The 69,004-nt window shown below is 40.7% G+C and overlaps 10 protein-coding genes across 16 annotated transcripts; 5 read left to right on the top strand and 5 right to left on the bottom strand.

Annotated features, from left to right (window-relative positions):
• Positions 1-10,884: 10,884 nt before the first annotated feature.
• On the top strand, positions 10,885-12,932 carry LOC143423482 (mitochondrial import inner membrane translocase subunit TIM50-C). Its single transcript, XM_076894856.1, has 8 exons — positions 10,885-11,105; positions 11,327-11,667; positions 11,747-11,866; positions 11,945-12,052; positions 12,146-12,277; positions 12,370-12,493; positions 12,568-12,671; positions 12,744-12,932. The coding sequence occupies exons 1-8, from the start codon at positions 10,964-10,966 to the stop codon at positions 12,834-12,836; spliced, it is 1,164 nt and encodes a 387-aa protein (XP_076750971.1). The 5' UTR covers positions 10,885-10,963; the 3' UTR covers positions 12,837-12,932.
• A 109-nt stretch (positions 12,933-13,041) lies between these two features.
• Taf1c-like (TATA box-binding protein-associated factor RNA polymerase I subunit C-like) lies at positions 13,042-16,002 on the bottom strand. Its single transcript, XM_076895444.1, has 11 exons — positions 15,751-16,002; positions 15,530-15,631; positions 15,294-15,424; positions 15,121-15,211; positions 14,927-15,046; positions 14,664-14,862; positions 14,460-14,595; positions 14,130-14,350; positions 13,791-14,056; positions 13,548-13,721; positions 13,042-13,459 (listed from the first exon to the last, which is right to left on the bottom strand). The coding sequence occupies exons 1-11, from the start codon at positions 15,992-15,994 to the stop codon at positions 13,047-13,049; spliced, it is 2,097 nt and encodes a 698-aa protein (XP_076751559.1). The 5' UTR covers positions 15,995-16,002; the 3' UTR covers positions 13,042-13,046.
• A 1,032-nt stretch (positions 16,003-17,034) lies between these two features.
• Positions 17,035-20,392, bottom strand: LOC143423817 (lysophosphatidylserine lipase ABHD12). 4 transcript variants are annotated; one of them, XM_076895400.1, is made up of 10 exons: positions 20,051-20,392; positions 19,560-19,642; positions 18,522-18,640; positions 18,340-18,445; positions 18,078-18,277; positions 17,845-17,980; positions 17,634-17,751; positions 17,379-17,540; positions 17,175-17,302; positions 17,035-17,088 (listed from the first exon to the last, which is right to left on the bottom strand). In XM_076895400.1, the coding sequence occupies exons 2-10, from the start codon at positions 19,628-19,630 to the stop codon at positions 17,049-17,051; spliced, it is 1,080 nt and encodes a 359-aa protein (XP_076751515.1). In that variant the 5' UTR covers positions 19,631-19,642; positions 20,051-20,392; the 3' UTR covers positions 17,035-17,048. The 4 variants fall into 4 exon arrangements, with proteins under 4 accessions (XP_076751515.1, XP_076751517.1, XP_076751514.1 ...); XM_076895402.1 differs by lacking the exon at positions 19,560-19,642; XM_076895399.1 differs by lacking the exon at positions 20,051-20,392 and having other exon boundaries at positions 19,560-19,728.
• Positions 20,393-20,647: 255 nt separating this feature from the next.
• LOC143423994 (U6 snRNA-associated Sm-like protein LSm6) lies at positions 20,648-21,445 on the top strand. 2 transcript variants are annotated; one of them, XM_076895755.1, is made up of 3 exons: positions 20,648-20,720; positions 21,093-21,183; positions 21,272-21,445. In XM_076895755.1, exons 2-3 carry the CDS (start codon positions 21,093-21,095, stop codon positions 21,418-21,420), a joined length of 240 nt encoding a protein of 79 aa, XP_076751870.1. In that variant the 5' UTR covers positions 20,648-20,720; the 3' UTR covers positions 21,421-21,445. The 2 variants fall into 2 exon arrangements, with proteins under 2 accessions (XP_076751870.1, XP_076751871.1); XM_076895756.1 differs by lacking the exon at positions 20,648-20,720 and adding an exon at positions 20,883-20,904.
• A 99-nt stretch (positions 21,446-21,544) lies between these two features.
• On the bottom strand, positions 21,545-22,782 carry LOC143423993 (TIMELESS-interacting protein). Its single transcript, XM_076895753.1, has one exon. The coding sequence runs from the start codon at positions 22,535-22,537 to the stop codon at positions 21,701-21,703; it is 837 nt and encodes a 278-aa protein (XP_076751868.1). The 5' UTR covers positions 22,538-22,782; the 3' UTR covers positions 21,545-21,700.
• Positions 22,783-22,924: 142 nt separating this feature from the next.
• On the top strand, positions 22,925-30,913 carry Bgm (acyl-CoA synthetase bubblegum family member 1). Of its 2 annotated transcripts, XM_076895752.1 has the most exons (14): positions 22,925-23,062; positions 23,704-23,974; positions 27,488-27,555; positions 27,670-27,724; positions 27,805-28,012; positions 28,287-28,421; positions 28,496-28,691; positions 28,770-28,871; positions 28,957-29,100; positions 29,186-29,655; positions 29,893-30,107; positions 30,186-30,337; positions 30,427-30,552; positions 30,656-30,913. In XM_076895752.1, exons 3-14 carry the CDS (start codon positions 27,493-27,495, stop codon positions 30,848-30,850), a joined length of 2,061 nt encoding a protein of 686 aa, XP_076751867.1. In that variant the 5' UTR covers positions 22,925-23,062; positions 23,704-23,974; positions 27,488-27,492; the 3' UTR covers positions 30,851-30,913. The 2 variants fall into 2 exon arrangements, with proteins under 2 accessions (XP_076751867.1, XP_076751866.1); XM_076895751.1 differs by lacking the exons at positions 22,925-23,062; positions 23,704-23,974 and adding an exon at positions 25,698-25,734.
• Positions 30,914-31,939: 1,026 nt separating this feature from the next.
• Endos (endosulfine alpha) lies at positions 31,940-33,585 on the bottom strand. Its single transcript, XM_076895757.1, has 3 exons — positions 33,328-33,585; positions 32,983-33,099; positions 31,940-32,854 (listed from the first exon to the last, which is right to left on the bottom strand). Exons 1-3 carry the CDS (start codon positions 33,367-33,369, stop codon positions 32,687-32,689), a joined length of 327 nt encoding a protein of 108 aa, XP_076751872.1. The 5' UTR covers positions 33,370-33,585; the 3' UTR covers positions 31,940-32,686.
• Positions 33,586-33,957: 372 nt separating this feature from the next.
• Positions 33,958-35,021, top strand: LOC143423670 (uncharacterized). Its single transcript, XM_076895166.1, has 2 exons — positions 33,958-34,005; positions 34,134-35,021. The coding sequence occupies exons 1-2, from the start codon at positions 33,991-33,993 to the stop codon at positions 34,905-34,907; spliced, it is 789 nt and encodes a 262-aa protein (XP_076751281.1). The 5' UTR covers positions 33,958-33,990; the 3' UTR covers positions 34,908-35,021.
• LOC143423668 (uncharacterized) lies at positions 34,984-36,594 on the bottom strand. 2 transcript variants are annotated; one of them, XM_076895164.1, is made up of 3 exons: positions 36,122-36,594; positions 35,991-36,047; positions 34,984-35,906 (listed from the first exon to the last, which is right to left on the bottom strand). In XM_076895164.1, exons 1-3 carry the CDS (start codon positions 36,503-36,505, stop codon positions 35,010-35,012), a joined length of 1,338 nt encoding a protein of 445 aa, XP_076751279.1. In that variant the 5' UTR covers positions 36,506-36,594; the 3' UTR covers positions 34,984-35,009. The 2 variants fall into 2 exon arrangements, with proteins under 2 accessions (XP_076751279.1, XP_076751278.1); XM_076895163.1 differs by having other exon boundaries at positions 34,984-35,909.
• Positions 36,595-51,007: 14,413 nt separating this feature from the next.
• Positions 51,008-60,340, top strand: Hbn (aristaless related homeobox homeobrain). Its single transcript, XM_076895133.1, has 4 exons — positions 51,008-51,314; positions 55,362-55,651; positions 58,753-58,840; positions 59,521-60,340. The coding sequence occupies exons 1-4, from the start codon at positions 51,242-51,244 to the stop codon at positions 59,982-59,984; spliced, it is 915 nt and encodes a 304-aa protein (XP_076751248.1). The 5' UTR covers positions 51,008-51,241; the 3' UTR covers positions 59,985-60,340.
• Positions 60,341-69,004: the final 8,664 nt, after the last annotated feature.

A 69,004-nucleotide genomic window follows, 5' to 3' on the forward strand; every position in this document is an offset into this window, starting at 1 on the left:
AAAGCTTAAAGGTCGCTGGCTTGCGAAGGACGCTATAACGCGGTGTGTGTTCTCTTCTCTTTTGTCAGGGACACGTGTTGCACAATGCAGCTGCACTTCATGAACACATTACGCTATCGTACAAGTCCGAAACTGACTTCATAAAATATTTCAACGATAGCTTTCACGCGAGTAACCTATAGGTGGGTATGGGTGAAAATCCTTCGTTTTAATAAAACAGCAAGTAGCAAATCGAGTAACCAAAAAAAGTTTAACGAAGAAGATAAAACGTTCTATCGATTATTTCGTTGAATATCTCTATATTTATTCGTTGAATATTTTACGCGATGGTTGTACGGTATCAAAAGAAACATATCAAGCCGATATGTACCTTCTAATATCCTCTAACGTTTATCTAAAACAGTTGTCGCCGCATCTTCGAACCGTTTCCACTTAAACCGGACACCGTAAACGTTTGGCAGATTCATGAGACAGCTAATGCCCGGAATAGCGCAAGTATAAATCATGGATGGCACTCGAGGTCGTAAGGGGATAATTAAAATATCATTTGAACGTTCAAAGAGAATTATCATAACGGTTACTTAAGCCAGCCAAGTACTGGGCGCCTTGGGAACGTTGGATTCCAGGTGTCGAGATTCCTGCGCTCGTATTACCATCCCGATAATAATAGTAATTAAGCCATATCCAGCAGTTCGTAGTAACACTTCGCGCGTAATATGTGTTCCTAATCCGAAGCAGCATATGGTACAACATGCACGTAGCCGTGGCCCGCCATCGCCCTCTTCTTCGGTCGACGCTTAAATTCCCCATTAAAATGTATTACGCCGTTCATAATTTCCAGCTCGTGGCTGATATTTCGCGGGATTGTATTATCGATCAGTCATTCCTGCCGACGAGGGGCGATACTCCACCCAGGGAGCCCCCTTTACCGCGCTTCCTGTATCATTTCGACGTTCCTAAGGGCCCAGGAAAATGCTCTTCTAGTTACTGTCTGCTAGACGATTATGTTTCTTTCAACGAAATACCCCTTTGAAGGCAGAACGGAGATTGTAATCGTTAGATTGACGTTAGTTCGAGTCATTCCCCTTGTAACATCGAACAGGCGAGCGGAAGGCTGGCGCCATACCGTCTATAACGCGGTGGCTTATGATGGTGAACCGGTGATGAGCAATCTGCGGCCTATCGAAACAGAGAGCCTACTCGTCCATTGAATAAGACTGAAACAGCACTTTGATGGTAACTATTTGCGCATCTACTTCTTTAGTATTCCCATACCCCATGTAACATATTTTAAAAGTTCCTCAAGGGAATAAATCACTTCAAAGTGTCGCGCTTATGTTACATTTAGATTCAGATGGTAGGTATAAACGTAGCTGGTATACGCACCCCATTGACAGACAAAATCAATAAATAAGAGTTTACGAATGGCTAGACGAAGACCGTCTTCCACGTCCCTTTCAACCTCGATATAACGTACAGAGTCCACCCCTTTAACCTCGACTCCTTTCTCTCCCTCCTGATGTAATGGGTGCATAAATTATACAGTCTGAAATATGCTAATGCTAGGCTCAACCGGCATTGCTACATCGAGGGACATAATCTAATAAAAAAGTCGGCATCCTCGGAGGAAAGTCCGAGGAACGTTCTCTCGTATTCAGCGCCGTTTCGTAGGCAACGATAAGATCGTGGTAGCTAACCGCTGGTATACGCGCGCAACTTTTCTGTGTCACGCTAATTACAATCGCGCTAATTAATCGACATAAATAGTATCGAGATTCGAGGCACGTTAATATTAACACGCGATCGTTCGACGTTTACCAAAAGCGAGCACGTAATGCTGGTTCTGACGCAGCGAGCAGGAACGCGGCGCAATTATTTAATCTTTCACGGGACGCGCGACTATCGAGCAACCGGTCCGCCGTAAAATATCGATACCATAGCCTTCGAGGAGTAAGACGTTCATGAATATTTAAGACCGTAGACGTTTTAATATTCGACAAAACTGTTTTTCAAAGCGTCACCATGAGCGTCGCGTAACGTAAATAACCTTTTTCACGGTTTTACCCTGCAGCTTCCATGAATGTAATTTTTCCCGTGGCTCCGCGTTAAATGACGAAGAGCAACCCCTTGGTGAATGTCTCCCAACCGAAACGTTCCTAATGGCAATGTATCAAGGAAACGCAGGTTGAATCAAGTGAAATTTCTTTGATACTCGCTATCGAATTCGCAACGGGGATTTCCCCTGTGAAATTATAACGAATTTGCACAACAGCATTTTGGACCACGTCCAAACGCAATGTGTCTTTATGCTCCTGTTGTTTCGTCGCGCTTTTATCCCCGCAAGGGATTATTTGCTCACCAGCCCTGCATAGAAATTTTCATTCCATTCGTCTGTCGACGAGCAGTCCGTTAAACGAAAGTCGTACGCCGAAAAAAGTAGCTCACGGGGTTGCATTGTCAATCCCCCCCCAGCGAAAGTTTAAGAAAACCTCAAGGAAACGGGAACTAGTCCGCTCTTCTTCCCTCGTTTACTTCTCTACTTCTTTTTCTTCTGCTTGTACGATTTCTCTTTCACTGACAGGTGGCGGTTAGTCAAGATAACGAATTAAGAAAGGAACGAAGAAACGAACGAGGGCGGGGGTAGTGGATCCTACAGAAGGTAGGTATATTACATTCATTTTGTTGGCAAACGACCGATATATCTAATCATTAGAAATCTGCATAATGATCAGTTGGCGTGCCTCGTACGCTCACTCCGTGATACACCTAGACCAAGTACAACCACCTTCTCTGGGCGCTTAGGGACACCAAGTGGATGAAAAAAATTTCTGCTACCAACGTCCATTGACGTGCCCGTTGAATTGCGGCAGTTCGCCATTAGGTAACTGGCAAAAACTGATCTCGAAAGATTGATGTGCCGAGGACGACGAAAAACTGTCGTATACATTTTCCAATTAAAAATCGATTTACGTGGCATTGAACCCTCGCGATTTTGAAGTTCCTCGTATCAAAGGGTTACTCGAAGAAGAGCTAGTGGTGACATCTCTCAGTATCACTCTGAACACGTTCCGTGATCTCGCAAGGCAAACTTAAATCTACCAAAATCTTTGAAATATTTCAACGATGATCATCTCAATAAAGAAAAATATGCTATAAAAACCCTATCAACTCATCACCTAACTCAATCGAACATTGGAGACAGTAAAAAGTCAAATGGGAATAACAATAAACTGGTCTCGTTAAAGTATAACACCAACAACCCTTACCGTGGAAATTACAAGGGCTGATAACATCAATGATCGATTAATCGTCACCTGTTCCTAATCACCAGACACCACCTTACACCAGTCCGCCCCCGTTTCTCATAAATTCCCTCGATTGTTCGCCGAAGCGTTACGTATTCGACGGGGTCAAACAAATAGGAGTACGAAACGGTACGGTTGACCTGGCACGTCCTGCTTTACATATAATGGTACCCCATAAGTTACAATGTACCGAGGCGGTAATACACCAAGCTGATACGTACGGGACGACCGCCGCTGCTTACGGTTTGTTGGCGTAATTGTACACAATGGCCAGACCGTGGGGCAAGTCGGCACGAAAAAAGTGAGGAACACAAGGTAGATCATAAAGAGGGGGCTCCAAAGGGGGTAGCGGATAGAGGGCCAGTGTCGAAACATTTGGATCCCACTTACTGAGTCCGGCACAATGCATTGATTAATGAAAGACATCAAGACCGACACGCGGTACCCGCTAAGAATTTAATATGGACCAACACCGTGTGATGCCGTCCGGATGTTTTACTAGCCTGTCTAACGATGCCCCGGGTGAGAGACGAGCATATTTTCGTCTTTGATATACGTCCCCTTGTCAGGGATGTCAGGCGGCGGATCCACCGAGAATGATTGCTAATAAAGAAGAAATAATGATCCTATTTCTTTCCCGTGGTTACCATTCGGTAAAAAATTGTACGCGGTAAGTCGTTCGATGCTGTCTCGGATAACTTAATGCTTCGCTTAGTGTTGCAGTCGAAAAAAATCGCAATTGAATTTTTGCTTATCGAGAAAACAGTGTCGTTTAAAGAAAAACTATTTTTCGCGATCCGTGGACAACGTGAATCTGCTAGTCGATACGGACTTGAAATACGATTGGCAGACGTAAAAGTTTGGCGGGTAGTATCATTGGGTAGTCAATAAAAAATTGGACGGTGCTCTCGCGGCGGGCAAAAGTCGTTCAATCTCGGATTTCTTGCTGAAACGTATCGCGAGTAATGAACGCCGAACTGTTTCTTACGCCAAGCAGCTCCGCGAACTCCCGGCGCCGCAGTAAATTCTCTGCATCGCGAACAATGCGTCCCGAACTGTTCGAGTCTATATATATTTTTTGATCCACCGTGAAACGTATCGCCGTTCGACGTCTAAGTTATTGCCGCGTGGATGAGCAAAAGGTATTGTTCGATCCGGATGCACGCGCGTATAAACTCGATTCCCGAGAATAAAGTCACATTGTCCCGGTTGAACGGGAGTAAGACACGCAGCCATTCGTCGTGGAACGCAAACGTTGAACGATGATGGACCATTAGTCAACGATTACCTAGCTGGAGGAAAAGCTCGGTTTAAAACTCTCCGCGTAGCGGCGGGGTAATAAAAACGCCTTGAAAATCTGACTGCCTTTCACTTCGAGCTTCTCGTCCCTCTCCTCCTTTTCCCTCCTCTTCCTCTCTCATTTTCGCAATGGCTCTGATTAATTTCATTCACGTGCTCGCGGGAAATCGGTTCAAATAATTACGGGAGACTTAATTTACGCGATTCGCCCCGCGACTGGAAAAAATTCAGATGGAAATCCAGAGAAATTCGGGCACGTTCGAGGGTGGTGCGTTCTGAAATCGAGCGTGGAACCGGAGGAGTGTGATGGGAAATATTCATGAATCTTTGCAGCGCTTTTTTAATTACCACCTGGTAGAAACTTCTAACACCGGCAGGCTTGATAAAGCAAAAATTATAAGGGTTGAAAAGAATTTGCGCGGAAAGGAAACGGGCGGGTTTAATAAATTTTTAGGCGCGATGAAATTATGTGGAGTACGATATGTTGCGAATTAACATACGTCTGCCTGCAGTCTGGCCACTTTTCAAACGAACGCTCGCGTGTATGTACCCCGGACATTTTGATCACGTTCCAACGCGTGTACGTGTACGCACGAAATTTCATTTGCTAAGTATTCGCCGGCAGGAAAGCGCAGGATCACGTACAGTAATCGGTCATACCCACCCATCGTTATTATCTATGCAAATGTCTGAAATATATGGCAATTAATTTTATTGATCCTCGACGAGAGTGTGCGACAGTTGATGCCCGTTTAACAAATTTATCCCCTCGTTTTTCGTGCAATTTAACCGATGGAATGTGAACGAACGTGAACAAAGATTTCGTAATCATTTGACAATTTCCTGTTATACCGTGTTTAAAAGTTCCGCGGCTCGCGTAACGTATCGCTGAATTTAAGCTAAACAGAAAAATCCTTAAATTTGTTCTCCCTATATGCATTATCCCAAATGGCCACCGCTCACCGCTCGTGCAACCTGACAAACGTGGCCATTCTCCACCGCGTATGAAACTCAAGATTTTACGTGACGTGGAAATAGGTGGAAAGAAACAAACAGACGAATAACAGGCACGAACAGATTAATAACTATCTGAAAATAATAACAGCCATAAGAACTACAAACGAGATGCCGGAAATCAAGGAGAAAGGGATGAAACCATTACGAGAGATTATTCGTTTGATTCATGCAGGATTAAGCTACGTTACAAATTAGCCGACTGTTGCTCGCTGCCCGGGAAATGTATGGCCCCGCGATTCGCGTGTTATTTCGAACGAGATATAGATTTTATTAAAATCGATCTGTTAACAAGATGCGCGAGGTATCGGGGACGCGATAAATTACAGCGTAATATCGGAATGTACAGCGGAACAACGAGGAAGAATCGCATTGCGATAACATCGTTCAAATAAGTTCAATAAGTATCCCAGATATATTACCGTAATACAAATGGAAGCGAAACTTGCCCTTCTTTGCAAAGAGAGAAAGAAACAGGGCACATGGAAACGCTGCGAACCCTGTTGACGAGCCTTTGTCGACAGTTCTAAACGCTATACCAAACGAAAGAATGAAATTCGCGCTGTCCCGAACGGCATTGTCCGCGAGAGCATTGTAATCGATCGTCGCTCGATGAATGCCACGAGTAGGTGGCGAGCGGTGAGATCGAAGGGTGCCGGAAGATAGGGTGCGTGCACAGACAGATACGCAGAGCCGATTTTTATTACCATCCATCGTTTTCACGAGCTTTGTAATTCAAACGATCTATATGAAATCTCCCGGGCCATTTTTATCCTCCGCATAAAAGGAAGAGCCTCGAAGAAGTCGATCGTTTAACGCGTCCTTTCACAGGGAGGGGTACGTCGAAACGCTGATGAACGAGGGAACGAGCAGTCACGTCTTATTGATGGATAGGCAATAAGCTGTTTCTCTTCGAATTAGTGGAATTCTAGAGGAAAAGCAAAGTTCTCCGTGTTTTTCTTGCTTTTTTTTTCTTTTTTTCTTTTCTTTTCCAGCGGTGTTGTTGAAAGAATGATACGCGCGAAAACGCGTAAATATTCGTTTCAGCTTTCTACGACCCGCCCTTCTCGGTTCCCATAAGCGAGGGGGAAGAAAAGCAATTTTTAGGTTAAAAGTGGGACGCAAAGTAGCGCGAAAAGTTAGATTATTAAACTCACCGAATGGCCGGAGGAGGCGTATTATCCGCGCTTTGGTTTACTTCAGATTAAGAAAGTTCAGCCGGCTCGCTTTCGCGTCAAAACCCGGCGAATCATAATAACGACCCGCGAATTCCACGTGTACACCACAGGAATAAAAAGCGAAAAGGGAAAGAGGGAAGAATAACGAACGAGGAATGACAAGAGAGACGAACGGTAAAGAAAGAGACAAAGCTAGCGTCTACGTTGAAACAGATCGGAAAATTTTTCGCAACGGGCGGATTAAAAGTTTAGAAACACTTGGGTTCGGCATAGAACGATCGCAAAGCTTGCATCAGACGAGAGAGAAGCTACCGCGAACATGTAACGTCTCTCTGGCGTTATATTTATGCCGGTTCGAAACGTTGCTTTCCCACGCGAGGAGAAATTTACTCGCGTATCTCACGCACGCGCTTTCACAACAACGCTCGACGCTGATCGACGAAATATCAGATCTGAACCGATAAAAATGTCCTGCCTTCGCAGGTACGTTTGTTCTCTCGCGTAATGGAATTATCGTTCCGCAGGTAGAGCGGCACGCGATACTTCGATTACGCCAAATGTTCCCTTTCGCGGCTGTGCTCGCAACCCTCTCTCTAACGTCACCCTCTTCGAACCTTTCTACCCGGCGATTCCACCTTGGACGTTCGTGTCTCGACGTTCGAAACATATAATTCGTACGTTGGTATATGTACCTAGACGCGTGTAACTGGAAATTTACGCCGGCTAATTACGATGGACGTGTTTAAGGGAGACTGGAATGAACCTAAGTAAGAAAGAAATTAGACGGGCAGAACTCACGCGTCAATTTACATAGTGAATCTGGTGCCGGGCAGGTTTATTCTCAGCTAGAGCGGAGATCGAGCACTTCGAAAGGTAAATCGTCGTCGATTCACTCGCGCCGGAATGAATCGACGGCGGAAAGGAAAAGGGTGGCGCAGCCGGCTCGTGAATAGAACGTCGCCAAGAACTTGAATGACTCGACTATTCCGGGCACCGAGGAGGAATTTCGTACGGAAATCTTTCGACGCGAGACGATGTACAAACGCGTGCAAATAGCACCAGGTCCGAGTGTACGAGACACGGGTATCGCCTGGAATGACGCTTTCTTCCATTTACCAGACTAGCAAAGGCGGGACATTTATAGATCCTGACGTGAAGAAGTGTCGCACCGCCGATCCTCTCTATTCGTGTCGCGAGCGCGAATCTGTACGGATGACTGTGCATTCAACCGGAAAAGAATGAAATACTCTGGCCAGAAGAGATTCACGTGAACGCGGACTATATCGAAACACTGATTACCGTCAATTATTATTTAACCAAACGTATAATTATCCGTTTGATGCATTCGCTAATCAATCATTTGGTTCTACGCTATTATATCTCTGTACATAACAAACATATGGGGTACCTACGTCGCAGATGAAATAGGACAAAATGATGCGATTAAGTGAATTCAAATTCTCTCCATTCATGGAACTGTGAAATAATCTTTGATTCAGATTGAATGCTCGATAGCTTCGAACGGGATATATGGATGAATGCAAGAGAAGAGCATGAATATCATAGGAGACAGAGATAGGTCTTTCGCCGGAAGGCAATTTGTCGCGGAAACCTTGGCGCGCAATCCGAAAGCAAAACACAAAACGGTGCAGGGCAACGTCCAACAAACGGTGCACATACACACGGGCTTTTTGCGCCGAGGCTAGGGGTTGGTATGCGTGCGCGGCGTCGCTCGTCTGCTACGCGAAAATATTTCACATATTTTTGTTAGGAATTAATCCAACCCGTAATACTCGTTGGCCAGCGTGTTCACCACTGAAAACTCTCTTGACAAACAACCCTCTCGGCTGCATTCGTAGCCACGGCACGGCTAAAGGGCGCGTCGCTTTTGTGTTTGTACGGTTCTCGGCCGTGTGTACACTGTGCCACGCGTTCGTATAGGAGCAGCGAAAACGCCGCTAGATCCGGCGAAATGGTCAGCGGTGACCCTCCGCCATCATCTCCTCCTCCTCAACGACCCACGTTTTGCAACCCCTTTGCTCACCCGCGCTCCTCTGCTCGTAACGCGTAGCGAAATTCCTCAAGTTTGCCCACGGACAGAAATTAGTTGGAGCGACGTAATTGCTCGAATGTATGCGTTTGGCCGTTAACGTTATGGCACCTCTCATTACGACCCTAACAGCAGCTGACACAAACAGCGGACGGGTTCATCCCGCGTGTACGGTTTATGTATCGCGGGGACAAAAATTTAAACGTTGCCCAGGGAAATCCTGGAAAAATTCGACGATAAATTCACGTCGCCTCGTGGCTACTCCTTTTTTACAGGAACGTTACGCGTTCCGAGCGCGAGCAAATAGGGGTGTCCTGTTAAAAGGGGACGTCGGCTAATTTTATTGTCGGCCACTAGAAAAATTAACGGGGCGAGAACACTTGAAATATTTTCTATCGGTAATACACAACGTTATTCCAAATTCTGATCAGGATTATTATTCGAGATTAACGCGGCAAGTGAACACCGTCAAATTATTGTCATTCCATTGGGTCATCCCGTTAGTCATGATTAAGCAAATTTCATACCCGTGCTATTAATATTAGAGTGGTTGACCGCGCGATGTCCACAAAATTCCCTGGGCTAGTATAGAATGCATATACTGCACGGACAACTACCGCCCGCTTGCAAACTTCCTGAAGTTGATTAAACCGGAAAAGGTTTCAGTTGTTGTAGTAGTGTACAGATAGATTTGTTTTAGCCAATAAAACAATTATTACATAATTCGAGATGGCACAAGATTTACGAATAATTAATAGGATATAAAACGCAGCGAACCAAGTTTTTAACGCGTTGACTGCTAACTGCGAGATAACTCGTAGTTTGCGTTCTTGGTCAGGACGTCAACTATGATTTATCTCGTTGTTTAACTTACTATATTGCTATTGGCTTCTTAGTCAACATGTTAAAGGTATCTGAAGAGAAAAGACAAAGATACAATAATAATTTCATGCGCATTTGAATCGTACCTTTGATGGGATGTATATATTTTAGTAGTTTTATTGTAATTTATTTTACATTTTCCGCTTTAGAGGTAAGAGGGAGAAAGATATATAAGAAAGCTATAAGAAAGAGCGAGACAGACGATACTGACCCTACTCTGGAACCCCTGACGTTATTTTTGTGAAAAGTGCTCAAACTAGTCGCACACAATTAACGATAGCGAAGTAAACTATTGAAAAACTACTAGCGCTATCTCTGCGGAAAGTACTGAAATTTATGCCCGACCAGTTTCTGTGCTCTTTCATGAGATGACGCTAGTAGTTCTTGAGTAGTTTACTTCGCTGTCGATAATTATGTGCGACCAGTTTGAGCACTTTTTACAAAGATAGCGCCAGGGGTTCTCGAGTGAGGACCGTTTCATCTGTCTCACTCTTTCTTATATATCTTTCTCTCTCTTACCTCTAAAGCGGGAAATATAGAAGAAATTGCAATAGAACTACGAAAATATACAATGAATTACAATAAATTTATTGAGATATACATCCCGACAACACAACTTTGTCACAGTAAGAGCACTGTGATGTCACGCGGCGTAAGTAACATCACAATGTTCTTACTGTGATAAAGTTTTGTTGTCGGGGTAAGTCTTCTAATTCTTGTCTTGTATTTAATCTTCGTTAACCCTCTCTTCCCCCTATTAGTCGCCTCTTACGACAAGCAGGGGATACTGTGGGTGTATTCTGATCCCCACCGCACAGGGATCGCTTATAATAAACAGTAACGAGTACATACTTTAAAATTTGACAATCTCCTCGAAGCCATGTTACATCGGTCAGCTTTGAACTCCTGAAGAAATTGTTGTCCAGTTTGTTTATAAGTTGTCTTCGTAGCCAAATATACATATCTGCAAATACAAAATCTATTATTAATTATGTACCAGTTTATACTAACGATAAAATTGAGAAATTCTCTTACCAAACAGAAATTTGTTTAAGAGCACAAAGTATCGAAGCACTCGGATTTAAAACGCGACGCGGACTAGACTCCTTGCAAACTGCCTTAAGTATGCTGGGAAACTAGATTTCTACAATATCGAGTGTGCTTAACATGCTGGAGAATTCGAACACGAGCTCTTTGCATATATCTGCCAGGAAGCCCATGTTCTGTTTAAAGTGATGGCATTTGCAATAAAAAGTTTACGATATTTATACAAAATATGCAATGCAAACACATCAACCGTATACTCGACAGTTCGCTTACCAATTGCACGGATATTGGTTGTTCAAGCGACACAAAGACATTATTACAATACTGACGGTAAGTAAATGACAAAAATATAACCCTACAAAGTCGAAACACGCTATTCACATGAATGTTTATTGTGCAATTTTTTTTATATTTTGCCTTTAATAAAGGCAAACTTTATTGATTTTTTACTGTATTAATAAACGGATTACAAGATTACCGAATCTACGATTTCTATACAATTAATTAATCAATATAAAGTGATTAAAATTTTTAATTATGTGCTTTTATAGCACATAGACCAAAAATAACCGGTAGTTTAACAAATATTCAATCGACTGGAGGAACTGTACAATCTCTAACGCAAGATGGCTTGGATAACAAAAAGTTAGATGAAGAAGCTAAGGAAGAAGCAGAGGAGAAAGAGAAACGTGAACAATCGCAGAGAGTACTTAAATACAGCTTTGTATTTTTGGGTATATTCAGCACTGTTGGACTGTCTTATATAATATACAATTTAACACAAACTCAATATGATGAACATGGGAATGTTATTGAGGATGAATTCTCAAATTTACCATTCTATAAAAGAATATATAAAATGCTCAGAAGAGAATTGAACTACTACACCAAGGTATAAAAATGTGATGATATACACTTGGAAGTAATTGCTTATATTTGGGATATCTTTAATTTAATTGTATGCTTTTTAGATGTTACAAGAACCTAGCAGAAATAAACTGCTTCCGGACCCACTCAAATATCCTTATATACAACCTCCTTATACTTTAGTATTAGAATTAACAGATGTTTTAGTCCATCCTGATTGGACGGTGAGTGTTGTGTAATGTTCTTTAAATATATGTAACTTATTTGACATAATTATTTAATTTCATCAATTGATAATATAGTATGAGACTGGTTGGAGATTCAAAAAGAGACCTGGAGTGAATCAATTTCTAGAGGCTATAGCTCCACCACAATTTGAAATTGTAGTATACACAGCAGAGCAAGGAATGGTAAGCGATACGAATTAGCTGAATTGCCACTAATGTTTATACATTTTTGGCAAATTCAGTGCTGCAGAAATCATAAATTTAAATTCATTTCAGACTGTTTTCCCCATTTTGGATATTTTGGATCCTAATGGATATATCATGTATAGATTAGTAAGAGATACAACACGTTTTGTAGATGGTCACCATGTTAAAGATTTAGATGCTCTTAACCGTGATCTTAGTAAAGTAAGTATTTCTTTCATATATTATACCATAAAATAAATAAATAAATTAGGACAGTTTTAATGTAGTTAATCAATGTAATGATATATTATAAGGTTATAGTAGTTGACTGGAACCCGAAGAGTACAAAATTTCATCCTGAAAACACTTTACGATTACCACAATGGAATGGTAATGATGATGATACAACACTGTATGACTTAGCTGCATTCCTAAAGAGTACGTTCCGTTTTACAGTACTTAATGTGTAAATATATAGTTTTTTTTATTTCATTTGTCTTTTTTCTTTTTAGCTATATTGGCAACAAATGTAGAAGATGTACGAGAAGTTCTTAATTACTATAGACAGTTTGATAATCCACTACAAGTTTTCAGAGAAAATCAACGAAAATTCTTGGTAAGTTTTCCATTAATAATTACATACATTACTATATTAAATATTATAATATTAACTATAACATTTTTCCAGATGCAATTGGAAGAAGAGGAAAGTAAAGCACAGCAAGAAAGTAACAAGGTACTTACATCGAAATGGAAACCATCTTTCCATTGGAATCGCTAAATCACTAGAAAATGTCATGCTGTAAAATACAAAAATTTGTAAATTATCATTAACATGTTCGTTCATTTTGTCGATACGTATTGTGTAATTACTGTATAATTTTTGCTATAAATAAATAAACAAGTAATTCATAATGTCGAAACATATTGTTACGTTATTTTATTAAAAAAAAAATAATTTCTGTTGTAACAGTTATATGTTTAAAAAAAATTACGTTTTTTTTCTTTTATGCGTATTTTCTTTTTTCCTAGAACGCACAGTTTTAACTTTTGGTAAAAGACCTTGTAGTGCATTACTGTCATCCAAGAAGGTTATATCTATTTCCTGAGATACACTTATTAGTTCTTGTGAATTAATTGGCAGTGATATATTTTCTATTTCTTCTTGTGATAAAACTGGCGCTTTTGTATCTGCCGATTCTAACCAACTTAAAACTTTTTGATGAGACGGCATGGTTAGAGGCAACGGAACATCCTCGCATATATCCCACATTGCTAAAAGTTCAGGTGCTAATATATCCATGTAAGTGCTTAATTTTTCAAGAGATTGTTTCCAACTTGGTTCGAAACAATCGTCTGAATTATGTTTATTGTATTTTAATCGTAATTTTTTATTGCTGAAACCTAAGAAGGTAATAGAAAAATAATAGTGAACATAAGTAATTTTAACTCATGATTTTACAAGTAAACGAATTAATTTTCGTTTACATACTTTCGAGAAGATGTTGTATATTTGTTTTACTAGATACTGTGAGAGGCACTATACTGTTCATTTGTTCAGACATGGCTTCTTCCCAAGCATTCATTATACAAAATGATTTACCATTAATAGGTGAATATTTATCCAATTGGTTATCATGTGTTATACATTGATAATATATATCACCTAAGAAACATATTTAGTCTAAACACAATACCAGCAAATGCAATATAAAAAATAGTAGAATATATGTACCAATAGAATTTTGAAGAAACAAAAATATATTCTGACTATCACTTTTGATAAGAGAAGAACCAGTATTAGACAGTTCAAACCTGTCTTTCAAATATGGATTCAAACACATTCCTTGCATTTGAGATTCATTCAACGTTTCTCTAATATCAGGAGGAATATATGGAAAATTAAATGAGTGGGATGTTTCACTACTTGTCCAAGTGTTTATCAGGATTGTAGATTCACCAGCAATTTGACTAGATAAAACAATAAATTCTTTGTCTTCTCTGAAAGTAATCAGTTGGTAATATGTGTATTTAAATATAATGTAGTAATATTTTCTTTAAAAAAATGCCTTACCTATCTGCTGTATAACCCATAAGGGGTGGTCCTTTAAATTGATGAGTCCATTTTTGTTGAACACATTGTTTCGGTGAACGATAATCACACATTAAAATGCTATGATAAGTTCCTATATATCTACAAAAGTTATTTCTGCTAGCAATATCTAATGAAATATCTTCACATCGTTCTAAATAAAACTTTGGACACATCGTTAATGCTGGTTGATCATATGGAACCTGTAACATTAAACATATTTATCATTAATTTATATTAGGCAATATTACATGTGAATGATACATTCTAAATTATTGTAAAAATAATTATTAGTAATACTTTTACTCTTACTCTAGTATCAAGATAATGAAGACAGCATCTGTCTACGAATAAGAGAACATTAGGATCTATAGATTGAAATTTAATACAGCCCCATGAATCATCTAATACAGTAGTTTGCGATATAGTTTTGGAATTTATTGGTTTCCTACAAAGTTGTGCATAAGTATAAATTTTTAACTCATGTAGACATATAAACTTCAAACTCATAATTACATTTTAGTTACATCCCATAATGTTACACATCTTTCAACATTAAGTGAACAATATTGGTTCCTATTAATCGGATTTAAATCTGCACTAATATAAGGAACTTTTGAAGTTTGTGTATGTATTTCAGTAAGATTGCATTTATAGTCACGTTCAGATAATATATAAAAATTACAATTCCATTTGTATCTACCCAAAATTATGCCTGAAATAGTCAAATAGATGACAAATTTTTTTAAGCGCTTTAAGAAAGAAACATATGTACTTACACTTATCATCGCTCACATAGTGTTTCAATTCATACAATGATCCATCAAGTTCACATTTGGCTGCTTTCTGCAACAATGGTTTCCACAGAAATTCTTCTACGTTGTTAATAGGAGCAGTTACTAAAAATAGATTAAGACAATAATTATAATGTTATTATAAATTGTAAAAAGAAGTTACTTTACTTTAATAATACCTAACTCTCCCATAAAAGGGAAAATTAAAATATTGAGATTGTGTAATTGTACATAGTCTATAGTTCCACCAGTGTAATACCAATTGTAAACCTAGAAGGAAATTGATGTAATTTCAAATATATAATGTTCTTAGATGCTTATAATATTGTATAGAAATGTTAATTAATAATACCCCTTCAAAATAAGGATCTGGATCCTTGCCCATAGTTTGTGCTAAATCTACTATATATTTAGGCACTTTTGCATTAAGTACATCTTTTGTGCGATTCCACTTTACATCTTTTTTATGTGTAAGTCCTAATTCTATAACAATTTGTATGAGGTGGGAAGAAACAAAAAGAAGAAACCCATTAATAATTTATATCATTACTTATATCATTATTCAGCATAGAACTATATTACGCTCACCTTTTTCATGTTTTGAAAAATAGCATTTCATTCTTTCTATATCATTATTCACTTGGTTTTTAAAACTAACTAATTCTAATGCCGGATCTTCCTCATTCAGCACTATAAGATTTACCACAAATGCAATTAAATTCATATTATTGATTTTTCGTAAATATGCGAGTAAATTTGAATGCATCAAATCGATACAAACTAATGTTTAATCGAATACGTATACTTACCACTTCTAGGTAATTTAGAAGGTGGTAATAAAGGCTTTGATAAATCACAGTAGTAAGGATATTCTTGATACTGCTCTATAATATTTTCTAGATCAGAATCGTCTACAGAAAAATTTCTATGCAAGTTAAAACCAGGTACTAAATAATGTGGTTGGTGTTTTAAAAATGCAGGTTTTAATTTATCTTTCAAATTTGTTTCGGCACGTTTGTATGATTTTGATGTTAAAATACTTTGATCTTCCATTTCAATTATTTTTTTACATCTGTAATCATCAACTTTTTTATAAAAATCATCTATTGTATTACTTCGTTAAAAACACATTGTATCGTGGTACACGTGTTTCAAAACTGTCATTGAATGCAAAATTTCACCAAAAATGCACATATCGAATACTATGTACTTTGAATAATTACGACGAAACGATTTAAATTACATTTTACAAATTACTCAACATCCACAATAATTATTACACTGTGCAGACCTGTACACATGACATGTCACGGAAAGGTTAATCACCACTTCGGTCAAACGTCGCATTACTTACTCAAATTTTGTTTATCGCTCGTGGCGTCGTCTTTTTAAGCAGGGGTGAAACTAAATTACGATCAGTTTTGAACAGCTTCCACAGAGGTGGCACCACCAACCTGTCAGCAGCTGTATAAAATCCTTTTCTCTTAAGTTTTTAAGCACAACACACGCGAAGCAAAGAGAAAAGCTATCTTCCTAACACGTCGGAGTCGACACTGCGAGAACGACGATGCTGCCTCGCAGCGTCACGCGCAGTTTCCTGTATGTACGCATGCGCACAACAGCTAATCAGACGTCGCAGGAACTAGAAAATGCTCAGTTCCATACAAAGATTTTCGTATCTTTTTCATAAATTTTATTTATTTACTACGGATATTTGATAAAAATACTTGCTTCAACGTTCTATTTAGAAACTTCGAATCACAATGAAATTGACTATCCATTTATTTGTAAATGTATTTCATTAATTGGAATAGAAATTTATATAATAATAAATATTGCTAATGACATCTAAACAGCTATCACAGTATTAACTCTGATATTGCAACATGTTTTTTCACGTAGAGGTAAGATAAATGGACATTTAAATTGAAACCAGCCTGGTAAATTATATTTGAAAAATATTGTAAATTGTAATTGCTCTTTAATAATTTGTCTGTCAATGTAATAATATTAAAAATTTAAATGGAATCTTCAATACAATTAAATATATGAATGATACATCACTTTTTTGTTCTATGTAAAGCGTATGTATATTAAAACACATAATTTAATCAGTTTGATTTTTACGTACTTGGGCTATAAATGACCTAGAAAGAAAGTCATAGATATCAATATATTAAATGTATACACATTATTAATTATGGGATATATTTCCCTGCAACAAATTACTCACATAATTATGTTAGGTAATGCCTTGTAGCGACATATATGTATATGTCCAAGACCATGTAGTGCATCTATTTTAGTCATCTGAATATGATTTGTATTATTTCCATGATATTTGACTGCTGCTTTAAATAACTACAGACAGTATAAAAAATATATTAATATTAAAACCTGTATTATAAATCACATAAGAAATACACTGTACTTATACCTTTTCACCTAATGCAACTGGTACAATGCCATCATCTTCTGCATGTAATATCATAATAGGACATTGAATTTTTTCTACATGTTTATCAGACTCAAACCGAAGATAATTATTATAAACTGGTTCAACAATTAACCAGTGGAACCAAGGTAAATGTTTAAATATCTGAAAGTAATGAAACATTTAAGTAAATTCTAAAGTATGACTATAATTACATAATATATTGCCAAAATTTATTTTTTGTATAATCTAATATACCTGTGATAAAGGGTGTTCACTTAATTCATCAGCAATATTATTGAATGGCGATTCTAAAAACAAACCTGCAGGCTGAATGTTCTCTACTGCTAATAATGCTAATGCATGAGTGGAAACTCTACGATAAAATAACATAACTTATATAGCTATTATATTTATTTCTTTTTTCCATATAAATATTAATTTTATAAAACAGATGAATATTTCTTACCCAGTTCCTAAGGAGTGTCCCCATACAAAAACAGGTGCTGTGCCATTTACTAATTTTAATAACCATTCAAGTACATATTTACTGTCACTAACTATGCCCATTTCAGATAGATCTGCTCCTTCACTATCACCATATCCTGTACGTATTTACAAAAATTATAAATATTTAATTAATTGTTATCTAACTACTTGTATTCTTAGTCTTTATATGCAACCAAACCATTTTATTTTTACCTCTATAATCAAAGCACACAACATGATAATTTAAACTCTGAAAAAGTTTATATAATTCTAATCGATGACTGCTTGCTCTATTACCACCATTACCGTGCATGTAAAGAAAAACAGGTTGTGAAGAATTTCTTAAAGCAGCTTCATAATCATCATCAGTTGTAATAGTGGAATCATTCAATAAAGACTGAGGTAATGTTTGCCTGGAAGTATATTCTTTATAGTTTCAATATATTTCATGCATACTTATCTATAAATTGCCAACCATAAACCTATTTTCACATTTTGATTAGTTTTTAAATAAAAATTTCTAGTCCCTTTTATTCCAACTAACTCTGGCTTTGACAAATCTATATTAATTGGCCATTGCACTAAAAAATAAAGTTATTTTAAAATTATATTTGCACAAATATATTCATTATATGTTTTTCAACCTCATCTACTTACCAAAATTTAAGAAAAGAATCTTCTTTTGTATGGTGTAAGAGTAATGAAAAATAATGGGTAGAAGGCCAAATATAATAAGATACGTAATTATTGACACCTTCATCGCCCAAAACAAATATCTATAATATACAACAATTTTATTTACTAAATATTGCTGCATATAAACATTAAAATATTATTTATATATAGAAACAAAATGATCGTACTAACTACTATATATATAATTCTTCACTTCTTATTTTGAATAAAATAATGCAATTAAATTTGCTATGAATAATAGCGATTATTAAAATACATGCAAATAAAAAAACTTATACGATAGGTTTGTAATAAATCATTAATAAAATATAAAAGTATAATGCTTATAAAATTATACCTTATTAATTTAATAGGAGTTTCACGTACATGTTTACAGTTTAAACAGTGATTACTGCACATTACTTAATACTTATAATTTCAAATGTGATCACAGTGAAATTGAATTCCTACATTAATACTTTTATAATTTCTGATAACATGGATTCGGAAGCAATAACTTATTGTTCCACTAAACATTATAGAATCTTTTACATAGTTTGCAATCTTTTAATTCTTTTAAAATATATTATATATACTACAATGACAAAGTGATAGAGAGAAAGCTTTCATATATATATTATTAAAAGGTAATTTAAAAAACTGTACAATACATACATATAGTTATCCTTTTTTATTAATATTAAGAATCAAATGGAAACATGAAATAATTTTAAATATTTATTTCTTATATTAGAAAATATTTATTAACATATGTAGAAATAATACTGTTATTACCTAGCACCAAAAGTACAATTACTTTATAGGGAATTTCAAAAGATTATGGTGTTTTTAATGCAGTCAAAGATGTTATGGTAGGAATATTAAGTATCGATAGGAATTTTCTTTTAGCTTCAAATTGTACAAGCATATGAAGTATTGTTAAATATGTATTTATTCTTATTAAAATTCTAACAAATGAAATATATGATTATGTTATATGACTGGAATAAAGTGACTTACATTCCTGTACACCAAATATCAAGAACGCCGAAAAGTAACACAGCTGCTAATAGTAGATAAGTTGTCAGCATATTTGTTAGTAGCTATCAAACATAAGGTACCATTTTAGTTCACTCTTTAATGTTAATTAATTTGTGTACAAGTGATATTACATAAAATGTATTGCTTACTAATGTTGATATGGAATTTTTTGAGAGCAACAAAGATCATAGCAAACAAATTACGAAATCGTTAAGTAACATAATGCAGAAAGATATAGTTTCAATGCAAATCTAAATTTATTAAAATAACTGATCTGCATTTTATTTGAATTAATAACTTCATAATTTGTTCCATAGTTCAAATGTAATTAATTGTTTTAACCTATAATATACATGTACTGTTAATTAAATTATTTCTATTTATGAACACAAGTTAGTAATCATATGTTTTCTCCATTGTATGTGTGTGTAAAATTAAAAGAGATAAAGGATTAGAAATGGGAATGGTACCTTTTCTTAAAACGTTTCTTTGGTAGCCAATATATCATAATAATAGTAAGTTAATAAAATTTGTATTAAAACACACGTATCTCTATATAAAAGCCAATTTTTATAATTACACTTTAATTGTAATTGCCAATTTTTATATAACACTGCATATAATTATTTTATGCACAGTAACAATACATTTTTTTAAAATGATATGTGTGCTTCTGTATGTTTGAACTTAAATTACATTTAAATGAAAAACTGTAAACATTTTATTTTTCAGTACACTTTCACATTTAATAACAATCTAAAATCAAGTAGATTGTACCAATGTACCACCCATGCGTGAAACAAATTCAGGGGAATGGACCCACAGATACGTAATACATATATACGTATATCGAATGAACTAAAATCCTTCAACGTTCACATCGATTATATAAGATGATACTCTACGAACGGGACATAAGAATTGTAAATTTGTGTTCTAATGTAAATTTATAATGATGTGTATATACATATATATGTATATACGAAAATACGTAATTTGTTTTATGTGCGAAATGTTTTTTAATTTGTTTTATAATTTTTTCAAATAACTCTATGAGCATTTGAGTGTGGTCATTCTTTGAAATTTGATTGGTTCATCTGTCTCATGCGAGATGAAATTAATGTTTAATATTAACTAAATGTAAATATGTTTAGCAACAATAATATTTTAATACTTTTAATATTTTTTATCGTGAACATATGTATTTAGAATTTACTTTATAAAATTATTACCATTTTGAGTGTTTGCTGTTTTGTCAAATCCAGTCAAGTAGCAACAAGTTTTAGTTACTCATTAGAATAATACAGCGGCACAGAGATCAAAGGTTTTGTAATGATAGCACAATACATAAAAATAATATAATATACGCATAAAGATTAAAAAATACATATAATGTTAACGATCATAAGTAAAAGCTCATCATTCTAAAAAATTATACATTCTAACCTACTTTTGACGTTGTTTTTTCGATAAATATAGTTCATAAACTTTTTTTTTGCACATTATTTTCAGATGAGCCGTAAAGAAGCATTATCACAATTTATTCAACAAATACATGGACGTCCTGTTGTTGTAAAGTTGAACAGCGGAGTGGACTATAGAGGTGATTTGTTTATTAACATATTACATTTATTAATCTAGCGTTTAGTATGTTATAGTTTATTAATCAAAGAATTACTTTCACTTTGTAGGAGTTCTAGCCTGCCTGGATGGTTATATGAATATAGCACTTGAACAAACAGAAGAATATGTAAATGGTCAATTAAAAGATAAATATGGTGACGCTTTTATTCGTGGTAATAATGTATTATATATCAGTACACAAAAACGTAGAACTTAAGTGAAATAAATATATAATTTATATTGTTTATTCTATGCTACATAAGTATTTAAAGAATATACCCCTGAAATTTTTAATAATAAGTCATTTATTTGATATATATTCATTGTTCTCTCTCTCTATCTCTCTAACTTCTACATTAATACTTTTATAATATAAAATTTGTTGATACAAATTGTGTTATGGTATTTTTTTAATCTTAATTCTTTTAATCTTGGATTTTATATGTTTTTTTGGTAAGTTGTTTTCATACTCTTACTTCATTTTTCAAATGCACAACTTAATTATTTTCAGCATTTGTATATTCAACGTCTTCAGATTTTTTTCTTTTAATTTCTTCATCTTGTTCTTTCAGTCTTGCGAGTCTTCGTTGAATAGCTTGTTGTCTATTTCTTTCTATACGTTTTTTTACTTCGTCGGTTAGTTGTGAAGTGGTTGTAGTCGCTGAACACTGACTAGTTTTAACATTGGACTGTGACAATAAGTTATCGAATGCATGATTATTGGTCGCAGATACATTAGGTGATGTATGTTGCATTACTTGCTTCTGTTTTTCTATTTGCTCTGCAATTAGTAAGTCAAATTCATCGATAGGTTCATACTGTTCTTTATCTTCTTCTGCATCCATATTATCTTGGTTAATAATGTCATTATCCTCGTTAATCATGTCCTGTCTGTATTTTTTAATAAACACTTGAAGATCCTTTTTAGTACCTAATTTTTCTAATTTTTCAAGAAAATCGTCAAAGTCTAATTTAGGAAATAATCTATGACCCCAATGCTCTAATCTTTTCATAATTTTATCTAAATCGTACTTCTCATACCCTTGTCCATGAAATTTAAATCCTTCGAAATATTTTTCAATCGTATGGATTCCTTTAGGACCCTTCAAACGTTCTGTGTTTAATTTTGGTAAAGGATTTCTTACTACGTGTCTCTTAGATGATGATGGATCAACTCTTCTTGCAGTATTTTCTTCTTCTTTACTTTCTTCATTCTCTGAATCGAAACCTTCATTTTTATCAACATTACCCTGATTTCCATCTGATTCTTGTTTTTCATATTCGGCTACTATATCATCATCATCTTCGTAATCGGAATTGCACAACGTCGACATATTCAACAAGTTGTACCCCCACTTCGCCGTATATACATAAACAATTTTCCGTTTAAAACAGTAAAATTCTTAGAAAATTCTTAAGCATCGATTCTTAATAATCGAAGTGATAGAAACTATTCAACTTCGTTCCCTTTCTCAAGTAATACTTGTTCCTCGGTAATTGTATGATTCTAACAGTAATTTTGCCGGTTAGTGATAAGTAGGTTATGTTTTCTAACAAATATGTATTTATATTTTACTTAAAATTCGCCGTCATCTTGAGAGTCGCAACTGGTGTTTTCTTTTTCCATAAATTTGTCAAACTCGCCGTTTGATTTATTCATTCGTTCCAAAAGCGATACTAATAACTTTTTATTCAATCTATCGGTTTGCGTTATCTCGCGCACAGTGGACTCCGTTGATCGCAGTTTCTGTAGTGTATCGTTTTCCTCTTTCAACGGTGTTCCTGGCATTTTGCTCGTCTAATCAAAATATTACGCTTCGAAATCACAAATCTGATTTTCTATGGAAAGATATTACGCAGTTAGCAATATAAATTTTATGCGCGCAACAACAAAAACCTTTAACCTAGATGTTCTGTCGCGTTATGCGCATGTAGATAACTCGGTGGATTTTGCGCGCGCCATTATATCGTTTATAAAACTTCTACGAACATCTCAAGTTAATTAATCTTATATCGATATATTAATGTTTGCTCTCAATTGAATATTTTAAAAACTACACACCGAAATTTAATTTTCCATAGTAGACTTTGTTCATCGTCATAGTTAATAACGACGAATGTTATGGTACGTACATATAACGGATTCGTTAAAAATTTATTGAAAGTAACAAACTAAAGATTGAAATTAGTTGTATGCGGTCGCCAATTAGTTTGTTTAATAGAAGTGAGTGATAACTCGAAAGTGTTAGATCGATGTTAAATTACGAAACACTATTGGAAGTTGAACTCGAGCCATTCCGATCATCGAATTCTCGCATATTAATTTCTGTCGTTTAATACTTTTAAAATGAATGCGTTCCTATCAGTTATAGGAAAATATCTAGAATTATATATAGAGTTATAAAATATATATAGAGAAATATATAGAATTAACGTTTTAAGTATCACATCGCTTTTTCATGTATTATAATACCTAGAAGAAATTATTATCTTTTTCCAGTACTTACGAACACGCTCGGTAACTGCAGATGACTGCGAACTTATTTCCATACAATATTAAGACCCAATCCCCGCCACATGGTACGGAATTGCCATCGTCGAGTTCATAGAGCACATTCCAATCAAACACGATAGACTAGCGCGGCAAACTCAGAGTATCGTCAGTACAGTAACAACTTTCGTGCCGCGCTGAGATATCCGACGGAAGATCGTGAAGGTACAACTTTGTAAACGATAGAATTGTTGTTAAATTGCCATTACGAGGGAATTAGGTACGTAAATATTAATTTCTCAATGAAATTCATCGTAAAGCTCGATCGTTACCAAATTTTGTATTGCTCTACCTAAGATCAACGTTCCTTTCGCTGTTCGATTCGAAATTTACACCCAGAGAATTAATACAAATAAAAGCATATATTCTGATTTCAAAATACTATACAGATATCGGAATGGCATCATCTCTGGTAACGGATTGTAGATTCATTTTCTACTTTTGAGCACTTCATTACTAATTTTGTATTCCTTCCAGTATTCTATATTTTAATGCGTAGTGATGTGTCTGCTAAGTATGATTTATACATAGGTTTTAAAAAATACGAGAAAGTAAAGTACAATGGTTCAAAAAACTGTACATGTTTACCTTTAAAAACAGGATCGCTGATTGGTGCGCTCGGTTGCGTTAAAAATCGTATGTTCGTACTAACCGAAGAATCGGCCAATCAAACGTTATGATGTCAGTGTAAAAAAAAAATGATACTACCTACATGATAGTATTGACATTTACTTGCCTGATAAAACAAACGGGCTTTTAATCTATTTCAAACGAAAACTGCGTGGAATTAAATGTAAATTCAGCAAATAAACTGTGGTTCCAAAAGGTTACAGATAAATTAATGTAGACAGATACAGATAGAGACTGTATTAACGTATGTTTAGTATTCTATCGTGTTAGTTATATCAGAACTAGAAAAATCATTTTAATTATTCATGAACTTACACTTTTTGTTACATTCATTTACTGCGATAAAGATAAATGTCATGTCTTCTGGATAATTTCATGAAATAAATCGTTCGAGCGCATAGACCCACTTTCTGACTCAAATGAATCACTGACGTTTAACGGTACCTTTCTCAGTAAAGGGGGAAAAAGAAAGACAGAGAGAGAGAGAGAGAACGCGGAGAAATAAAATCACAATAGAAGAAAACTTTTGTCACGAGACTGTCAATAAAATTGTTTCTATCTTCTCGCATGTTCATTGCGTATAAAATTTATCATATAAAAATAATTAATGTTCACAATAGTATTATTTTTATCTACAAATTGATATTTTTACACATCATTTCTACTTATTTTTATGCGCATTATTATCATATACATGGGCAGTTTTTATTATTTTATTTAAACTTCTAAAAAAACGTTTAAAAATTCATTTATATGTGCAACATTTTAACCTTTTAACTGCGGATGTGATTGATAAACAACATACTAAAATTATAGCTAGAGGCGAGTGTGTTATATCCACAATATGTTAATTTTTGCTAACATTAAAAAATCTTTTAAAATAGAATATCACTTCAGTAATATAAAATTAGAATGCATACGCTTATTTTTATTTAAATCTGTGCTAAAAATACCATTCTCATGCTCTTTTTAGAGTATTATCTGACGCTAGAGATCGGTTTGTGTTTTTCAATATCTGTATCAGCCAAGTTGATATAAAAATATTATTTCCTGTACATGATACATGCATTTATTATTATCTATACGCACTAATGTCATCGGATTAAGTGGTTCCACGATACGTTTACCAATACACACGCTTCATTTGTTGTGTCACTTGTTAGTAACTCTTTTCAATTTTTTTATACAGAAAAAAAACGGTAATAAATAAACTTTCATTTTCAAATAAGCCGCTAACAGGTGATATGTTGTTCTGTTATTGATCTCCGCTGGCCGAACAGTTTTCTTGTAGTGTTCAAGAAGACCAGCAAACTCTAAATTCCATCAAAATGGTTATCCTACTTTTTAAAGGTATTTCTCGAAGTTTTCTTATCTTTAAACAGTTCACGAACAACGGAGATCTAAGTATTAAGTTTCGAAAATATTTCATCTTAAACACTCCATATCTTAACTATACTATCCAATGTCTTTGAGCTAAATATGCCTATGATACCGTTTAAAATTAATGGATAGCATTCGTCAAAATATGAGAATGAGATGTTGCAAATCTCTGATAGTATCTTCTCGAACATGTTCTTCTCTTTTTTCGTCTTGTTAACGTTTGTCTGATAGATGGTGTATTGCAAAGCACAGATGATGAATAATATTCCTAATACAAATAAGAGGTACATTTTTGTACATAGATTGTTAATACAAATAAATTTAGATTGCGAAGTATTACCATCATAATATTGTAAAAAGTCGAAGGGTAAGGTACGCATCAATAAAGCTACGATCACAGAACGATTCTAAAAAATATTTGATCCGTATTCAGCAAAGATTGAGATCGGTTGTTCCTCACAACAGTCATCTACAACTATGACAGTTAACAATTACGTCTATATGAATCAATTATGTCAATGATATAGAACAATGAGCAGCTTGATATTGCTTTGTTGAAACACCTAACAATCTTTTGTATAAACCTTTTATAATATTTAAAATGCATTCTCTTATTTATTAAAAATTTATTAATCCGCAAGTATACATTGATGTATAAGGATTGTTGTATAATTAGTGTACAAGTTAATTATATGTAAGCATACAGTCCCTTATTTTAAATACATATTTATCCATTTCCTTATTGATGAATATTTCAATCCAAATTGTACTAAAATTCATTTCGGATTATAGGAGAATTCTCGTAATGTCTGGATTGTGTTATATCGAAACCGTGTTTTCAGAATATCATGCTATAAGAAGGTTGAGCGTACTTACATTACGCAATATGTGACCGATAACTGTTAACATACATACTTAGATACATGCATTATACATCAAGTGCAGATAGTTTGCACATTATTTGATGTCACAGTGTGACGTTATTATATTAAAAAAGGCATTGAATTAAAGAGCAAAGAAAGTAAATCGAATTTGCGGATAAGATTGCAATTATCAAGCATCGAAGTTGGTGTTGCATAAAACTTCGCGCACTATTGTATAAAAAGGCTATATAATCAAGGAAGGTTATATAAATCAAGAAAAGTAGTTAAAAACCGTTATGAGCACTCTAACAATTGATTATCGTTATAATCTCATACGAAAGATATTAGTAATATGCAGAATATGCTTTCTTTTTATTTTCCTGATGCTTACCTGAATTTTTATAAAAAAAGAAAGATTTTCATTCCTGTATATGACTGTTTAATTTAGACAGCGTCTGCAAAAAAAAAACTCAGCCTTCATAAACTAGTAAAAATGTAGTTATTTGAATCTTTCGTACATGACCACTATCCGTGATATTTACGGGTCGCAAAGAAAATATCAGAGACGACCTTTAACTTCTTATGCTACATATATAAAATGTAATCCAATTCACCATACTAGTTTAAAATTATTTTGACGAAATTAGAAATATTTACGTGTGCGAAGATTTTTACTTTTGATATAACAGTTTAATTTAAATTGGATATTTGGATATTCTTGACCGAATCGCAATGCGTTCACTCATGCAGTACGTGATAACAAGCAGAAAGTTAAATTTGGAAAATTGTAATTGTTTTAGAATTAACAAAATTTGTCGACGATTGTTTAAAATTCAGTTGAACAGTAATACGTATTTCAGATAACATGACCGCGGTGGAGCCAATTCAAGCCAACGGAACAGTAAAAGGGTATACGATTAACGCGAAGGTGCGAAAAAAAGTCAATTGCTAAAGAGTAAAAATATTGATTGTTTCTTCCATTCTAGCAGAAATTAATATATACCATATAACATACACCAACAATCATTTCGTAATGTTGTAGGAGACAATGAATAAAAAGGTTTGGTATGCTCCATGTAGCGAAACCGGCCTCGATGGTGAGTAGTCATGATTTTAATTTTCAACAATCATGAGTAATAGGATATATCTTTTTTTTTCTTATTTGTTATGTTTATAGGGCCTGATCAAGTTTTGCCTGCTGACAGTTCTATGACCACGAAACAGAATAGTCGTGTGAGAATAGAAATGAATAATGATGGATTAAATTCAGAATTGCCCATTTCGGTTCCTGGATTACTATCGAGAAGAGCTAAAGAATATCCCGACCGTGTTGCGCTATTAGCTAGACCTAATATTATGGGTCAGAGGAAGAAATATACATATAAGTAAGCATTTTATGGATAAAATATCAAACATTTAAGACGTGTAGGTATGACAAAGGTGCACACTTTGTACTCCTTTTATAATATAGACTTTTAGAATATAGTCTTTATGCGTTTAATACTAAAATAAAGTTAAAGAGTACAATGTATATCTTTTTATACATTCATAAAAACCAGATAAACTATTATGTCATGCAATATTTAAATAGAATATAATTATTTACATATTTTGAATGCACAATGACGGCTTCTTCGTTTCGTTAACTTGTATCTTCAGAGACTATGAATCTCACGTGAGAACTGTGGCCAAGGCTTTCTTAAAATTGGGTTTAGAACGACATCATGGTGTTTGCATACTAGGATTCAATTGTCCAGAATGGTTCTTCGCATATCTCGGCGCTATATATGCAGGGTAAATATATTTTTAAAAGAGATCGATAACAATATAGTTATATATAAAGGAAATCTTGTATATCGTTTGTGCAGAGGAATTGCTGTTGGGATATATACTACCAATAGTCCAGCAGCATGCCAATATTGCGCTGAAAATGCGATGTCGGACATAATAGTCGTCGAAGACGAGAAACAATTGGACAAAATACTACAGATAAAGCAAAGTCTGCCGTATTTGAAAACAATTATTCAGTACGAAGGTACACCGAAGAAAGAAGGTGTTTTGAGTGTAGGTCATTTAATACGTGACACTAAATTTGTTATGTTAGTAAGCAAGCTGTAATTGATAACAATTCTTCCTTTTTAGTGGGATGATTTGTTAAAAATTGGCGCGGCAGAATCTGATGATAAATTAAATGAGGTTTTGAAGACAATCGCAGTAAACGAATGTTGTACTATAGTTTATACGGTATGAAAATGAAGTTTTTGTAGCCATTCAGTGTATAATATAATGTATATTGTTTAAAATATAAAAAAAATATATTAATTTACAGTCTGGCACCGTCGGAAATCCAAAAGGCGTGATGTTAAGTCATGATAATGTTATACACGATGCTCGGCTCATTGCCACTATTTTTAACTTTAAGCCTGATTATAGAGTAATTTCCTATTTACCACTATCTCATGTTGCAGCACAAGTAAATATTAGAGATTTTTATTTGAAATTTGTGAAATTATATATTACCAAACCTTATCAATGATTACTCATTTTTATGATTTTAGGTAGTTGACATATATTTGAGTCTTTACGGAGGTATCTCGTTATATTTTGCGGACAAAAATGCACTTAAAGGTACTCTAATTAATACAATGCACGAGGTGCGGCCTACAGCATTTTTAGGCGTTCCGAGAGTATGGGAGAAAATTTACGAAAAAATGCAAACAGTTGCGCGTAATAATGGAACTGTGAAAACATGGATTTCTTCTTGGGCAAAATCAAAAGCACTTCATTATAATTTAAATAAACTGAATGGCATTAGTTACGAAAGTTGGGGCTACACATTTGCGAAATGGCTGATTTTTGGAAAAGTAAAATCAGCACTTGGTTTAGATGAATGTCATACGTGTGTTACAGCAGCTGCACCAATGGGTGTTGAAATCAAGCAATACTTTTTGAGTTTAGATATTCCTATTCTTGAGGCATATGGAATGTCTGAATGTTCTGGTGCACATGCTCTCAGTAAATCTTACAAGTACATATTTACAATATTTTATATATTTTTACATTATGACTATGGACTGTGAATATTTATAAATTTCTTGAAAATTTAAATGTTTAAAGTAAAACTCTTTAAGTTGTATTTCAGTAATTGTGTTTATAAAAACATAAATTTGTGTAAATAACTGTAGCCTATTTATAAAAATATTACAGCTTGATTTTAAAGTTTTATCAGATTAAATCCACATTTTATGATTTGCTTAATATTTAGGCTAGGTAGTGTTGGTCTGCCTATACCTGGATTTAGTACAAAATTACATAATCAAGACAGCACTGGCGAGGGAGAAATTTGTATGCGTGGAAGACATGTATTTATGGGATATTTAAATGATCCAGAAAAAACAGCTGAGGTCTTTGATGATGAAGGATGGTTACATAGTGGTGATTTAGGTAAATTTGATTCAAATGGATATTTATATGTTACAGGTGGGTATTTTTTTTCCATAATGTTATTTTTAAAATGATGTACATTTTTATTGCAATAATTTATGTTGATAAATATAGGGAGGATAAAAGAATTAATTATCACTGCTGGTGGAGAAAACATACCACCAGTTCTCATAGAACAATTAGTATTAACAGAATTGCCTGCATTAAGCAATGCTATACTAATTGGTGATAAACGAAAGTATCTTACTATGTTAGTTACTCTAAAGGTAAACTATATACATTGTATTTCATAATGTACAGTAATATTTAAATTATTACAAGTTATACAAATTTTTTATTTATATACTTGTTTCAGACTGAAATGGATTCTAATACTGGTGATCCAAAAGATCAGTTCACTATAGAAACTTTAAATTGGTTAAAGTCTATTGGAAGTAAATCTAAATCAGTTTCAGAAGTTCTACAAACACATGATCCACTTGTAAGTTTATTAATACGCATATTAAAAGATTTGATTGAATTAAAAACATTTTTCAAGTCATTGTACATTATAGTTCATATATAAGCTTTATGATTTCTTTTAGGTATATGAAGCTATCGATAAAGCAATTGCTAGAGCAAATAGTAAAGCTATAAGTAATGCACAAAGAATACAGAAATTCCGAATTTTGCCGCATGACTTCTCAATTGGTACTGGAGAATTGGGAGCAACACTTAAAGTTAAAAGAAATGCTGTTTATGCGATGTACAAAGATTTGATAGAAGATATGTACAAATAAATAGGTTTGTAGGTTACTTTGTATCTCTCTCGCATACATACTCTATACATAGTAATTTAAAAAGGAGAAACCAAAAATATATGTAAAGTACAAAACTTATTGCCAATATGCCTGCATAATGTGATTTAAGATTTAAGGTAATCGTAAACCTGCACAATCAAAAATACATTATTAACATATATAGTTGTTATTAGAAATATCAATTTAAATGACAAAGCTTAGTTATTTTTTCACTTGATATGCAATATACATATTATTTAAAGGTATAAATATATGTATGAAAATTTATATATATAAATTTCTCATATAAGATCTTGTTTTGTAATTTGTTATAAGAACATTATTGATTATTAATATGTTTATTTCTACGACAATAAAAGTTACTTTAATTAATATTTTACTATACAAGTATAGTACAAAAAAGAAGTTTAAAACTTCTTACAGTAGAGGGGATCAGTGCCTTTGTGGATAAAGATTGTATAACCCAATAATGTACAATAATGGTGCATTCGTACAAGATAGAATAAATAAGAAATATATTTATAAAGTGGTAATTTTTTTAAGCAAAATATATTTACATTTTTAAGTATATCTGTATGAATAAATAACTATATTGAATTTATCTGAAGTATATATTCAATGTTAATAAATTATGTACAATTGTATTTAAAAAGATTTATACACTGTTATATTTGATACACTAAGAAAATGTACTTAAAAGATACAATGAAACAGGTAATTATTGTATACTAAACAGAGTTAAAAGTTATCAATGTTTTTGTTCAATTTATTATAGACACTGAAATATTAAATAAAATAATTACAAATTTCTTTTAAAATATTTATTAATGGTATTATAAAATGTTTCTTAAGATGTGCAATTTATTAATTAGTCTTTTAAAAAAAGAAAACTGTTAATTATTAAATACGCACCTTGTTGTTTATACAATAAAATATACTTATTGGAATAGCTACATGTTTTAATGCGCGAATACCGAAAATAATTAATGGTAGTTAATAATTTGTAAAAGCTTATTTTCTAAGTCCTTTCTAGTCAAGATAATGGACAGGTAACTAAATAAATATTAGTAAGTTTAAATTGCAATATATATTACTAATGTAGTTTACAATGACCAAAAACAACAGCTATATTTAAGACTGTTTTATGCTACATACAGATTCTTACAACAATCTGACATCTTATAAGAAAATAGTCTTACTAAGCGGATCACAGCAACTTTGGAAATGCAGATCTGTATAATGTCTTATCTTGAAACCCTATTGCATGTACAATTGATTACACGTATACACTGTTCTCTTTTCTTACCAACCTGTTTACTTAGCTTCAATGCTTATTTATATATATATATATAACAAATTTTCAAATTCTATGTTCATGCTTGTTAAATTTAAGGTGCAGATTTATTGTTACTTCTAGAAATTAATTCAACGCAACAAAAATATCACTATTGTCTACTTATCAACACTCTTGAACGATCAAAATTATAGTACTTGATACATAATAAATTATCATAAAAATGTCATAATTTCTTTTCTTTCGAGTGTTTTAGAAATTTTGAAGAACAGCTTTCAAAAAATTCTTTAATGGCACACACACAGTGTATTGAAAAGGTATACATATTCACTGTGAACATAAACCCTTTACAACAATTTACCAATAATGGATAAGAATCAAGAGAGTACAAAAAATTAAATTTTTTAAAAATAATATCATCTATAAAATACAAAGATATTGAGTTGTTTAAAATTCGGATTACATATCAAGTCATGCCATATCACCGGAATTCCAATACTTTTAAAAACATTACAAAACGTTTATGAAGTACTTGTGTTAAATCTTTGTTGAATGATAGATGTTTTCCGCTGTGGTACAGTCTCGGGTGTAGGTATAGCATCGCCTGTTGGCAAAACACCAGCTGGCTTTGGTTTAGCTGTATATTTTTGTTTCGCCATTTGATAATCTCCAGAATCAAAATATTTTTGCTGAAAGTATAACATTGAACTAAACGTATAACATTGAACGCTTTTATTACCCTTTTAGTTGCTATAATACTATAAGTAATTCTAAGCATTTCATTTGAAATTTCCATTAGAAAGATTTAAGTCTTTACCCCTTTAGCTAGCCTCTTTTGCAGAAATGCTGAATGCCCACTGATCGGACGTCCAGTGTTTGGAAATTTTGCCCTTAATTTTGCTTCTTCCATTTTCTCAATATCATTTGAAGATAACTGAAATGCGGGGTTGACATACGAGTTGTGAAATAATTATATGAATATTTGCATGAATATGTATGTATATGTACTTCATTCAAATGGAAAAATTAACATTCTAAAGTGTTAAAAGTTCGACAATTTCATCGAAGAATTCTAATACTAATTGAGAATAATAAATGTTATATTATCTTCATTTGGGGACAGAGAAATAATTGATAAATCTTTTCAATTAGTAAATTTTACCTCGACTGTTTCAGACAATTCATTTGCTTGGTTGTCGCTCATCGTTACTGCGTTCTAACCACTTTTTTGCGATGGTTGCTTTTAGATTTTCACGGATATTTGTTAAAATATTCTTTCTTACACTAATGCGAGAAGGTATACACTGTAGTTGCGCCGGTACCTCTTATATTGTACTTGTTTTAGGTGTCAAACAACGCATTCGCACTTTTGTAAAATTTGATCGTTACCGAAAACAAATGACAGTCAATGAAAATACAGTTTCTACAAGCTGTACCGGAATTGTATGAGGTAGGTGCGAATTTTCATGACGTGTAGGCGATAAAAATCAATGTTTAAATAACGACTTGTAAATACATGTTATTGTCAACTTATGTAACCAAGCTATTATCGAATGTGCCAATGTGCATGTGCATTTCCGGTCTATGATAATAGTTTGGTACATGAATTCCGTTCCATTTAATTACATTGCATTTACGTGAGAACGTATCTTAAGCTCGTGGCCATTGAACATTTTGCGAATTCCTTTTGTAGTAGTAGTATGTTATTGTAGATTTCAATGACGAATTTAATGTATACCAAATTTCTATCGAGTATAATAATACAAGGCAGCGAATTTCGCAACGGTTTTTATTCATGAATGAAACGAGTGTTTGAAAACTTGACATGGAGAATAGCGAGGTAAAACTGTCATAATATGTATGAAAACTTTTTAACGATAGAGTTTCTTTCTAATTTCGGGTATAAAGATGCAGTAAATTATCGTTTGGAGTTAACTTAATTAGGAGCTAAAAAATATTTAATAATAGGTGGAGTCATTCTCGCAAAACGACTCTGTTTCAAGTACTACTTCCAGCGCAAGGTATCGCGACGATGTAACTATTTCCAAAGAAGAACAATTATTGTTGCAATTCTTGCAACGAGGAATATCGGAAACATCCGAAGAAAATATAGCCTTCAGAAAAGAAATAATTCCGTTGTTCAGTAAATTAAATTTGGAACCGCAATCCTTGCCAAATGACATCAAGGAAGGGTTGCAAAAAGTAGCTTTAATCATGAGATACGAAAAATTACGTGATCTTGATGATGTTACGCTAAATATAGTGAATGAAAAGAAGAAAATAGAGGAGAAGAGAAGACAAAACGAAGAAAAACAATTGGCGTTATCGTACGATGACCTCTTTAGAAAATATTCTAATTTTTTAACAAAACTCAATCCTTTGCAGAAAGCATTAAATTCTCTTGAATGCTTTATCGATGAAACTCGGAAAGAGCAGGAAGATGTTTACTGTAATAGTGTTTCATTGTCTACAAAGCTAAAAGAATATCGGCAAACTGTAGAAAAGTTGGAGGTCGATTTAAAAGCTATGGAAATTGAAGATCTGCATCCTCAGAAGATACTAAACAGATATAATAGATATTTGGACATGTTAGGTGAATTAGCAGAACTTAATCATAGCCTTAGTCAATATGGTGATTTGCCACCAAATTTGTTACAAGCTAAAGCTTTAGTTGAAGTTAAACAGAAGGAATATGAAACCTTACAAAAAACATTTTTGGAGAAAACAAATTGTCTTGAATAATAGATATAAAAGTATTGTTAAATAATACATTTTATTACTTTTTCACTTTTGTACAATAATAAAAAACAAGTATATGTACAGTTTTGTACAATTCTTATTTATTTAAAAACCATATTTTGATTGCGTCTGTTTTCTGGTCAATCTATTCTGCGCCCACTGATTCTTTAATTCCATTTCCATTGCCTTTGCTTGATGAGCCAAATATGTTATTTGATGCTTCTTCTTAGACTGAGAATTTATTCCACCACCTTGCATAGATATTGGTCTCTGTACAGGTTCTTCTGTTAATGCTTTCACTAACCACTCCCTTTCATCGGGTTTGATGTCTTCTCCATTTATTTCAATAACATTCGCTTCTTCAATTTCTTTAGGTTTCCGTTTCACTCCTCTTCTCCCGCAGAGATATTCAATAGCTTTATCATCAAAGGCCACATTACCTTCTGTATCAACGTTATACTCTTGCTCAGGTATTGGTAACTTTGGCCCCACTTCTGCTTTATTTTTCAACAATATTTCTTCTTTTGGTAAATTTATAACATTACTCGTTAATGTCTTTTGGGAATTATTCATATCGACTTCTGTTTCGGTTGTACCAGAACTGTTAGTTATGTAATTATATAAAATGCTGTCTGTGTTAGAACTGCTTTTAGGTTTTTTATTTAAGTTGCTCGAATCTGTGGTAGTAATATGTGAGGAATCGGGCATATCAGAATCTAAAACATTATCAGTCGCTGTTAAAGCAAAGAAATCTGTAGCAGATTTACTATCACTGATTGTTGTATCATCTTCGTCCTCAGAATTTGAATCATAATTTGCACCTATGGACATTTTTGTTGTTTTTCTTGTATCTGAATTTTTTGTACATATATCTTTAGTGGCTTGGACTTTTGTTTGACTAATTTTTGCATTATTTTTATTAACAGCATTGGGCACTAAATTACTAGTACTTTTCAGCTCAATTCCTTTAGGTGGAGGTAAAAGGGCAAAAAGTTTAGTGCCCTTCTGAAATTATATACACAAAATTTTAGTCTAGTTTATTACAAGTTATACATTATATGTATGCACATAAACATGTTTACTTACATTGGATGGTTTAGCTTTCTGCAGCTTTGACTCGTTTTCTGTTTCAAGATCTTTAAACTGTAATTGAAAAGTGTGTCTCTTATAACTGCAAACAGACAGTATACACATACAGAATTAAAAATTGAATTTACCTCGGATAAAGAAGGAACTATTATTTTAACTGGAACCCGATCCCTTTTTATGGGTTTCTCAGGTTTTAAGTGAATCTCCTTTTTAAGAGGAACATCATCCTCTTCAATAATATTCTCGGTTTTGATAATTAAACTTTTGGGCTTAGGTAATTTATCAAAGTGTATTTTTTCCGATGGTTCGTTGGTCTTAGTTATTTTTATATGAATGTCATTTTCATTACCGTTTTCATTAAATGTATCGTGTTTAGGTGTGGGTAAATATAATTTGTCATTTGTTTGTTGGCTTATAACCTCTGACGTAGTTTTATTTTGCTTCTCCCTGTCGCACACAGTTTCCTCATTGTCTGAACTTTCATCGCTACTTCCATATGCAACGAGACTCATCTTCTCAGTGAAAACAATATTGTTTACTTTAAATCTGCTCTATTATATGAGATACGTAAAAATTATAACTACAAAAAATATTGACAGTTGCATAAGCTTTAACAATGTATACTTTGCTAATCGTGGCGCCATCTCTTTGAAAAGTGCTCAAACTGGTCGCACAGCGTTATCGACAGTGAAGTGAACTCAGTTAACTAGTGGCGCCATCTCTGTGGAAAGTACTGAAACTAATGCCCGACCAGTTTCAGCGCTTCTCCAAGAGATGGCGCTAGTAGTTCTTCAGTAGTTCACTTCGCTGTCGATAACGCTGTGCGACCAGTTTGAGCACTTTTCGCAGAGATGGCGCCAGCAGAGCATTGGTAACTTCTCAAGTATAAAATTCAAATTTTCAAACGCTACTTATATATAAAATAGCGGAAGCAAATTTTGATGGTGTCTACGCCAAAAGTACAAAAACGAGGTTGTCACGGAAACGTCCTACGGCAACCCTTTAGATTTCAATTCTTCGTTCAGCTGAAAGACAGTCAACTTGAAATTCCTATAAACAAAGTACAGATTACTGAAAGAAGAAATCAGAAAGCTGTAATATAGTTACGTTCAAGAGTAACGCGTCGATTGAAATACCAGAAGGCACCTGTGTCCACAATTAATTTCTAAATTGACGAATCGTCAAAGAACCCGCGTACAATTTCTTGGTAAACAAGAAGCGTTCACCGACACGTCGGGAAGCAGAGCGGAAGAGGTTGAAGCAAGAGCGAAGAAATTCCGATTCGGTGGCCTCGAAGCAGCCGCAGCAGAACTCTTCTCTTTAGCCGTATATGCGGAGGCTGGCGACGAGGAGGGATCACCCCCGATCCTGATTCGCTCGTCTGAAAACCTTGCTCTTTTACGCAATTTTAGCGTTTATTAAAGTTTGCTCGCAAATGAAACGAAGCCCATATAACCTACCTAATTTAGCGAGTAGCATTTTCGAGTGGGGGCCACTCCAGGAGAGGAAGAGAGGCCGGGTTCTATTGACAGCGGTTATTGCCTAACTGCGTGCCTCCACCTAATATGCCCGCTCGGGGATTCGCATGCAGGGCCGCTCGAACGAAAACTGCGAAACACGCCTGTGAATCTTTAATTCCGCCGGTGGTAATCCAGCATCCCTCTCTTCCCTGGCTGCACTACTACCTCCCCCTTTTCACCCCAGCCGGTCGGCCTATTCGAGCTTGATTTTGCCCTGGGTTCGCGAGAGATGCGAGTTGTGTACCGTATGGGAATTCTTTATCGTCCGTTTGCAAACGAACCCCCGGCGTATCGTGCTGACTTTTCATTTATACGATCGTCGATACCCGCATTACGCATTCAATTCATCCTTTTTTTTTTTTCTTCCTCGCGTGGATACGTGCGTGTACGCAAACGGCCGCGTCGATCTTTTTCCTCCTCCTTTCCGCCCCCCCCCCCCAACCTCACACACCCCTTTCTCTGTCTGCATTTCTATATTTCCACCGCTCGGTTTCCTCCCCTGCATTTCTATATTTTGATTTTAACGACGACGTTGTTTCGTTTTAAAGTACCCGATTTTTTTCCCATCCAACCAATCCATCTTTTTTCCCATTTTTTTTCTTTTTTTTTTTTTCCGTTCATTTCGCAATCCCTCGTCATCGTATAAATTTTTGATGGAATATCCGGTCGAAGTGCGCGCGCCACGAGAGGTTCATTTAGTTATCAGTTATGAAAAAGTATTATTATTTTTTTTTTTTTCGCGTCATTTTTATTTCCCCCCTCCCCGTCGCCCCTCGTCGTTTATCGAACGCGAGACGAAATAACTTGACCCTTTATCCTCGCGATCGAGTGTCATCGTCGCGTATCATGATGCGCGGAGGAGCGTATCGTTCGCGATCGTCGAAAAAATATGGGAAAAAAGGAAAAAAAGAATCGCGTCGGAAAAGACACTCGGTTGCGAACGGCGGATATTTTTTCGTTAAACGTTTTCCCCTTCGTTTCGAATACCTTAGACATCCATTTGCCTTGACGGGGGAGTATCGCGTTCACGGAAAATTTCGTATACGAGCAGCTCGACGCCGAGCGCATTTTTCGTTCTCGAAAGCGGCGCGCACGATCGCGGAGCGGATGCGAGAGCAAATGACGGCCCTGCCTGCATTTGAAACTCTGTTAACTCTCCGAATATTAGCTCGTCGAGCGAGATTAACCCCATTGTACCCCGTTGAAAATGATGACATCACCATTAAACTCCCGTCGGCTTACGGAAATTGATTAAACTATCAAATTAGCTCTACTAATATCAACACATCAACGCGGAACCCCGTGTGTCTGGCTACGGGGGGTTTAAATCCCGACGACGGCGGCGACGACGTGCGATTTACGTGTCCAACGATCGGTTCGACGTTCGCATTCATCCGCTCTGATTGTATTTCCTAAGAGGTCCGCAATCACGAGTCTGCCGCCACGCAGACGTTGAATTTCGGTGAAACGAGATTAATACAAATAACATCGCTGCGGGGGGTGCGTACGATCTCGAAATTCACGCGCGGAAGCAAACTTAGCGTTTGTACCCTAAAAGCACACTCGCGTTCGCTTCTATTGCCTTTTCGAACGAATCTTCCGCGCGTTGAAAAGGTCGGTGCATGCCCCTATTCCTTTAGTGGACCATTCGTTGTGCTCGTCTCGGCGATCTTTACTTCGAGTCCGTAAATTAGGTTCGAAGTGCCCCGACTGGACGCGAATAATTGTGGCTCCGCCCTGCGACGATCCTTCCTTTCATGCCAATGTCTTAATCCCCGTTTCCCTTTTCATACAAATGATTAACCGATAATTGCGTGGAATTGAGGATTCCCAAATTCGGTAATTTACTGCCCCTAGCCTGCTAGTGTTCCGTTTCAGGAACAATAGGCGAAAGGGTCTGAGGTACTCGAAGGATTCCTAAACCATTTAGCTTGTTCTGCGATTCGCCAATCTCATAATCCACCGTGTGAGTTTAACTACTCGACGCGCCTACGTTTCCAAGAACGGCTGGTACACTTTCGCCTGTCCCCTTTTCACGGATTTTCGTAATCGGAATCCGATTAGACGCATTAAAAGGTATCGAGAGCGGCATAACTAGGCGCAAGTATATAACAACGCTCTTGAACGATAGGGAGCCCGTCGCACTCGTTCTAATAAACGAACACGCACCACCACCCGACGAATCGCAGGGAAACGTGTCTCTGCGCCGTGGCATCCCTTTGCATCCAGCATCCAGGAACTACGGAGCGTTAGATGTACTGTCAAGGGAAGTGTGAACAATTTCGTGCATTGTCGAGACTATAATATGGATGGCTGGCAGGATAATTATTGGAGGCCGTTTGAATCTAACTGTTTCCTTCATTAGCAGTCTCAGTTCGCCCCGGCTGTCTCCTTCCCCCTTCGCTACACCACCCGTCCCGTCCTACCCTATCTCTATCACTTCTTCTCGCGCTCCGTCCACCCCCAGTCCCTCTCCTTCTCCCCTTCTGTCTGAATTTTGTGCAGAATTACCCACCATTATCATAATTGCGCTATTACCGATAATATCTACGACTCAGCTTCGAAACTGTACCTCGATGCTCTTAATCCATTTTCTATTTGGACAGCGGGGCTTTCGGTGGACGACGAGAAGTCGCAAATCCCGTTGCGTAATTTCCGCCCCATTGAGCGTCTCTCTTAGGTATGGAATTATGTGTTTCGCCTACGGACTACGGCCGTGTCGGTGATTGCCGGCGCGTGAACGAACCCTGGCCAGCATTTCGTGCGGGGGCGGAGTCGATTAAAAAAAAACTTGTCCACGTTCGCGGCTGTTACCCCTCGCGACCCCCGAATTTCAACCGAAAAATTTCACGGACTCCTCCTATTTTTACGAGGCGTTGATCGATCCCCGTGGGAGGTATTTTTGCGATCACGGGACTTCTCGATGCTCCCGATCCTTCGCGGTCGTAGCTGGCAATTAGGCGGGACAGCAGGTGGTAAGCTGAACGTGACAGTTTTTAGTGGGGCGGAAGAATGGAGGGTTACCTCAACGCCGCAAATAAATCCCGGACTCCATTATTGGCTGTAACGAGGCAGGCAGGCAGGCAGGCCAGCCGGCGGTAGCCGTGTGCCCGGTGTCTTCTAACGTTCATTAACGTTCCCCGGATTGCGCGCGCTCGCGATCCCGCTAATTGTGTATTCGACGAAGGATGTAAACGGCATTAGCCGTTTAAACGCGCGGATTAAAAGCCGCGGTTCTATGCGGTTTTCGGGAACGCGTGGGTAATTGCTTCCGGTTAATGGATTACGAATTACGCGGAACCCTGTTATTACGCGGGGCTTAAGGTAATCTGAACGATTCACCGATCGAACCGCCTTCGTCGACGTCGATCTCGCGCTCGTTTCCGCGGGCGCACCGTTCCCCAGTTTACGATCGTTTCCAGCCAGGCCGTGTTTCCGGTAAATCGCCCGGAAGAATTTACGTACACACACCCCCACGCGGATCCCCCGCTCGCTTTTTATCCTTTCATCGTTACGAGTAGGGTCGAGATTAATACCATCCCGATGTCGTGATTGCAACTTATCTCGTTAAATTCTCGTTTCTTCGACGGGACATTGGAAAAGTAACCCAGGTAGAATGCCAGGGAGCCGAAGCATCGGATAGAAAGCGAACGAGTAGGGTGAGAGGCGGTCTAGAAGTGGAGCGTAGGTGGGGATGTGGCATAATTACGAATATTAATTGCGTTTCCAACGAGCTGCTGGAACGGGTGGCGGGAGGGGGGGGGTGGGCGAGGGGCCTGCTGAGTGCAGATGTCAACCTATTATCATCCCTTACCTTACAATGGGTGAGATCTCGCTTTCTGTGTGTCGCTTTATCCCCCCACTCACCCCCCTCGGCCCTCTTCCACCCTCCTCTGCATCCTCTTCCTGCCCTCCCACTCTTTCATCGCTTCATCGCTTCCCTGCCCCTCTCTGCCATCTCTTTCTCTCTCTTCCTCCCTCGCCGTTCTGTCGGCTGACGGTATCACCCCAGCTTTATTGCAAAGTTAACAATGTTACTCGTTCTTGAATAGCTGCGGAGTATCATTATCAACGTGTCATCAGCAGGACGAGGATCGTCTGCTTTTATAAAGTAAGATAGCGTGGCGCGGGAAGGAAGCTGGATAGACGCGCGGGGTTAACCCGCTCGGGCAAGTGTTTCGTTTATTTTTTGATCGAACGGCTTCTATCGGTCGAGCTACCCTATTGGCAGGACCTTTTCGTTCGCGAATATATAGCGAGTCTGTTAACAACAGACAGTTTCGTTAATAACGAACTCGAGATTGATTTCCTGGCGTCTCGTCTCGTTCTTTTTCGTGTGTCACGAACAACCGTTTGATCATTCGGCGTCCTATGGGCTCCTATGGCGTCCGATCTGTATAAGGGATGATCGAAGATGCTAGTCGTAATGGGATTAAAAGAATGGTTAATTAGGAACGGTGTTGCGATAATACAGAAGACGATACCTGTTGGCTGCGATAAATTGAGAACAATCACGTTCGAAGGTAGCGGATAATACGTACGGAGATCTCTCGTTGAAGTATCGCTCCAATTCGTGATCGATGTGACAACGAAATTATCGTCGTTCTCCTTCGTTAACCGTTGAATCAGACTTTCGAGTCTCGAATTCCGATTGCTCGCGTTTCAGCACCGAGCGGAGGAGAGGCCGCGCGGTCGGGCATAATGAAATTTCCTGTTCTTATGTAACCGGGGATCCTGTATCGGGCACGATTACGAAAAAGGGCCTGATTAATCGTCGGAACCGATTAGCGAACCGACTACACCGCGGACATATCGTCGGCTCGTTCGCGTGACGGCAAACGAGGAGCCAGGTTGGGTAGGTAATTAAATTCTCGGCGATTGGCTGCGGAATCGCGGCGTATCCTCGACCGGAAGGACAATGGAATAAAATAGTAGCAGAGGGCTTAATTTGCCGTGAGTGCCGGCTATACATCTCCGATCGACGGCTGAAGTAAAAAAGGGTGCCAGCCGAAGGGGCGACGGAAGTGGGCCGGAGGAGGAGGGGGGGGGGGGGGGGGGGACCGGACGCGGGGCATGGGGGATGAAAACGGCTGATGGAGCGAGAGAGAGGGAGAGCCGTTTAATAAAAGTATGAATATCGCCAATAACTCGTCGCTCGTTCCCGAATAATTTCCACTCTATCGGAAAATAATTATACTTTATCGCGGCGGTCCTGTCTCCACCCCTTTTCCCACCCCTGCGCCCCCTCGTTCGCTCCTTCTGCTCTCTTCTTTTTCCCCCCCGACGACGTCTCAAATCGCTCAATTATATTTCCTCTTCGTTCCTTCTCGCCCATTGTCTCCTGAATCCTGCCACCGACCAATCCACCGTCGCCGTTACCCACCGCCTAGAGAAATCCTTTCGGCAACGATCATTTCCTCGTTCTTCGTTCGTCGTCGATTTTTCAGCCTCCGCTCGCCGAGCCTGGCTATCTATCTATCCGGCTATCCTCCGACTCTTCAACGGTTAATCGGCCCCAGTCTCGTCCGTCTCCGTTTCAAACGACGCTCCCTGTTAATTCGATCATTCTTCTTCGTTCCGTTGGCCCGCCAGGGATGTATCCGAGTGTTCCGCCAACGATTCGTGGCTTGTCCATTCGATGAGAAACGTAGGAAGATTGCGAAATACCTTTTTTCATAGGTTGCCATCGAGGAGAGAGAGATGCGTAAAAGTTACGAGGATCGAAGTTCTGCTGCTTGAAATGTATCTAAAGCTGTACGAGGTGGTTCAAACAACTTTCAATACAGTATCGCGGTGTGTATCGTTCAACCATACCGCAGAAACGTAAAGAAAATCCATTGAACCCAACTTCCACCGTTTTCACCTTATTTAACGAAGTAAATACAACTTACGTATCCACTGTTACTCGAAGCGAGAAGCGTCTCGCTTAACGACGTTGGTCGAAGTTCGTACGTGGCTCCTATCGATATTAAAATCATCCCCTGGATGACGTTCTGGACGCGATCGTTTCCGTAGGCGTTCCGGCGAAAAAAAGCAGAGGAGAGGAAAAATGGAGGTGAACGAGCGAAAGGGCCGCGCGGAGAATTCCATACGAGCCAATCGGTCCTCCCTTTCCCTGTGGGCTCGTCGTCGTTGAACGGACTGCCAACACGTAGAGCCGTGTGTACGCGCGCACACACTGCAAACAAAGCGCTGCTCCTCTCTCGGCTCCTTTCGACGAGCGATTAACGCGTGATAATCGAGGGAACATCGCGCGCGCTGTACGCGTCCAAGTTAATTGACTAAGATAATTCCCGATCGTCTCTCGAGGCCGACGTTAAAAGCTGGCCGGCGGGAGAAAAAAAGGAAGAGGAAGCGGAGGACATGGGGGACGGCCGCCCCCTGGCTGTGAACGCGCACGGCGTCGGGTCCCCATCGTCGACGGTGTCGAGGGCTCGATCGTTTTGGTGGGTTACCATTGGGGATCGGAAAGAGATCGGGTATATAAAAGGGACGCGGGTGCGCGAGAGAAAGGAGGCCAATGAAGAAGGACGCCGGCGAAAGGAAGCTGCGCTGGGACGAGGCGCGAGGAGCTAGACGGGGGCGAAATATAGAGCCCTTAACGTGCGTAAGGGGTGGATCGTTCCGTGGATGGCACGCGTGAATGCGCCTTTATAAAGAGCAGTCGGTGAATTGATATAAGTGAGCGGTTATTTCGCGATCATTTGGAATTCGCCGTGAATACAGGGAGGAAGGACGATTTTGGTGATGTTGGTGGGGTGTCTTCCGAATCTCTGGTGGGGGCTCGTCGGGGGCATTCAGCCACGTGCAGCCAGATGGCTACGCTACGTAACACGGATCAAAGCCCCTAATGGCCCTGATCGGACTTCCGAATGTTCCGTCTGTGTTCCTCGTCCACGGTTCTTCTATCCAATCCTGCACACCTATTTACGTACCCTGCACGGCGATGCACACCTATGCGCGCGATTTACGCCGACGATCGCCTCGTTTATACGTACCGTCCCTTCTGGTGGCAACCCTCGCCTCTTAATATCATACCTCCGTCGGAAGCTTTCCAGTTCGCGCCTGGCTGTGGTACGGTGATTGGCATCGTGTCGCCAGTGCCACCGGATGCGAAATTTTCCCCAATTTATCTGGTCAGCGCGATCCACTGTCAACGTAAACTGTAACGACCCCGATTAAATATTTGCCAGAAGGAAGAAAAAATTGGCGGATCGATTTTGGATACGATTTTGCGAAATAAGGGTGGTTCGGTAAAATGATTACTCGAACGACAACGAAAGCACGAGTCCCACGGAGTTAATTAGGGCGGATGGTTTTTCTAAGAGGTTTGCGGTGATTTTTTAAGAAGCAACAGAACGGTAAGAAGAGGGCAGAGGTTGAGGCTGATAGCGCGCCAAGAAGAGATTCTAGGAGTGACGACGGCACGGGCCAACGAAGAAATAAACCGGGCACAAACACAATGATTACTGTCTCTTTATTTGGCTGTTTGTCGGAGGCGAGGTCTCGGCCTCCTCCGTCTCACTCTGGTTTGCTCGAAACGTGCGGCGCGACGTCGTTGTGCAGAAGTTAATAAAATCCCGGCAGCCGCGTCGGGGTGCGCAGTAACCACCCGCTCTGTCTCCACTGATCCTTCCCTCCGCCCTCATCGGGTTTAGTTTATTTAGCAGAGGCGTAGTCTCCGTCTCCACCGTTTCTATCCTTCCTTTTTGTCGATCTATCCATCTATGCGGTTAGTAACTACATTTTAATCTTATCCTCTGTCTGCTCGGCACTGCTGATTCTTGCGCAGTCGTACGGTACTCTTCGTCGTTACGTCGCGCTCGAGAGTATCGTGCGCATCATTCATGATTACTCGACGTCTTAACTTCTATATAACTTAATTATAACTGTGACACCATAAAACCAGTAGTCGAGCATTCCTCCCATCGAGAAGAAGATAGAGAGAGAGGGAAAGAGAGTCTTCCTCTCTTGCCTTCTCGTTGCTTCACTACTTTCATTTGTAGACAGCGTGTACAAATCTACTCGACGATGTGTACGTACGTAGGTGATTGCATGGTGGTCGTGCACAGCTACAGAAACGCGGTGGGGTAGTCTTTACCCCGTTTATCCCATAAAAGTCAGCGGTTCTTCGGCCTCGGTTTATCCGGTGCGCGGCGTGCCACCCGACAAAGCCCGGTGGCGCCTCAGGGGCCAATAACGCGACGCCCCTGATATATACAACCACGAAAGAGCGTCCACCCCCGACCGCCGACCTCTCCGTGGCTGCTCGACCGCGCTGTTATCGCTTGAAAAGAATCCGGGCGTTAACAAAACGAGGAAAAAGAGGAGGAAAAGGAAAAAAGAATGGAAGAAAAGCGAGAGAGACGAAAGAAAAGTGCAGGAAAAGGGATAGTTTTGGAAAAGGACTGTCGTTGTTTTGCGACGCTGGCTCTTTTAACCCCCCTCTTTTCGACTCGTCTTCGGATCGGGCAAAGGAAGAAGAGCCAGCGCCTATACGCCGGGCACATTGTTTTTGTCAAAGGGGTTGAAGTATCTTGAAGACGATTTTCTATTGTCCCAGCGTTGCGTCGATAAAAATCAAATGTTTACCGGTCGCGAGATCTGGAGTAGTTTGCTTTGGCGGGCAAAAAGTTTGTAATTTACGAGCAGCAACGTGGACGAGTTTATCAGCGAACGGATAAAGCGGATAGCAATGGAAAGAGTGGCACGATAATTGTAAGATTAAACGTTCGAAACCACCGATTATTCCCCTGCGTTCTCTGCCGGCTTCAATTCGATTCGAGCCACGTCGATTGCTTAAACATGCAGTCTTCGCCTCGTTTGTCTCATAAAATTCAATGGTTCTCCGGTTCATCCGACGGCAACAATACGCGCGTGCCCCCAGGGGATAATAACCACGTCCTTGATACCGTGACTTCCCTTACAGAATCCACGCTAAACTGGTTCCCCCTTTTTCGTTAAAAAGAAAGGACGCTGGCCAATTTGGGGCTCGTATTATCTCGTTGTTTTTACACGCTTCAATAAACCGGACTGCGACGCGACGCATAGATAAACGATTCTTACCCTCCATCCCCGTTTTCACGGTGAAAGAAGGCAAGTTCGTCTGTCCATTCATCGTGGCAATTCCCCGATGCCTTTTAACATTGATTTAATCCACTTCCTTGCCGCTCGTTCGTTATCCTCATTGTCGTTGCTATCGATATCACTTTCCTGTTACGTGCAATAGCAGCTAATAAGCAATGCATTTAACAACCACCTGTACCGCGAAGTGATTAACGAACTGCGTTATCAAATTACGAGATTAAAAACAATACTTTTCGTAAAGATTATGCGGAAGAGGCAATCTCGTAACAGGTAACAGTCGACAAAGCACTATTCAACGCTCCCGAGCCTCCCTGTAACGGAAGAAATCATTTTCCCCGACGTCGATTAACGATTCAATAAAGCGAGAGCCGACAAAAAAAGTGGAAATATAAAATGGGGGAAAAAAAAACAAGGAAATAAACGAACGAATCTCTTTTATATTCGGGGGAATTAGATTACCGGGACGATTTTGCCCCCACCCGTAATTCGCCACACTAATGAAATACAATGCCACCGCAGCGTGAAGGGGTAGATAGAAAATTTCGTAATTTATTTTCCTTTTTTCCTCTGTTTTTTCTCGTTCGTTGTCGATCGAGTTAGCGTATTTCGTCGTCGTCCAGCAAATACACGGGGACGCGAGCGAGCGTTCGACACTCGAAGACGCGCGCCGTTTATAGGCGTCGGGTAGTTCTTGCCAAGGGGGTGGCGTTTGATCTTCGAGCCGGTTCGCCGGGTCTATTGTGAATTGTATCTGCTTCCTTTACGCCCGATTCCGTCCGCCTCCTCTCCCGTCCGTGACGCGTACTACTATCGCGCGCGCGGCAGAGAATCTCCTTTCTTTTGCAGATTTAATGTTGCCTATTGTAGAACGTCGCCTCGCATGCCTTCCACCTCCTCTGTCCCTGTCCCTTCCCCGCACTCCTCGCGCTGCCTCTTCTTTATTCATCCCTTATCCACCCCTGCTTGGATCCATGATACAACAATTACACCCACGAGTTATCAGCTCTCCACTCCCTCCACGATTCATCCCCTGTCGTGGATCGTGTCCAGGGTCTACCTTCCTGTTTCTCTATTTTTTATATCCGTTTTATGATGGAGCAATACACGATTTACGTGTTGCTCTGCGTTCGCTGATGGTTAATCCTGCGGTTAATTCGATTAACGGGGGGGATGGTTTAAGTTGTCTCTTTTATCCATTCGAGCGTTCTTAAATCATCGTAGGTGAACTTGTGTCCTGGTTAATTCATTAACCGCAAAGATTATTGTCTGCGTTCAAAGTGGTACGAGGGTATTGACGGGACTTAGGGTGTTTTCATAGAAGTCTCGTTGGAGAAGGCTTGAAACGGTTCAAGCCGGGAATATCCGATTTTAAAGAGCGCGTCGCGTATCCGGATCAACGTTAATTAGTCCGCCGGAAACGTACCTGGCGGTTCGCCTCCTTCGGGAATGAAATCTGTTAATTGTACAGAAGCGTTTACCAAACTTTCGACAATAAAAACTACATTGAAGCGCGCATTAAATCGCGTACGGAATCAAACGGTTCGGTTATCGGCGTTACCGGTCCGTCACAGATTTACTCGCTGTATTTATTGAAAAATTGCCGTCACTCGTCATTTTTCGATGTCTCATTCGATACCCTGTCCATTAAAATTTTTATACGCTGTGCTCGAGCAGCGCAAACAAATAAATAATAACAAAAGCAGAATCGTTCGTACGAATTCAGGGAAAAATTGTGCCCGTTTCGACCAATCATTCCCGGCGTTCTCGATTCGACCACTTCACGCAGTGCAGATAAAATGATTTGCCTAATGGCTGAAAATCGTCCGGATAATCTTGCTAATGTCAAGACTCTTGACGTTCTACATCGGTATTCCCAATTATCTTCACGAGCGCGTCCTACACACTTTCTTCAAATCGTTAATGCCCCTAACAAGGAGTTAACATCTGCAAGGAATTAACTGCTTGCTAATATCTACTCTGGGGATCATCCTGGTTCCTTCTTGATCGCTTTTTGGACGTAACGATTACAGTTTGACGTTTGTTAGTGTACTACTTACCGAAACCATACGGTACCATTACGATTTACAAATACCGCGTGTTCAACGTTTAAAATTACCCTTCCTTGATCGACTTTTATCGCAACAACACATTTCATACGAGCAAGATCAATTTTCCATATTTTTTTTTTTTTTTTTTTTTTAATAGGGTCCACGGCTTGTCCATTTCTCCCTGGATCGAGTAATCTGCTTTCGTATGTATGTAAAATCGTGACGTCGTTTCTCGTCGACGAAGCGTTTTGTTTCCAAAATCATTCCCGTAAGAGATATTTTTTTTCACGATACGATGCCGCGATATTCCCAAAAAATCTAGTTTGTAGCGTGACGAAACGCGCGGAGCAGTGACCCAGGGCCCGCCAACCCTCCCTCCTACTTTTTCATCCCTCTGCCACGGTTTATTTGCATTATAAAGCCTACTATACAAAACGGGTGGTACGGGGTGACACACTGTACACCCACAACTTTACGTGATTCGCGAAAGATACACCCCGTTTGGTTAAATAAATCCCGGAAATTTAATATTCAACGGACGAATCGCGCATTGTCCTGTAACGATCGAATTTTTCCCTATTATATGAAATTTAACCGTTTAATTGCACGGCTCTGTTAAGCGCACGAGTCCGTTAAATTCGTTTAGCCGGCTGCGTCGTTGTTGGTCGCGTTTTGTAAAATTACACACAAACGCGCCAGAAACAAACAGTGAATTAAGGGAATCGAACTATTTCACCCTCGAGCGTCAACGATCGCCATCTTTACTGCGCTCTTGCTACGTTATTCATTTCGTTCCGATATGATGGAACAGTTATAAAGGTCGCTAAAGTGAATTAAATGTAGCAGCGTCGAATATTAAAAAATATATTTGCGGAGTTCCAAGTGAAGAAAATCTTTCCAACTCGCCAACAACGACCTCCATTTCCGGCAAGAGCTTACCCTGTATGATTTAATGGCAAAACAACCGGTTGCTTCGTCGCGACAACGAAAGTGAATTAGAGCAACGATCGCCCTGAGAATGACCGACAGTTTTCACAGGCCCTCGCTGGATTAACAGTAGACCGGCCAGTACAGATTACGAAAGGAGATCCCGCAAAAAGGATGAGATCCTGAAGAGTGGCACGGGCGTACAGGATTCCTGGGACGCGTTTACCGCCTTGTTCAGGCCTGAGTGGAGTCTTAAGGATTAGACTACTGATTCCTTCCAGACCACGCGTAGAAAGGCGTTGTCTTAGAATAAGTAGGATAATCGTAAGCAAATTGTCGAACGGTCCTCCTTGTGAATGGGCCCCGATCAACGAGGCCGACCTCGTTTCTCGTAATTACATTGAAAGCCACGGGGTTTTAGTATTCCCGGCTTACCTGAGGCTTCCGTTACATTCGTTTGGCTAGTAGGACACTTTTCGGGCAAACAGGTTGCGCTATTATAGGAACAATCGGTTGGTAATGGCGTCCAATAAATCATGCGACGTCCTTAAATGTCGAAAATCTACCGCAACTAAATCGAGTCGCACGGTTAGCCGAACGTCGGCTGATTTAATTGGTTTCATTTTGTGCTCCGGTAGCACTTTGCATTTATGCCATAATTGGAAAGGTGCGACTGGCAGAATGAAACAGTTGGAAACTTTTCCGCTGGTCTTGAGGGAAGAATAAAACAAGAAAGCGGAGGAATCTCGGCCATTCTGTTTCCGGTCGGACAATCGCGCGGGGTAAGATTAATCGCGATCCCGAAAAAAATTCGCGTACATTCGAAGACGCGGTAAGTAATCTCGCGTTCTCGAGAGGGAGGGAGAGGCGCACGGCCGGTGGATCGAAATGAAATCGGCGGGAGCGAGAAAGGTGGTGACGGAAGACAGACAAAAGGACGGGCACACGAGACGGCGATAGGACTAACGGAGACGGATAGAGGGTGAGAGAGGATCGGATAGAAGGTGGAAGACTCGAAGTAGGTGGGGGTAAGAGAGGAGGTGGAAAAAAATCCGGGGATTTACGCGGAAAGGGCAAAATATTCCCCGCCCAGGCCTCATTCAACCCCCGAGTACGGGGTGGCTTTGGGTGAGAAGCGTGCGCCCTCATTGGCGGGGAGGCTAATATGGCGGTGTTAGGGGTTGCGAGGTGGGGCGGCTGTATGCGATATTAAGGGCTGCTTTCATGTCCGTCGAGCCAGTTCGTGGTGCGCCGTCGATTGACGCATTTTCTTTCCGAAGCCAGAGAGAGTCGCGTGGAACATCGACGCTCCGTCGACCTTTCTCTTGCTCTCTTCCCGTACGCACGTCGTTTTATCACCTATCGATATCCGTTTTCGCTGGTTTCTCTTCACGCGCGTATTTTTAATCTCGTCGAGAGATAGAGAGAGAGAGAGAGAGAACGTCTTTTCTCTCTCGCCTTTTGCTCGCGCCAAAAGAACGTACCTACTCCCGCGGAGCTCCATCTGTACGCGAGCGACAGCGGGAAATACGATTTTCTTGATCGGTTATCACCGATGAGAGGGAATCCCTCGCCAGTGAATTGTCGTGAACAACTGAACGCCGTTTCCGGTTACCCTGCGACACGGTTCCAACAGTGATTTCCGGCGACGTTGCAGCGAAGAAGCATGGCGCAAACTTACAATCAGAAGAGGAACGTGTACAGCATCGATCAGATATTGGGACACGCGAAGGATGATGGTAAGATCTTCTTTTCTATTTCCCCCCTAGTGTTTCTTTCTTTTTCGTGGATAGTGTGAAAGAAAGGTATCCGTTTAACGGGAGGGTTGCGCGGTTGATTCGTCGTTGTTGGAAATTGGCTCGAACAAATTTAACCAAAGGCTCGCCAAGTAATTTTCTCAATTCGAAACGTAATTATGATTTCTAAAATACAATACACATCGCGTTTAGAGGATGAGCATTCGCAATCGCAGCCTACGCGTTTCTATTTCTTCGCTTGCGAAACATCCGCGCATCGTCGATAAACTTGTCGTGCAATATTGCATTATTATCTAGTATCTAATATCGTTAAGTAAACTAAGGTCTCATTTACCAACATTTTATTGCTATCGCATCGATCCAGCGGCGATTGAGATAGAAAAAGAAAAAAAAATAAAAGTTTCCATCTAACTGAAACAAAGTGGGTTATCTATTTTAACCCATCGACCACCGTATCAGATAGGCGTCGTAATTGTATGGTAATTTAGCAAATGGCGTTTTTCCGATTTTCAAAATCGGCCACGTCGATCGGCCCGTTGATCTTCTTAATGGTCCCTATAATTTACTTTATTTTTCACAACTCGTAGGAACGCACGCTCGTTAATCGTCGCATTAAAAATGCCTCCTTTTCGTTCGCGACTGGCTCGTTACGCGTGCATTACTTAATTGCCGTGAGCGTTTTAAAAGGCTAATTAGGTCGAGGTTCGAATCAGTGGCGACGATCAGCACGATGTAAATTTACGACGTGACTTATAACACGCAACACTAGAGCGGCGTCGATGCATATGCACGGTTGTTTGCGAGCCCATTTTCCGCGGGTGCTGTGCAAACGCACGAACACGCAATTATTTCATTAAAATATCCCAACAATGGATTTCTCAAGAAACCACGATTACGTGTAACGTCGCTAATTCCCGGTTCGCGCCACGTGCTACCGCCGCTACCGACTGTTTCGCGATAAATTATGACGTTTCTATAGGTATACTGCACCCCGGCACGACATCAAAGAGCGCTTTAAAACGTGACGTAACGACCAACACGTTACAAAGAAAGGATTTGCCCTTTTCGAATTACAAAAGTATAAAGCATTTACCCAGTCGTGTTCTCCGTGTAAAAGTAGTCCCGCCAATTTTTTTTTCTTCTTCTTTTTTAATATTATCCCACGATTTTAACTCGACCGTACGCCCCTACGATGCGTCATAAAAGATTAATCAACCCACGTAAAGCTACACTTATTAAATTTCCGCGAAGATACTCCGTGGTACGGTGATTTTTTGCTCCGTAAAGGATTATACGGACCAGTTTAGCGGCGAACGTATTACCCGTAAACCCTCTTAAGGATTTTATTAGATTTTCAGCGTAAAGCCGGACCTTGTGTAATCCGTTCCAGCGAAGTATATTTTGTTCAGGAAGACGCAGCACGTGTTATCCTGAACTCGTTGCCAGTCTCATTCAACGCCGACCGGAAATAAAGCGAGCACAATGGTTGCCGCGATCCGACTCCTCGCCCCTTCGTTCTTTTCACCGTCCTCGATTAATTATTAATTACCGTTCAATCAGATCGAATTTTCATACGTCGCCAGTTTGTTACCTACATATCATGTTACACGTAGACGTGCAAGTACAGTCGACGGTCACTGTGTACAGGTGGGCCGATTATTGGCCCGCCCCGATTGTGGCGTGCAGAAATCAGGATGTGTTTGCGGATTTCGATCGTACCGTCGTCTAACATAATTAATGCGTCTGACAATAGCCGTCCATCGAGTGTCCATTCATACTATTCGCCGGTTATCACTTGTGGCTTGACACGTTTGCTGTCGCGGATCCCCGATAGAACTTATTCGTTAACGATACCATTGGTAAATCAAATCTTCTCCCTTCGATTCGTTTCAGTTTGGCTTAGGTTTCTTCGGGACTTGTCGAAGGACTAATGAGAACTTAAGGAATCGTGATAAAACGATAAATCAGCGGGACGAGTACAGGCTGTAAAAAAAAGATCGGGGCATGTGGTCATCCGGCACGGTAAATAAATCTTTAATTTCGCGCCGCGGACTGCCTTTAGAGGCCCACCCTCCCTGACGCAAACCCCTATCAGCGGGTCGTAGATTTAATAAAAAGCAGCAGAGAGTTAGGCATCAAGTGGGTGCCCCATTGTGCCCTAGCATGAAAACATAAAAATCTCTCTATTCACCGTGGATTATCCGTGCGTTGTTTGCGTAAATGTTAGTGCGATTACGTGCGCGCGTACGTGCGTGTGCACGCATATACTCGCCTCTCTAGTTCTCTATCTCTCTCTCTCTCTCTCTCCAACTCTGATTTTCGCTCTTGCTCGATCGCACCGCGCGTAGCCGACATGCGTGCCGGTTCGAACAATTCGCATCGTTCGCAATCCACAACAACTGCCGGTTAGAGCGGTACCGAAAAGTAGGATTAACGTTATTACGCGCGAGTAGTAAATGCGTGTCTAATTAGTTGAAGCAAACGTGTGTAAGGGGATGAGATGGATGCGGTGCACGGGGGTGAGACACATATTGAAACTTTCTAAGCCAATGCTCGTGGCTATTATCGCGTTGTTATCTAATTTCGCGATCGATCCCGATTCACGGTGAAATCAAAAGCATCACACCCGCTAATTAGATGGAAGCATCGCGTGAGAAATTCCAGCGGCGTACTTGAAACTACTTTCGATTTCACGGCGACAGTGTCATCATCTTATAAATTAGTTTATCCTCTGTAAAGGAAGGATGAAAAAAGTATTCCCGTTAAAATGAAAAAAAGTAACGTTGAACTGCGTTAAAAGTCGATGGAATTCTCTCAACGTCTTATCTGGCCGCCGTTCATTCTCGCGAGCTAACTAACGTGTTACCGACGCACACCTCGCGAGTATTATATACAGATAGGTATCTTTCTCGCCCCACCTCGTACAGTTGTATGGAAAAAGAGTCTGCATTTTGCGTGCGCTTTACTCTAATGAGCTCTTTAAGCCCGGCCTATGTCGATGCGTCATAGAAAAGTCGAGACGGAATGAACGCGAAAAAAAAGCGACAATGGCAATAAAAGTTAGAGGGAGAAAGAGAGGCAGGGGGTTAAAGAAACGAGCGCGTGTGTTGTGCGTTTACTGCTCGCAAGGGGTTGCAGCCGTGGCACAAGGGTGTTCGAGCAGAGAGGAGGGAGGTAGCTGGTACGGTGGTGCGCACCGTGTACGACATGCACTCGTGATATTTGCTAATCACTGACGGCAACGGTTTTTAAGTACTATCGAGCGTGTACGTATAATGTACAGGCTCGCATCGATGCGTCATATTTCATATATAGGCGGATGTACAAAAAATGAAGCGCCGGGTGAGGCTTAAAATTGGCAAATCCGCCGATCGGACATGATCGGCGTATCGGGCGTACATATCGGCGCCGGCCGTTGTGCGGCTTAAAAATGAAATTGCACCCACACCGGCCCCGCAGCATCTCCAAACCCTCCTCTGTGCCGCTGTTCCTAGCCGCTTGTGTATATCAGCGAAACGTCAATTCCGTTTTGGCAGCGCGGACGATTTCGCTTAATCGCCCCGAACCTCTCTTCCGTTCAAGTATCGAAGGCCCGCGCGATCGTTTGATACCGCGTATCTATCCGAACTTCAATACGCGCTCGCGGTCCTTTAACACTACCGGCTCGTGTTTCTGTCCGTGTCACTCTCCACCTGTCCGTCTCTTTCTCGCTGCCTCTCTCTGTGCCCGCGATCCATCCTGCGGGATATCGGTATCGGGTATCGTTAACGATTTTAAGAGCGGACACGGTGTCGCGTGCACCACCACGGTGTTTTCTTGTCGATTGGCCTTTGACGCCTTTACTTTCGTCAACGGGCAATAAACTCGAAACTCACCAACGAAGATCGTTGAAAAACAAGCGCGAGCGCAATCTTTCTCCAGTAATTTCGATGAATGGTAAATGCGCGAGTTAGAGAGAACAGTGAAACATTTTGATTTAACGAATGATGAGAACGCGAAATGAGTTATTCTTCCCTTGCTTGTTTCCAGATCACGCGACTTCGTCCGATGCCATTGGCGACGCCGGAGACACGGAACTCGGCCACTTGAGTGACCATCAGATAAACGACGCCCTGCACGATCCCTTAAACCTGGGAGAGTCGGATCGGTTAAATCTGGGAGAATCGGACAGGCCACGGAAGGTTCGCCGATCCCGTACTACTTTTACCACTTATCAGTTGCACGAGCTCGAAAAGGCCTTTGGGAACACGCAGTATCCAGATGTGTTCACCAGGGAGGAGCTCGCGATGCGGTTGGATCTGTCCGAGGCAAGGGTGCAGGTGAGTTCAATTACTTAATCGGAACCGATTATCTTCTTCGTTCGTTCCCAACGATTGACATTCATCTACAAAGGAGGCGATTAAAACAAATTAATTATGAGATGGCAGTGGCATAATTAACGTGGGATTGAAAATATGCATTGTTTACTCGTGACCTGAAACGGAAGTGTCTTGAAATAAGCGTAGCATTCCGCGATTCTTGATTCTGTATTAGTTGGAGCCGCAGTGAAATTGTGCTTACCGAAGATCCTCGGAATTGACTTCAAAGCCTCGCATGAGGGCTTTTCGTGCTTGATGTCTGAACTCTCAAAGTCGTCGCTGAATGAATCGCAACCCCGGTATGGGCCTCTTAACTAATTACATACTATTGTACCGAAAATCTGCCGCTCCTCATCGACGTCTGTAATTTCGCGAAGGACGCGCCGGGCCGTGCTCACGCTACACGGATTATTTTCGTACATGCCAGTCGAACGGCGCACAGTGTATGGGGTCGTTGTAAATCTGCTTTGAAATTATTTTCCATCCGTGGCTTTTAACGGTCGTGAGAGAGCACCAGCTGCATGTATTTTGACGTCAGCGGATAAAGAGACTATAATAAAAAGGCGAACAGATAGGTGAGAAGGAGGGAAAGCAGATTTACGCGCACAGTTTCAAGTTTTATACAATGTATCTCCTAATCGTCTGAAACATTTCAGTGTATCATTGCGATATTTAATAATCCAGATGTTAACGCCCGGTGGAGATAAAATTTGGCTTGAAAAGTATCTTTCGTTCGCCGTTACTTTAAAAACTCCTCGATTGAAGGCACTGCGCCTCTGTTAACTCGATCAGGACCGCGATAAATATCAGCCAACGAGATCACCCGCATTATCACTTAATCGTGCACGAAACGAGCACTGGTTACGTAACGTGGACACGGTGCACGACGACAACTAACGGCCGGGAGTTCGACGACGACGAGCAGAAGGGGTTGGACCGGGGTATTGGCGGTGGTCCCATAAATTATGACTTTTCCATGGATGGAAATCGGTTACTCGATTAGCGTAACCATCCTGACACCCTCGTGTGCACGTGTGACGAGGAAACGACGAGTAGAACCGGCTGATAGAGCGAAACAGCGAATCCGGAGCGGAACGGAAGAAGGGGTTGATCGCGGGCGAGGGGGGAAGAGAGCAAGAAAGAGCACCATGTACATAATATGTATACATGTATATGTATATATCTCTATATATACACAGAGATGTAGACGCGCGTGTGTGTATACGCCTGTGTACATGTAGAGTATAGAGAAGGGTCGTGGATGGTGCCGTCGTCGAAGGGTGGCGTGCAGTAGAAAAGAGACAGAGAGCATTCCGATTGGCCCATTGTGGTACAGCCAAGCGACAATGCCGGCAATTGGCCGTCGCTCGACAAAACCGCTAAATGATCCGCCGCGGCGCAGTGGTGCCACGGCCACTTTATTTCAATCTAGGAAATCCTCCGCTACTCCTCCTCCCCCGCCGCCCTCAATTCCAGATGCGAAATTACCCATTTTTCGGTATTAATAGCCGGCCGATGTATCGTGTTCGATCGTCGATCGGACCCGATGGTAATGGAATCGCGAATCGTTTCTGCCCGCTTCCTATTCCACCGCGTGGCGGACGCGCCGCGACGCGCATCGTCCGCCCCTCTCGCGTTCGCCTTTTTGCCGCGGCGTTTACGTTTTAATTCGGGGGAGAGACTTTCGATTCCCGCCGCGGTTGGAACAGAAGACGCTCCGTTTTCGGCGGATCGGTGAGGGATCGGGAATTTTGTGGGTCGATTAACAAGCTTGCGACGAGTTAACTCGTCGTGCGAATCGATAACACCTCGGATATGGTAATTCGTTTAGTTTACATCTTTACGCTTGTAAGAACTAGTCGATCGTGAGAGATTTGCGATTGGACGTGCGAGCGGAATTTTTGAGGTCGCAGGAAAAATGTTGTCTCTGTACTTTCAACAAGTAAGAGAGCGTCGGCAGGAAATTTGCGGTGGTGACGGCGGTGGAAACGTTACACCGAGATTGTGCGGACCGAGACGGGGGGATTCAAACTTTCGGGTTCGCGTTGGGTCGGTTAAACGACGCGCTGCAAGGTTTGCGAGCACTTAGGCGTTAGCGGGGTATTCAGGAACGATTAAATAATTAACAGCAATTAGGCAATTGAATTGCCTGCTCCGGCCTCGCGACGCTCGCCTCTTTCCCTTCTGACTCCTCCTTCGTTCAACCTGAACCCGTCCCCAGTCACTTTCGAAACTTCTCTCGATTTACAACTTTCGCAACGATATTACTAATTTCTCTTTCGAAATCTTTCGACCGATTTAAAGTGTTACACTCGTTAATTACGACTCCGGTCTCTTTACTTTTTTTTTTTTTTTTTATCGCATTACCATCCATATTTAACGCTCTCCAATTATTTCAAACGACTCTCATCGAATCATTCTTGGAAGTAATCTCGAGAAACCTTAAAAGTAGTTTGAGAAGAAGCGCCGTCGAACGATCAACGCGTATCGGGTCGATGGCGACGAACGTCGCCGACTGAAAAGCACTGGATTTCCTGGACAATAGAGGTAGGATGTAAAACGCAATCGCCCTCGTTCTCTGTCTGTTTCGCGGGGGTTCTGCCGGTGGCCACGAAAAATCACAGCAGCTCAGGCGGAAAGCGAAAGCATTTATATGGCAACGGGGCCAGCGGTAGAACGGCGTGCTTTCGAAGGGATGCCGCGAGGGGTGAGGGCAGGGGTTGCTGCCACTCGTGGGTACGGAGGAAATCAGGATAATTGTTAACAATTAGCTTAATCAACCTCGAGAGCAAGCTTTTGTTGCTGCTGGTTCTGATACGGCCGCCTGGGGTTCTCATGCATCGTTCCCGTATTTTCTTCTAAGAAACAATTTCCCTTGATCCAGTACAAAGAGAGAAAGAGAGAGAGAGAGGGTTGTGAAAATTACGCGACTGTTCTCAAATAAAAGTCAGACTCGTTTATACCACTTAAAGCACAGTGGATTCCAATAATTCCATCTGTCATACTCGTTTCGGTATGTTCAACTTCGTGCAACTTAACATTTGTTGCTTTTGTGTGTACAGGTTTGGTTCCAAAATCGCCGCGCGAAGTGGCGTAAGAAGGAGAAAGTGCTGGGCAGAGACACCAGTTTCATGCACGTGGAGCAAAGTGGTAAGTGTAAGTTCGATTTGAGGGCAACTCCCTTTCGATTTTTTCAGCAAGACTGCGACAGAAGCGAAACGCGCGGTCTGCTTGTTAATATGCGACAAGGCGAGTCGCGAGGAAAGTTGGGAAGGGTAGATGCAATCGGCGCCAATTACATCTAATTTCAGTGTCGGCCATCGTGGCAATCACACGCGAACGATGCGCGACAGAAGCTTCGGGGTTCAATTCTTCACGAGTCCGATCGGAGTGCTCTGCGCATTTTTTTTTCAACACGACTAACGATCATAGGATCGGCCGTGTATTTCCCTCAACGAATTTCTCAACGAGGAAAGATGATAATAAATCGTCGCATGTTCTTTGTCCAAAATCAATTGATCGTTCAAGGCCACTATTTCCGTCCTCGAATCACACACCACAACTCTCGAGTCCCGTCCGATCTGTCTGAAACAACCAACGCAGCGGAGCAAGTCTGGAACCGAGGTACATAAAACAACAGATAGAACAAACGCCACGATCAGAGCCACTCCTCCGTAGTTGAACATTGAACGGCCAATTGATCCTGGACAAACGATCGAACAAAGACGCAGTTGGATCGCGAGATGCTAATTCACCCGAAACAACCCCCGTGGCGGTCGAAAAACTTGGAGCAACGAGCTAAAATCCCTGCGAAAACGGTGTGATTGCAGGTGTCAACGAGCTGTCCCTTCACGCCCGCCTGCTCCAAACCGCCGGCGGTATGCCAGGTGCGGATCCATCGGGAGGACCAGCGGGTGCCTTTCCCTGGTTCATCCCGCCGGTGTTCCCACCGCCTTGGCCAGCCAGCGCGCCCAAGCTGCCCCCGTTGCACGCGATCCTGTCGCAGTACATCGGGCTGCCCCTCCCGCAGAACCTGGCGTCGCTGAGCACGGTCCTTCCGGTCGGGCTGAACCCCGCCTCGTCCCTGAACCACAACAACGTGAACGGGCACACGCTCGGAAGTCACATACCCGGGCACCCTTTGAACCTGGGCGTGCAGAGTCTGCCGCAGAATCTCAGCTCGAAGCACGACAAGGAGGAGGACTCGGCGTCGTCCGACGACGAGATCAGGAGGCAGAGCGCCGAGGTGCTCAGAGTCAAGGCAGAGGAGGTTCTACGCAAGGTGGATAATTAACTGTGCAAGCTCGAACCTGTATCTACGAGCCGGTGTAAATACGAAGGACGCTGGATGATGGGCGGACTTGATGTTCTTGGGAGGATGTTAAGGGTGCACGGAGTCTGAAACTGATAGACTGATGCCTTCAATTCTGGGGTGGAACAATGGGGGTGGATTCAACGGCGAAGTGGAGGTATGAATGGTTCGGGGGTAGGATTTAGGGGTGGAACTCGAAGAATTCCGTTGCGATCACTCGCGTGTTGAACAAAACGCAACAAGCTAGTCTGTGGGGACATTCGATACAGACATTTGTTTCGCGTTGACGATGGGGAAGGTGTTGTTGAAACCGCTGGCGGTTTAATGACGGTTCGAGGTGTTCCCTTTAGTTCAAGTTGCCGATCGTTCGGCATTTTTTGTTAGTAACATCCCTGTTTTTCTTCATGGTAATTAGTGATCGACAGTAAATACGATGATGCTGTTATTGTTTAACGAATAGTGAAGTTGAGGACAGCTGTGAGGTTTTGAGAATTGTCGAATTTTGGTACCTTTTACTAAACGAACTGGTGGTAATTTTCCTTAAAATCACAGAGCTGTTCCAGATACTTTCCGCAAGTACTAACGAACCGCAAATGTTTGAAATATCAGTTGTACAAGTTGGTTTTCCGTAAAGCACAGTGGAAACGACAGACACAAACTACTAGCGAATGAACAACTTTTGTAACATAAATGTATTATACGCAAATGTGCATTTTAAATATATATAGATATATATATAGATCACGCATAGTTTCCTTCATGTAAATATGTAGCTAATTAATAACATCGAGAGAAATATATAACACTAATAAGATTTATCAACTTTATCAAAAATCCCCTAAAATTTTTCCAGAGACCACTTTTTCAAGCGACGCAACATTTCATCCCTTCGATGATACAATGAATCAAGAAGTTGCAACCCCGAAATAACATGTAATGAACATATTTTCGCCAGATTCAGACCCGGAGAACGTTCCCTCTGCGAGAACACGATTAACGCGGTTAACACGCGACAAAATCGCTTCCGTATCATTAATCACGAAAAGATTTCACAGTGGCCGGTGTGGTTACGTCGATTTCCTGAATTCTGGAGCGGACGGGGGCAGCTGGCTCTGGGGGTCTCCGCCCTCGTCTACGTAAAACGGGGTCGGTTCCATTCCCACGGACTCTTTCGGTTGTAAACATCGACGACGGTGACGGCGTTTAATCGTTGCTACCCGTTCGCACCGTTGCCCGGCTCGCCTTCCCACGTGCCCCGGTCAGGTATATACGCTCCGATCATCCCGTGTAACACGCACAACGGCAATTACAATCCAACCAATTTATCCGCGTTATCAGAAATTTATCTCCGGTAACGACGACGAGCGGAGCGACGACACCGACGCGCGACAATTATCGTTATCGTTATTGAACGAGTCCGTGGCGACGTCGAGGGAGCAAACGCGCTGGGGGGAAGTAATTATTGCGCCACCTGCCCCGGGACGATTGTCATCGATGTGCCCCGATAAGATCGGCCATGATAATACCTCACAGGTTTGCAGGAAACATTGTAGTTTGCGTTCCCCGCCCGTGCTTTTGTGTTACCATACTTTAGCCTTATTTATTCCTTTCCTTCCGTTTTATTGCACTTTGTGTTGGAACCGTAGGCTTGCGTTCATATTCTACGTAATCAGATAAGGGGTAATTGGTGAAACTTGGGGACACAGCTACAGGAGAGATTCTCAGACGTCCACTTAGGAATCATCGTGCTCAAATGACAGTATCGACTTCTGGAAGTGTGATTGCAACCGCAACGTGGAAATGTTTTGAGGTGAATTTTGGACGGAAACGCTTAAGACGGGACGTAGAAGGAACGAGCGGGTACCACACTCGACATACCACGCAGACATTTTATATTCGCAACATTAGAAGGAGCACGCTTCGCGTGCTTTCGAAATTCCTTCCCCCCTCGCGTTTTAGCTGAACGACCGTGTCGCATAATGCTGTAAAGTTCCGCTAAATGGAACCACTAGAAGGAGAAAGAAACGCTCCCAGTCCACTTTCACCCTTCTCTCATTCATAGCCACGATTCGTAAGCATTCGCACCTATACCTGTGTCTATACGATGCACTTAGCCATCGATAGCCGCTGAGGGTTAAGCGACTGCGAGACGAAACTTACTTTCTGGAAACGCTCGCTGGCACGATCAGAAATTTCCACCTCGGACTAAAACGAATAAAACGGGGAACAATGAGCGTCCGAAAAATTTCATTTCGCGCGTGTGACGCACGATGGACCGCGATGTTCTGCGACACATACGTGCTGCGAAAAGTCGCGAATTACTTGGTCTAGACTTGGAATATTCGGAAAGTATTAAAACGGCGCATATTACAAGAATTTAATAAACATTAATTATCCGGTGGAGTTTAAATGTCGCATTGAAAGTTCGCGCTGCTCGTTTCGAAGCTCGCTGCCGCGGAAAATATTTCGTGCAGGCCGACGAGCGTGTCCACCTTCTCCTCTTCCCTCCTTTCCCTTCTTTTCACCGAGTAATCATATGTTTTAAGGGGGTGGGGGATGAACGAGGGATCAGAGTTGAATACCACTGATCGCGATCGCGACGGCTACGAAGGACAATTAGATTAAAAGCAGCGCCTCTCGCGGCGGCTTGAGATCCATTAGTGCCCATTGTACCACCCCATTTGTACCCCCGACGTACCACCCCCGTGTGCCGTTACTTCAGCCCCTTCCACCTTCTCCCCCGAGCACAGCCACCATCTCGAAGCCAGGTACTTATTCTCAATAGTAATATGCTCACTTCATACTTCCATCCCCTCCTTCTCTTCCTTTACCCCCTTTTCCCGCCTTCGACACCCACGAATATGCCTATCCCGTTCCTTTCCTCTCTTTTCTATGCTTGCACATACGATCGTTTCGTTGCTCTCGCCCTCTCCCCCAACCCCCTCACTCTCTCTCTTTCTACCTTTACTCCTATCCTCGTCGCCCTTTCTCTATATCCCTCCCGCTTCCTTTTTCGTGTTTTCCATCCCGCTCTCTTCCTCTGTTCTTGAGAAGCGGAAAGTCGGGAGAAGTGGCGCGCGGTCTGAAAAGATTTCTCCGCTTGTGAAAATCACTAGCTACGCTGATACCACGTCCAAGAACACCGGCATTAATGATACCCTGAATGACATCAATTAGTCCATCTGCCGTGATAAACCTCCATCGTCGAGATTACTACCTATTCTCGACGCCTTTTCTTCCCTGATAACAGCCAGCAGACGTTAAGTAACTGATTCCCACTGATTGCACTGTCCTGTCCTCAGCGAGAATTGTAGCGGATAATGTAAACTTCGTTGCACGCAAGCTGAAAACCGCATAGCTCGTATCATGGCAATGTATTCTACCCTGTTCCGGTATTTTCTGACAATTGCTTGTACCCGCTACGAATTCGAGGGGACTAATGACTGATCCTCGAACTTTTTGTGCCTTGGTAACATCCATCCCATTTTCTCATTCTTTTACGTTCGTATATTCCTCCTGAAGCGATAACTATGAAAGGAGTCGCACAATTTTTCTATACAATATTACAGAAATGACGATACAATGTCCTCTCAACTAACACGATGAAAGTTATTTCATTTTTCCTCTCCTTTTGAAGAATATGCAGAGCGTACCGGTTAACTATTCCTCGCGTTTCCTTCAACGACTTAACCACGGAAAATACATTGTCGCTTGTGTTCCCTCGAAAGGTGCAACAATTTTTTCTCTCGTTAGCGGGGCTTCGTGATGCTTAAATTGTATCCACGTATACAAGCTGTTAGAGAGCACCGAGCCGCTCAGGAACAGAATCATGAGTGCGCGATGCTGTACGAAAACGGTATGCAACCTGAAACAACGGTGATACGACTATTGTTTACCCGTGTATCTTATGGAAAATCTTACAGGATTATTTTCTAGTTTCGAAGATATTACTGTTCGAGTGCGTACGAACGCGTCTTACAGGCGCCATTTTGTTCGCGAAATTTCTCGAGTAGATTCGTATTGCGTTACTGCTGTTATTTAACTAGAGTTAAGTGTTCAAGATTTCGCGTGATCGAAATTCGCACCGACAGATGGATCCCAGTGGGACGGAACGAGAGAGCGAGCAAACACAAGGCAAATAATAAAAAGAGGAAGAAAAAAACCAGCCAATTACGAGGAAGTTTTAGGGCTAGGTAATTCCCAAAACCTCAATGGAACGTTCGTGGACACCCGCGGCGTAAGAAATTCCGCGCGAAGACGCAGAAACCGGAACCGTCGACGCGGACGTTTCAGAACCGTTCTCGTTCACACGTTGTGAAGCTGAGTGTACGATTATGCTTAAAAATTAGTATCGTTGCGTTCTAACTCCATACAGGCGGTGCGTACACACTTCATTAAGGCCATTAGAAGGCATCTGGGCACAGCAAGGCGACGACCTGCAACCCCCGACACCGATCTCTTTCGCCTTTTCAGCCCCTCCAAGGGTGACCGACAATAATGGCTTTTACGCCGATAGGCTTACGCCAGATATCGTCAGCACCCTGTGTACGCCTGCACCCCTGGAAATTGAGATACCTGCACGGTCCACGGATATTTTTTTCCCATTCCCGGTCACGCAAGTCTGCCTTTCATTTTTACTTTCAAATTCGCTAGGTATAAAAGCTCTGAAACGATTGGAAGATAACATATAACGTTAGCTTATACTTTTATTTAATTTATACTTTTATATAATTATTTTAAAGATTCTATTATCGAACAAGCCACCCTATAAATTCGTTCTCCATTAATTTGCCTCGATTAAGACCGCAAGGAGTTACCAGCTTAAATCAAGATGCACTAAAAGGTTGCACCCTGATCCAGTTTAAAAAGGTTCGAGGTTGATTCCATCAAAGACTCTTTTCGTGACCAAAAAATAGAACGGAGGAAAAAGTGAAAGAAGGGGGAGGGGAGGGTCCGACCGATCGGATGCTCCAGCTCGTTGAAAAGATCAAAGCTCACGGCATTCTAATGGATCGTGGAACGAGGTCTTTCACACTCGATCAATTTTCTCGAATGAGGCGGTTTTCGCGGGATAAAAGGTGCATCAAGGCATGCACGTACGCGACGCGCATCGGGGGTTCTCCGACGTCTCCCATACGGGGTGAAAGGTGTCTAAACGCGACGAAATTCAGAAACACCGGGGACAAAGTGTATCACGGCGCGCGGACCCTGGCTCTCGAACCACTTTTTCCATCGTTCGTAACTGTTTTACCTGATTACTAACCCAATTGCTATCGATACTCTTTCATCAAAGACCGCAACGGAGGGAAAAATGTATCGAGGACACGTTTCACGAGTCTAACGACAAAATTTCACACGGCACGCTTTATCCTCCGCTCGAGGGGAAAGCCTGCTGAAAGAGGACAAGGAGTTTGGTGTATTTTACAGTCATAAATTAATCGTACTATTAATTTCCAGCGGACGCGGAGCGCAATCTAATAAAGCGTGAGACACGAAAGGCTGCGGGTACACTTTGATAAACCATTCGTTCCCCGGTCTCCCGCATCGCCTGCAATATTACATTACATTAAGCTGATTATCTGTGCCGCGCGGTTGTACATACTTTTTATCGGTTGGCCTTAGATCGCGCAGAAATTCACTGGCTTTTTCAATGCCCGGTTATTATCGCGTAGGAGAAGTCGAGTTGCCCGGCGATAAACGAGACCATGTGTTTCCCAGTCGATCCTTTACGGGGTAAAACGTGACGATGCTTAATTAATGCATTCGATTATTTTTTACGGGGGAAAGCATTTCGAGAGAGTTGAACGTCCCTTTGAAACACGGATTCTTCTGTCGCCAACTCATTGGCCATCGTTTTCTCGTCGATGAAACTTAGCTGGCTATTAAAAAATCGAAGTCGTCCTAACGCGATTTAGTTGGTCGAGGAAACGCAGCGTCCATATCGATCTCGTGGAAATCACCGCCTCGTCCTCGAAGAATTCTCGATCTCTGGTAAGAAGCTGGTAGCGATTATCAAACTCGTAACAGTCCCGAAACGAAAGTAAGGCGAGGCGAGGCGAGGAGGAGGAAACATCGGGCAAGAACTCGCCGTTTCCGTATCCGTTTAGCCCTAAAGTGCTTTTACGAGCGTTCAAGGGGCGGGTTTAATGGCCGTTTAAGGGGATTTCGGTGGATAATTAGCGGTGCTGGATAAAAAAAGAAGCGTCGACCGGGTATGTACGCGCCTCTCGGTGTGAAAAGCCGCGACAAAGGGGGTCGGTTACACGATTAGACGGAGGCTGGGGAGCACGGTGGTGAGCGCTTGTCGGCGATTGGTAGATCCGTGGTCCGTTCGTCGTTCTCATTGGCGGTACAAAGGCGCTGCCGATCGTCCGGACTCGAAAGTACAACGGGCTTGTCCGCACGGAAGCGTGGAAGGAGATTTCTCGAGGGCCTTTCTCCTCAATGGGGTCCTATGACCGACCTCCCGCGGCGCCACGGCAGATGTGGACACCCGGTATATATGGATACGTACACCGGAGACGGTGTGCACGCCTCGCGCAAAGAGGGACGTATAATAATCTGTTCGCGCTGTGTTTGGCCACAGAAGTATCTTTTATTGTAATTTCAGTCGTCCCAAAAGGAGATCCGAAAAAGGGGACCCCTCGAGAGGTGTAAGCTTACAAGCTTCTCTCCGTTCTCTAGCGCCCGTGCTAAATATTCCATCGGGTGAAAGAGAGGGACCAGTCTCGGCGTCCCCGCGTAGCTGGTCACCAGACCAGAGAAGATATTCCTCTCGCTTTTTGTATTTCGTGCCTGGTCTTCGCGTGCTCCGTTTCAACGAGTATCGAGCGATCTCGATACGAGCATTGTGTCACGTGCGTGATGCAACCTACGGATAAACGAATGTTCATCCAGTGACCCGCGTTATCGCGGCGAGACTTTATTTAACACCGCAGCTATGAATTTTTTAATCGACGAACCGATTACCCCCGCGACGCTGAATCCGTTTCGCGCGAATCGTAGGATTGCTCGTTTCTCGGTATATAATAGCGGATACCAACAGGTAAATTCGCGTTCATCAATTTCCTTCGGATTTCCGTTCGTTCGTACCTCCTCCGCGGTATCAGTTCGAGTTTTACGTAAGAGAATTCGACGTCGTTGAAAACCTTACTTAATACACTCCGTCGGGCGGCCCTTAAACCCTTTTGTGCTCCGAGCGTGGCGCTTTGAACTCGTCGAATCCACGGAGAGAAATCGAAAGTATTCCGGCGCTGCTCTTCGAACCGCCCCCGTCGCGATCGGGGATCGTTTCAAGATTCGCGAGCACAGACAGGAATGTAGGACGAGGCGAAACGCGGCAACCGGCCCGTGTTATTGATTTCATCTTAATCAGATCTCAATATCTCAATTACGTTTTGAGCCGGGCTTTCCCATTTGTTTGCCGGAGAGATTTTAAAGCCAGGGCCCATTGTCTGCACGCCACCCCTGAGCCTTCTGCACGGGCTTAACTTTTCATTCTCCTGTAAATTGCAGGTTCTGTATTATGGGTATGGAGCACGGGTGTAAATCGAATGAAACAATGGAGGCTGCCGTCTACTGCGATCCTCGAATCCTGATTATCCGCCTAACGTGTCGTCGAGAGAGGGAATTTAATTTTAGCTCGAATCAGCTGTCTGTCGTCAATTACTACCCCTTCCTCGTTCTACTCCACCTACACGACCGTTTTTTTCCCTCGAGAACGACCGGGCTACTTACGTATTTCGATTCCGATCCATGCCACCGCTTTCGCTCCACGTCCCGGGATTTAGACGTCCTCGTGCAGAAACCAGCGATCGATCGATGTTCTATAAGCGATACGGATAACACGGTTACAGAGTCGTTAAACGAAATTATTTTTCAAACAGTTCATTAAAAATGCACGCCCGACAGGAAGCGGTGTAAGTACTCGCGCACAGCTTTAGAAAATCGAATCTATCTTCGAACATTCTCTTCCATGTGAACATTTTCTTTGCTCCCACGGTGATAACGCCGGCGATATTGCATCGGAAATTTATCAAGTAACCGTGTACGTAACCAGTATCGAACCGCAGTGAAACGGAGAACGGCAAAAGCGCAAGCCACCGACGAAAGTAGGAGTAATTAATGATCGCGGGTTCGTTCCGGGCAGACGGTCGAGTCTGCGGTCTCGACGCGGGATTAACGAGCGGCTATTGTTATTTAATTGATTCCCGAATCTGTCCACGGCTCTCCGAGCTAATATGTATCGCATTCCACGGACTAATAACACATTATAGTAAGGCACAGGACAGCGCTGGGAAAAGGCGTGCACACGTGCCAGCACGTGCTGCGTTATGCGCGTCCACCCGCTCGGTCCCGTCTCCTTTTATTTAATTAGGACGACTTCACGAGCTCGCGTTAGCCTTCGCTTCATCTCCTGCCAATTTGACGGATCAACGAGCAACCAATCTGCCAATTAAATCGGGTAACCGTCGTCAGTAATAACAAAATTCGCCATCTCTGCGCGGGCTGCGTTAATGTTTCTTTTCGCGAACGGGTCTGCGAGCTGTTCCCGGATTCCACCTCGAGTTAAACGGAATCGGGATAAATTTGTTCGCAGCTAACCGTCAGGCAATTTACATTTGCTGACGTTAATATTCATCGAGTAATGGACGTCGTGCATAATTAATACCTACTTGGGCAAATTTCTCCTAATTGAATGAATCGAATACCACGCAACCAACCAAGAGACGGAACGAGTTCCTATAAATTCTACGAATTATAATATCGAAGCGAATTATTGCATAGATTCTTCCGCTGTACGAATCAGTAACCAGAATTTATATTTCAATCAGAGATTCGGAGTGTGTTATTCGATCTCTGACGAAGCTGGCTGGAACGCTTGCGAGACTTAATCTCTCGGCTTACAGCCGAAAACCTCAACAGTGATTTGCACTTCAGTCGATCTCAAAGCTCTACACGTCAATCTACCAAAATATCATCAGATACCGTCCCTCTGCCAC

Source organism: Xylocopa sonorina, chromosome 5 (assembly GCF_050948175.1).
Source record: "Xylocopa sonorina isolate GNS202 chromosome 5, iyXylSono1_principal, whole genome shotgun sequence".
Taxonomy (NCBI): domain Eukaryota; kingdom Metazoa; phylum Arthropoda; class Insecta; order Hymenoptera; family Apidae; genus Xylocopa; species Xylocopa sonorina.

Bases quoted from the DNA above. Each gene is read 5' to 3' on its own strand.
- LOC143423482 (XM_076894856.1), top strand. From the start codon at position 10,964: ATGGCATTTGCAATAAAAAGTTTACGATATTTATACAAAATATGCAAT. The intron at 12,278-12,369 runs GTAAGTATTTCT...ATATATTATAAG, and splicing joins TTAACCGTGATCTTAGTAAA to GTTATAGTAGTTGACTGGAA. The intron at 12,494-12,567 runs GTACGTTCCGTT...TTTTCTTTTTAG, and splicing joins CTTAGCTGCATTCCTAAAGA to CTATATTGGCAACAAATGTA.
- Taf1c-like (XM_076895444.1), bottom strand. From the start codon at position 15,994: ATGGAAGATCAAAGTATTTTAACATCAAAATCATACAAACGTGCCGAA. The intron at 15,425-15,529 runs GTGAGCGTAATA...AAATTGTTATAG, and splicing joins TTTTTCAAAACATGAAAAAG to AATTAGGACTTACACATAAA. The intron at 15,212-15,293 runs GTATTATTAATT...ATTTCCTTCTAG, and splicing joins CAGATCCTTATTTTGAAGGG to GTTTACAATTGGTATTACAC.
- LOC143423817 (XM_076895400.1), bottom strand. From the start codon at position 19,630: ATGCTGACAACTTATCTACTATTAGCAGCTGTGTTACTTTTCGGCGTT. The intron at 17,541-17,633 runs GTATATTAGATT...CATTACTTTCAG, and splicing joins GTGAACACCCTTTATCACAG to ATATTTAAACATTTACCTTG. The intron at 17,089-17,174 runs GTGAGTAATTTG...CTTTCTTTCTAG, and splicing joins GCATTACCTAACATAATTAT to GTCATTTATAGCCCAAGTAC.
- LOC143423994 (XM_076895755.1), top strand. From the start codon at position 21,093: ATGAGCCGTAAAGAAGCATTATCACAATTTATTCAACAAATACATGGA. The intron at 21,184-21,271 runs GTGATTTGTTTA...TTCACTTTGTAG, and splicing joins CAGCGGAGTGGACTATAGAG to GAGTTCTAGCCTGCCTGGAT.
- LOC143423993 (XM_076895753.1), bottom strand. From the start codon at position 22,537: ATGTCGACGTTGTGCAATTCCGATTACGAAGATGATGATGATATAGTA.
- Bgm (XM_076895751.1), top strand. From the start codon at position 25,713: ATGGTTATCCTACTTTTTAAAG. The intron at 28,422-28,495 runs GTAAATATATTT...TCGTTTGTGCAG, and splicing joins CTCGGCGCTATATATGCAGG to AGGAATTGCTGTTGGGATAT. The intron at 30,108-30,185 runs GTGGGTATTTTT...TGATAAATATAG, and splicing joins TGGATATTTATATGTTACAG to GGAGGATAAAAGAATTAATT.
- Endos (XM_076895757.1), bottom strand. From the start codon at position 33,369: ATGAGCGACAACCAAGCAAATGAATTGTCTGAAACAGTCGAG. The intron at 33,100-33,327 runs GTAAAATTTACT...CCCGCATTTCAG, and splicing joins AATTGTCTGAAACAGTCGAG to TTATCTTCAAATGATATTGA. The intron at 32,855-32,982 runs GTAAAGACTTAA...TTATACTTTCAG, and splicing joins AAAAGAGGCTAGCTAAAGGG to CAAAAATATTTTGATTCTGG.
- LOC143423668 (XM_076895163.1), bottom strand. From the start codon at position 36,505: ATGAGTCTCGTTGCATATGGAAGTAGCGATGAAAGTTCAGACAATGAG. The intron at 36,048-36,121 runs GTAAATTCAATT...TTTCAATTACAG, and splicing joins TAGTTCCTTCTTTATCCGAG to TTTAAAGATCTTGAAACAGA. The intron at 35,910-35,990 runs GTAAGTAAACAT...ATATAATTTCAG, and splicing joins AGAAAGCTAAACCATCCAAT to AAGGGCACTAAACTTTTTGC.
- Hbn (XM_076895133.1), top strand. From the start codon at position 51,242: ATGGCGCAAACTTACAATCAGAAGAGGAACGTGTACAGCATCGATCAG. The intron at 55,652-58,752 runs GTGAGTTCAATT...TTGTGTGTACAG, and splicing joins TGTCCGAGGCAAGGGTGCAG to GTTTGGTTCCAAAATCGCCG. The intron at 58,841-59,520 runs GTAAGTGTAAGT...GTGTGATTGCAG, and splicing joins CATGCACGTGGAGCAAAGTG to GTGTCAACGAGCTGTCCCTT.